Genomic DNA, 72089 nt, shown 5'->3' with positions numbered 1-72089 from the left:
TGCCTGGGTTGGGCACTGGGATGTGTTTGCAGCACTGGGGGGCTGGGGAGCCTGAAGGCCCCCGGGGCCGGCCCTGTGGAGCCCTCCTGACCCTTCTTCCCCCAGGCTTGGTCTCGCAGAGCCCTACATCTCAGGCTGGAGGGAAAAGGTGCTCACCTTCCCATGGCCTTGACAACTTGATTACAAGCACCTGTGGCAGGAGAGCTGCTTGCATTCAGAGAGATTGGACTAAGCAGGCGTCCCCCTCAGGGTGCTAAGCAGAGGGAGCCCTGGGACCTGGCACCACTACATCTTCCTCCCAGCCAGATCCCCACACCTTGCACGCAGTTCAAGTCCTTAAGCAAAAACATCTGGCTCCCATTCCCCAGGTTGCTGTTTTCAGAGGGCCAGGCATGCCCTCTGTGCTCGGCTCTGCCGACATCAATGTCCCTGGTCCTCACAGCTGGCCCAGGAGGCACCCATGTCACAGGCGGGGACACAGAGGCACAGCAGAGTCCCACAGCTGGGAAGGGCAGAGCCAGGCTTCCAGCCCGGGCCTGGCCCCAAGACCTCTGCTCCCTGAGAGTTAGATTGCACGCACCTGGTAAGGGCGGGGCCGGCAGCTGCTCCCGGAAGAACCTCCTTGTGGGTGGATGAGAGACAGAGGCTGGGGAAGACAAGGAAGCCCACTGCACATGGCCCACAGCCTAGGCATGGGGGCGGAACCTCCCCTGTTGCCCAGGCCACCACCCTGCTCCCAGCAATCCCCCCTCCAAATAAAGTCGAGACAGGTGAGTGCCACGCACTCCTGGAACACCTTGCTCCAGCCACTGGCCCCACAGCCCCGGGACATTCTAGAGGCTGCCCAGGCCTCTGACTCCCTGCTGGAGAGTCAGGCTGCAGAGGGGAGAGGGCAGGGAGCAGGCTCAGGCCTGTGGGTGGGAAGGAGGGGCAGCACTGACCGACCCACTCTGGGGCTCTAAGCTGCCCTCAGGCTCTGCCTCCCTCTGCCCCCATTACACTGGGGGAGTGAGCTTGTGCCCCCAACCCAAGGGAGCCAGCACACTGTGGCCATCCTTCCTCCTCTGCCCTTTTGCCTTGGTGGGGTGGGGTGGAGGCACAGGCCTGGTGCCCTGGGCCATGACCAAAGAGAGCTGCCGGGGAGATTCCCGCATGCCTGTCTGAGCAGGAACAAGGCTGAGCGGCCTGGAAGTTGCTGGTGTTCTCCACCCACCACCCAGGAGAGGTGCTAGAAGCCCACTGTGACATCACCTAGCACTGATTAAATGCCTGCTGTGTACCAGGAGCTTGGCACACCTTCTAAAGAGTTTTTGGTGGACAGAGGGATAGCCGTGAGAGCCAATTCCCCAGGGAAGGTGGGGAGTGGGCAGCTCTGGCTTTCCCAGGTCACATAGGACTTCCACTAGGGCTCCAGCTGGGGCCAGGTTTTCCCTCTGGGCTCGGCAGAGGCACCCCAGCATGGAAGGCTTGAATGGCATGGCAGGGTGGGCAGGGAACCGGGAGTGTGAGGATGCTTTAGAGGAGATGCCATCCCCTATGGGTGCGGACAATGGATTCAGGATTATGGGGGGTTCCTTGTAACCAGGACCAGGTGTCTGTCTGTCAAGTCCCTCTGGGAATCCAGGGAACAAAAGGGCAGGAGTCTCGGGGGCCCAGGGGAATTTGCGCCCTGGGCCCCAACCTCGTGAGAGGTCTTGGGTCCAGGCCAGCAGGTGGCCTCAGGTGACGGCCAGCCAGGTGCGGGCACTGCATGGATGCTTTCACAGCTGCTGCTGTGACCATGGGGCTGAGGCCCAGCTTGGCTGGCCGATTCCATCCTGGGAAGGGGCGCAGCATGCTGAGGACTTGGGATCTGGGGTGTGGTGGGTCCCCAACAACAAACCCCAGACGTGGCCACCAGATGCCCAAGACAGAAATAGACTGCACCCTGCTGCTGCCCGCTCGCTTCCTGCACATCCCGGCTACCAGGTCCTGCTGCCTGCGCCCACCCTCCCTGGTCAGCTGGTCTGACCACTGTCTCCTGCCCTTCTCCCAGAATACTGTTCTCTGCCTGACTCCCAGCCCTGTACTGCCCCTGCACACACCACTGTGGCTGCTTCCTGTGCTAACCGGTGGATGCGTGCCTTTCCTCTCCTGCTTACTCCTGTGTATTTTCCACAGCTAAGAAACACAGACAGCATGGGGGCTGGCTCAGGCCAGGGGTTGAATAAGATTCTAGTTGGTGAACTCACGAAGGGTTGGTGAATGAACTCACTGGGGACCACCACTGCCTCTGGCTCAGTGCGGTTTCTGATCCTTTGAAAGGGGAAAGAGAGAGGGACTGCCTGGAACAGCATGCAGAGAAATGGTACGGACGTGGTTCTCAGGAGTGGCCCTGTGTCCATCAGACACACACAGGCTGTGAGGAGCCCTCTGTCCTGATCTGGAGCCATGCAAACCGGCGCAGGCAGGGAGAGCACCCACAGCCACAGCAGCCATGAGGGTGACCGCGCTCCCCTAGGAGGGTCCTGGCCGCTTCTGGAAGACCCGACAAATGCACCCAGACCTGTGCCACGCACAGCAGACTGTAGGCAGCCCCAGCACCTGCTCCCCTGCTCCCAGCTGCTGGCACCCACAGGACCCACGGTTGTCACTGCCCAACAGCAGCGTGGCTGGGTCAGGAGTAACTGCATTTCAGATGCGATCAGCAAGACGGCAGTATTTCTAGGGGAGGAGAAGCCAAGTGCTTGACCAGGGAAACCTGCATGTGTGTGTACATGTGGTGTGTGCATGCGTGTGCATGTACTGTGTGTGCACGTGCACAGCACATGGACATTTTCCGGGACATTTGCATTTTAAATCCCGCCTTCCTGTTTGGAAAATCTTTGCAGGACCCTCTCTCCAGCACCACCATCCTCCCCTGAGCCCACCAGGCACACAGCAATGTGCGCCTTCCAGACCCAGTCCCCCAGCCCTTCCTCTCCCCCCATCAGCTGCAGGGGGCTGGGGGCCCAGACACAGTGAAGCACACACAGGGGCTCTAATCTGTAGCACCTCCTCCCTGGGCAGGTGAGCAGTCTAAGGCCTGGCATGGGAGGGCAGCCCCAGCCTGCAGTCAACCAGCAACTGACTCCACCTCCTGGTTCTGGGTTCTGTGCCTGCACCACCACCACCTTGCCATCTCTCAGGGGATCCAGCAGGCACAGAGATGTGGGGTTCTGTGCCTGCACCACCACCCTGCCATCTCCCAGGGGATCAGCAGGCACGGGGCTGTGGGGTTCTGTGCCTGCACCACCACCCTGCCGTCTTTCAGGGTATCAGCAGGCACAGAGCTGTGGGGTTCTGTGCCTGCACCACTACCCTGCCATCTTTCAGGGGATCAGCAGGCACGGGGCTGTGGGGTTCCATGCCTGCACCATCCCCCTGCCATCTCTCAGGGGATCAGCAGGCACGGGGCTGTGGGGTTCTGTGCCTGCACCACCACCCTGCCGTCTTTCAGGGTATCAGCAGGCACAGAGCTGTGGGGTTCCATGCTTGCACCACCACCACCCTGCCATCTTTCAGGGGATCAGCAGGCACGGGGCTGTGGGGTTCTGTGCCTGCACCACCACCCTGCCATCTTTCAGGGGATCAGCAGGCAGGGGGCTGTGGGGTTCCATGCCTGCACCCCCACCCTGCTGTCTCTCAGGGGTTCAGCAGGCACAGGGCTGTGGCTGTTCACTCCTTCACTCTCATTCACTTGTTCATCCGTTCATGCAGTAACACTGAACACCAGCTCCAGCCCCCTCACCAAAGCACCAAGGGGGCAGCAGGTGATAGCCCGAGGAGTTAGGTTACTGCTGCTCCACGTAGGAGACCTGGATGGAGCTTCTGGCTCCCAGCTATAGCCCTTGTGCGTGCAGCCATCTAGGGAGGGAACCGGTAGATGAAAAAATCTGTCTTTTGTCTAATTCTGCCTGTCAAATAAAAAAAGGAAACTTGAAAAATGATGTAACTAAAATGAATAACAGTGACATATTTCACCAGCAGATCTGACCATAACCAAAGGTGGGTTTAGAGCACATGAAAATTGCCCAGGGGCCAGCGCTGTGGCGTAGTGGATAAAACTGCCTCCTGCAATGCCTGCATCCCCTGTGGGCACTGGTTCAAGTCCCGGCTGCTCCACTTCCCATCCATCTCTCTGCTATGGCCTGGGAAGCAGTGAATAATGGCCTAAGTAAAATGGGCCAAGTGCTTGGGCCCCTTCTACCACATGGGAGACCCGGAAGAAGCTCCTGGCTCCTGGCTCTGGATTGGCTCAGCTCTGGCTATTGCAGTTATTTGGGGAGTGAATCAGCAGATGGAAGACCTATCCCCCCAACTCTGCCTTTCAAATAAAATACATAAATCTATTTTTTAAGATTTATTTATTTGAAAGAGTTACAGAGAGAGGTAGAGACAGAGAAAGTCTTCCATCTGATGGTTCACTCCCCAGATAGCTACAATGGCCAGTGCAGCGCCAATCTGAAGCCAGCAGCCAGGAGCTTCTTCCAGGTCTCCCACCTGGATGCAGGGTCCCAAGGACTTGGGCCATCTTCTACTGCTTTCCCAGGCCATGGGAGAAAGCTGGATCAGAAGAGGAGCAGCAGGACTTGAACCAGCGCCCTTATGGGATGCTGGCGCTTCGGGCCAGGGCTTTGACCTGCTGCGCCATGGCACCAGCCCAAAATACATAAATCTTAAAAAAAATTGCAGCAGTCAGCAAGACAATAGGAGAATGGGAGAAAGACCTTGAGTGCATCCCAGCAATCTTCAAGGCCATTCTTAAAATTCTAGGTCTGGAGGACTGAATTTTCCAGATTGTGTCTCAGGACCCAGGAGGCTCTCTCTGAGAGTGCACCTGAGACCGGAAGCTCCCCAGGGTTCACGTGGGCCCAGGTGTGGCTTGTGCTAATGGCCGGCCTTGGCGTGGTCCACACGGTGCCGATTTTGCTGGTGTGCAGGACGCAAGGATTATGAGGCCATCATGGTGGCTTCCACCAGGATTTCCAAGGAAAGCCAGGTGGGGGTGGGGGTGGGGGTGCAGGCAGAGTTGTGCTGCAGGGTTGGACTTCTGGCATGGGGTTTCTGATCAGGTGATGCCTCACTGTGAGACCCCAGTGTTGAAAACTCTTAGGCCACTGAGGTAGGATAGAACCCATTAGGTCACTGGGGTCTATGTAATTGGGAGCAGAGAGATAACCTAAAGGCTGCTGGAAAGTTTATTGCTTGGGCAAGCCCCGCCTACACTGTAAGCTTCACCCAGGAGCCTTGCTGCAAGATCCCCACCCTCCTGCCTTCTCAGGGTCCATGTGGCACTCTGCATCCCCCCACCCAACAAGCAGCTTAAGATCAGACTTGGCGTGCTGCTCAGATGCAATGCCCGCTGGCTTCACATCCCTTGCCCGCTGTCTGGGCAGGCCCAACCCCCACTCTCTTTACCCCACCCCCAATTCTGTGCCTGCTGAAGTTTTTTCTACTTTAACTAGCTGCCTCCTGGCCTTCCCCAAGCCCCTAAAAATCCTAAAACCTAGCACCCAGGAGGGTAAGAGTGAGAAGTGGCCAGCCCTGGACAGTCACAGAGATCTGTGTGCAGAACCCCACAGAGAACCACGTGGGCTGCAACCAGCAAAGCCTCGGGGTGGGTGCACCTCTGCCCTGGCGTGCTCCAGATGCTGTCCGTGGAGCTTTAGGATTTTCTGTTTGACCTCCTGGCTCTTGGTCTGACGTTGATCCAGTTCATTCTTTCTGTTGGCCTGTTACTTCTACCTGGACTGGAAATGTGTCTGCTGTGCCTGTGCTACCTGTGCATCTGGGAATATGTCACTTGGACTCTTATAGGCTCACGGCTGCAGTTCATCTTCAGTCGCTGATGAGACAATGGCTTTTGGATTCATGCTGGACTGAATTAAGATGGAAGCCAGGGCCAGTGTTGTGGTGCAGTGGGTTAAGCTGCCACTTGTAATGGACATATGAGCACCAATACGAGTTCCGGCTGCTCCACTTCCAATCCAGCTCCCTGCTAATGCACCTGGGAAGGCAGCAGAAGATGGTCCAAGTGCTTGGGCCCCTGCCACTCATGTGGAAGACTCAGATGGTGTTCCAGGGACCCTAGCTGTTGTAGTCATTTGAGGGAGTGAACCAGCAATGGAAGATCTCTTTCTCTCTTTGTCTCTCCCTCTCTCTCTTTCTGTAACTTTGCCTTTCAAATAAAAATAAATATATTTAAAAAAAAGAAAAAGGCCTGAACCTATTGGGAATGGAATGGTTGCTGTGTGTGAGAAGGACAGGAGTTTCAGGACCAGGGCTGAGATGCTGTAGTTTGAGTATGATTTGGTCCCTGAACTCACGCACACATTTCAACCCCAAAGTTATAAGTAAATGGTCCTAAGAGAGTGGAGACTTGGACCCCCCAGCTGGGCCTCTTCCAAGTTCATGTCCCCCCGTGGAAGAACTCCAGGAGACAGCGCGGTGCACAGGAAAGCACGGTTTACGGAAAGGGATGGCACACATTCAGATGCGCAGCCAACCTCTCTGCCTGAGCAAGGAAGAGCTGCTCTCCCCACCAGAGCTGGGGTCATCTCCTTACAGGGTAGGAGGTGGTGCCTTAATGGAATATTTAAGTGAGGCAGAATTTGGGCGGGGCGTGAGCGCTGCTCACTTCCATGTCCTTTTGTTGGGGATCTCCTCCTGGGGCTGCAGCCAGTGTGTGGTTGTCATGGTGACTCACGCACAGTGCGAAGTGAGGCTCAGGTGCCTGGCGAGGGAGGTGGGTATCCAGCCTGCAGCCGTGCTGGGTTTGGGTGGCAAGAGGCAGCCGTGCAGCTGCTGCGGGCAGTGGTCAGCGCCTCTTTGTTTCCTAGCTACCTACCTGCCTACGTCACAACTGCGGTGTTCAGGAGGTGGGCCTAGGTTACTGGGCAGGGCGTGCTCTCGGAAGGTAGCTCTCAAGAGAAGGGTGGCTGGGAAGAACTGAGTGGGGCCGGGCTTCTGTCTCTGCTTCCTGGCTCTCCACGCGGTCCCTCCTTTGCCCTAAACCACGGTTCTTATCCACATACCAATAAGGGCTGCCCGATCTTGAACTTGAACCTTCAAAACGGTGAGCCTTTTCTCTCTATAGAATTTGTTTCCTCGAGTGTTTCTTTATAACACCAAGAAGCTGGCCAACACGAAGGGTAAAAAGGTTAGGTTAGGGGCCAGTGTTGTGACGTAGCAGGTAAAGCAACCGCCTGCAGTACCAGCATCCCATGTGGGCGCCGGTTCAAGACCTGGCTGCTCCACTTCCGATCCAGCTCTCTGCTATGGCCTGGGTAAGAAATGGAGATGGCCCAAGTATTACAGCCATTTGTGGGGGTGGGGGTGTGAACCTGTAGATGGAAGATCTCTCTGTGTCGCCCTGCCTTTCAAATAAATAAATCTTACTCACAAAAACAAAAACAAAACAACAAACCTAAGAGCCGGCAGGGTAGGGGCTGCAGTGTTAGTGGCAGGGAGGAAGCTCAACCATCCCCAGAGGCCAGCCCCCAAGAGCCATTCTGGCTGGGATGCCAGGTCTTCTCACTGCTGGGAGACAGTGGGTTCCTGTACTAAGTGCTTGGGCTTGCTTCCAGATAGCATCATGACTCTGGAACAAAGGCCCTTATGTGGACTTGGGAGCAGACATTAAATGGCTGCTCTCCACAGAGCTCACAGCTCTCCATGGACCCTTTTGCAACTCAGATCTCCCAGGCAGTGTGTTGTTAAATGTTTGTGGCCTTGTATTGTTTTGGATTCTTTCCAGTCCTGAATATAGAGAAGGGATGAATAAGAATGAGGACTAGAAATCCATGCCTAGATGGAAAATGGGAAGAAAAAATCAACCCTCTGAGACAGTGTCCGGTAACATCCTGCACCTGTTTTGCAAGTGGCAGCTTTCCTGGAGAGCTCATTCCGTGCTGTGAGGTCCTGGAGAAAAACACGTTCACGTTCTATCCTGTGGACAGCACGCACGGGGAAGAGAGTGCTAACCCACAAATCATGAGCCGCCACTTTCTTTCTTTCTTTCTTTTTTTTTTTTTTTTTGATTTATTTATTTACTTGTAAGTCAGAGTTACAGAGACATAGAGGAAAAGAGATCTTCCATCCACTGGTTCACTCCCCAGATGGTTGCAATGGCTGGAGCTGGGCTAGGCTGAAGCCAGGAGCTTGGAACAACATCTGGGCCTCCCATGTGGGTGCAGAGGCCCAGAACACTTGGGCCATCTTATGTTGCTTTTTCCCAGGTGCATTAGCAGGGAGCTGGGTCAGAAGCAGAGCAGCAGGGACATGAACCAGGGCCCATATGGGATGCCAGCACTGCAGGAGGAGGTTTAATCAAAGTGCCGGCCCTTGATGGTGTCTTCCCCCAGGTCCTGGATGAAGCAGATGCATGCTGGGAAGAGAGGTTTTTTGATTGGCAAGTGAGAGGATAGAATTACACATGGGGTGCGGGTTAGTGACTTCAGGCTTAGCTGTCCTAAACTAGCTGCCTGTGGAGCCCACATCATTTTTGCCTCCCTTGTGGTGGGGCAGAAGCCTCCAAGAAGCTTTGTCTGGGTCCACGCTGGGCCTCTTGTGCATTCTAATTTGCAAGTGGGCTGAAGAACCTTAAGTCAGAATCAAAAAAACAGTCTTAAATTCAGTTTTTAACAATCAGTTCATATTCCTGTTACCATAACGACTGTGCCCTTTTAGACTTTACACACATAGGAAAACACTTTTCAAAAGATTTATTTATTTATTTGAAAGGCAGAGTTACAGAGAGGCAGAGGCAGAGGCAGAGAGAGAGAGGGAGAGAGAGAGAGAGGTCTTCCATCCACTGGTTCACTCCCACACTGGCCACAACAGCCGGAGCTGTGTTGAATTGAAGACAGGAGCAAGGAGTTTCTTCTGGGTCTCCCATGAAGATGCAAGGGCCCAAGGACCTGGGCCATCTTCTATTGCTTCCCCAGGCCATAGCAGAGAGCTGGATCAGAAGTGAAGCAGCCAGGACTCAAACCGGTGCCCATATGGGATGCTGGCACTACAGGCTGCGGCTTTACCTGCTACGCCACAGAGCTGGCCCTGGTATTTGAAATTATAATGATAAAAGTTAACAATATTTACTAAAAATAACGCACAACATGATACTGGAAAATGTTGTTTTAATACAAATATTTTAAAACTTTTATTTAGCAAATATAAATTTCCAAAGTACAGCTTATGGATTACAATGACTTTCTCCCCCCATAACTTCCCTCCCACCCACAACCCTCCCAACTCCCATTCCCTGTCCCATTCCATTCATATCAAGATTCAGTTTCAATTATCTTAATATACAGAATATCAATTTAGTATATATTAATAAATATTTCAACAGTTTGCACCCACACAGAACATAAAGTATAAAATACTGTTTCAGTACTAGTTATAGCATTAATTCACATTCAACAACACATTAAGGACAGAGATCCTACATGAGGAGTAAGTGCACAGTGACTCCTGTTGTTGACTTAACAAATTGACACTCTTGTTGATGGCATCAGTAATCTCCCTAGGCTCTAGTCATGAGTTGTCAAGGCTATGGAGCCCTTTTGAGTTCACTGACTTTGATCTTATTTAGACAAGTAGAATTTCTCTCCTCCCTTCAGAGAAAGGTACCTCCTTCTTTGATGGCCTGTTCTACTGGGTTCTCACTCACAGAGATCTTTCATTTAGTTTTTTGTTTTTGCCAGAGTGACTTGGCTTTCCATGCCTAAAATACTCTCATGGGCTCTTGAGCCAGATCTGAATGCCTTAAGGGCTGATTCTGAGGCCAGAGTGCTATTTAGGACATCTGCCATTCTATGAGTCTGCTGCGTATCCCGCTTCCCATGTTGCATCGTTCTCTCCCTATTTTATTTTATCAGTTAGTATTGGAAGACACTAGTCTTGTTTATGTGATCCCTTTGACTCTTAGACCTATTAGTATAATCAATTGTGAACTGAAATTGATCACTTTGACAAGTGAGATGGTATTGGTACATGCCATCTTGATGGGATTGAATTAGAATCCCCTGGCACATTTCTAACTCTACCATTTGGGGCAAGTCAGCTTGAGCATGTCCCAAATTGTACATCTCCTCCCTCTCTTATTCCCACTCTTATATTTAACGAAGATCACTTTTCAGTTAAACACCTAAGGATAATTGTGTGTTAATTACAGAGTTTAACCAATAGTATTAAGTAGAACACACACGAAAAAATACTAAAAGGGATAAAGTATTAAGTTGTACATCAACAGTGAGGACAAGGGCCGATCAAGTCACTCTTTCTCATAGTGTCCATTTCATTAAGACAAAAAATTATATGCAAAGAGTGGCAGTGTTTTCCATTTTGGCACATTTCTTTAATGTCTTAGTTTGCAGGGCTATGGTAATAAAATACCACAGACTGGACAGCTTACAGGATAGAAATCAGTTTTCTCACAATTCTGGACATTGGATCGAGGTCCAACATTAAAATGCCTGAAGGGCTGGCTTCTCCAGAGGTTCCTCTCCTTGGGTTGCTGATAGCTTCTCTCTTGTCTCACCATGTTCCAATGTCCCCTTCTCATTCGAAAATTGATTGGATTGGAGTAGGGCTGATCCTCAGGCTCTCATCTTTAATTAATCACATCTTTAAGGATTCTATTTCCAGACACAGTCACATTCTGAGATGCTGGCTGTTAGGGCTTCTATACAGGAGTTTTGGCACGGGTGGTGGGTGGAGGGGATGGGTACTATCAAGTTCGTAACAAGGGCTTAAGATAGGTGAATTAGCATTTTTCCTTCTGCACTACATCTTCTGCAATATCACATGTCATGTAGTTTCATTCAAGAGAACAAGAGTGAAAAAGGCAAATAATGTCTCAGAGTTATTATGAAGTTAGTTTTTAGAACCACTGCTCTAAATAATTAGTGAGTATATATTACATCGAATAGAGTAAAAAATGAGATAATGAAAAACTTCTGGTTAATGTACAGAAAAGCAAGAAAGGGGAAATAAAGGAAGAAACAGATTAAACAAATAACAAGATGAGCAATTTAAATCTAAGTGTACTAGCAATGACATTAAATGTAAATGGATTAAACACTCCAATTAACAAAGATCATTAGACAAGATAAAAATGATGCCTACATATATACTGCTTACAAGAGATCTGCTTTAAGGACAGATATTAGCTGAAAGTAGAAGAAGCAAAAAAGACACACCATGTGTAATGCTTTCTATTGCTGTATAACACCAACTGTGGATTAGCTCACAGCTGTGTAGGTCAGAAATCCGAGAATGCACTGTCTGGGTCTCAAGTCTGAAATCCAGTGGTCAACTGGATTGCATTTCACCTGGGGACTTGGGAAGAATCCACATGCAAACTCGTCAACTTATGAGCAGAGTTGAGGTCCCCGTTTCTTTGCTGGCTGTTGTCCACACACTGTTTTGTCACCAAAGTTTGCCTACACTCCTTGAGACATAGCCCCGCCATCTTCAATGTCAGCCACAAAGCTGATGTCTCACCCTGACTCTGCATGGTATGAAACCTTTCCCACCAGCAGAGCACCACATTTCTCACCAGTTCTCACCTGGTTATGCCACACCCACTGAGGGCCATTTCCCTTGGGGTTAGTTGACTTAGAACCTTAATTTAAATTAATTTTAAATGAATTAAAATTGTAACATCCCTTCACAAAAGCACCTAGTTTTAGAGTTTAAATAGCTGGGAATGGCATCACACCAGGAGCTGGGAATTTGGGGACCATTGTAGAATTCTGCCTACCATACCATACAAATACTAACCAAAGGAAAACTGCCTCGATTGTACTAGGATTGGAAAAAAAAAAACCTGATTGTAAAAATAGAAATTAGACAGCCAGAGGAGTCTATTTAACATTGACAAAAGTACCAGCTCAACTGGAGAATGTAAGAATCCTAAATTTGTATGCACTGAATATAGCTGGATAGTGGAGGTGTTTCTAAGTTTGAGAAAGCCCATTAGGAGCCCACTTCAACAACACATAGACTAAAATCGGAACGAGACACAGAAGATTAGCATGGCTGCTGCACAAGGATGACATGAAAATTCATGAATTGTTCCATTAAAAAAAAACTCATCAAAACGTAAGGTTAAATTAGATGCAACTTGTTCCATCTATTTTTATTAATAAAAATGATAAAAATAAAATAAAAACCTATTGGATGCAGATAAGTACTCATGAAGAAATGCATAAATACAAATATTAGCAAAAAATGATGAAAATCAACCATCTAAGATCTCATTCCAAGAATCTACAAAAGGAAGTGAATCGTATCTAAATAGAATACATAGGAGGGAATACTGTGAAAACTAGTTAATAGTTGAGACTTTTTAAAACATTAATGAGGTATTCAATCTCTAGATAGCCTGATCAAGAAAACTTTAAAAAGAGAGCACACAGATACCAATATGGGGACTGAAAAGGGGGTCTTCACTTCAAATTGTACAGATATGTGATAAGAAGATATTATGAATTATTGAAATCAAACATTAGGTTATTTTGGTGAAATGATATGGACAAATTATAAAAAAAAATTCCTTTCCAAAACTTACATGAAATAGAAAATTTGAATCATCCTATATCAAATTAATAATTAATACCAAGTTAATAGAATCCATAATTGAAAATTTTCTTTAAAGAAAACTAGCCCAAGAAAGCTTCATTGGTGATTTTTATGGAAAACATGTATGGCAAAAATAAGAGCAATACCAGCCATGTCACTCTTTTACACTCTTCCAGAGGACTAAAAACAAGTAACACACACACACACACACACACACACCCCATCCTGGAAAAAACAAAATGAAAAGGAAGTGTCTTCCATCTGCTGGTTCACTCCCCAAATGACCACAGTGACTAGGGCTGGATCATGTCCCAGCCAGGAGCCCAGGAGCATCTGGGTCTCCCATGCAGGTACTGGGGCCCAAGCACTTGGGCCATCTTCTACTATTTTCCTCAGCAGAGAGCTGAATTGGAAATGGAGCAGCCGGGTCTCAAACTGGAGCCTACATGGGATGCCAGCAATGCATGAGGTAGCTTCATCTGCCACACCACAGTGCTGGCCCCTGGAACTACTTTTTTTTTTAAAAAAAAGGATTGATTGATTTAGTTGAAAGTCAGTGTTACACAGAGAGAGGAAAGGCAGAGAGAGAGAGAGAGAGAGAGAGAGAGGACTTCTATCTGTTGATTCACTCCCCAATGGGCCACAATGGCTGGAGCTGTGCCCATTCAAAGCCAGGAGTCAAGAGCTTCTATCAGGGTCTTTCACGTGGGTGCAGGGGCCCAAAGACTTGGGCCATCTTCTATTGCTTTCCCAGGCCATAGCAGAGAGCTGGATCAGAAGAGGAACAGCCAGGACTAGAACCTGAAAGAAGCTCCTGGCTCCTGATTGGCTCAGCTCCCACCATTGTTACCATTTGGGGAGTGAACCAGCAGATGCAAGCCCTCTCTGTGTGTGTGTGTGTCTCTACTCTCTCTGTAACTCTTTCAAATAAATAAATCTTTTTTTAAGAAAACACTTAAATACTTTTTTGATATTTAAATGTGACACTTCCCAAAATGAACCAAAGTTCTTCAAAACAAGCAAAAAACCAAAAATACATATGTCCCCTAAGTCCCATTAGCAACATATCTCTTTATTTTTTCCATCTCCATGAGTAGAAGCTTGATCTCATTGGTAGTTTGGTCTGCGTTTCCCTGAGTACTACTTGGGTTCAAATCTTCTCACAGGTTAATGGCCATTTGGAGTAGCTCTTCCATGAACAACCCCCCTAGTTTAAGTGAATTAAAGATTTAAATGTAAAAAAGAAAAAAAAAACATCAAACTTAGGAGAACTATGTATAACCTAGGAATCAAGGAGATCTTTTTTAAATAAAAAAAAGTGAATCAAGAAATCTAAAAATGAAGAGATTAATTTTATTATTAAAAATTAAAATGTGGCCAGCGCCACGGTTCAATAGGCTAATCCTCTGCCTGTGGTGCCGGCACCCCGGGTTCTAGTCCAAGTCAGGGCACTGGATTCTGTCCCAGCTGTTCCTCTTCCATTCCAGCTCTCTGCTATGGCCCAAGTGCTTGGGCCCTGCACGCACAAGGGAGACCAAGAGAAATACCTGGCTGCTGGCTTCGGATCAGCGCGGTGCACTGGTCACAGTACGCTGGCTGCAGTGGCCATTGAGGGGTGAACCCACGGAAAAAGGAAGACCTTTCTCTCTCTCTCTCTCTCTCTCTCTCTCTCTCACTGTCCACTCTGCCTGTCCAAAAAAAAAAAATTAAAATGTGACTTCATTGACAGGTTTAAAGACAAATGTTAGATTAAGAAGAAAGATTTGCTACACACAAGATTAACCTCAAAAATACACAGAGTACTCCCAGTCTTATAGGAAAACGCAGATAAACCAAGAGAAAAAAAGTCAAATACACGTACAGACAACTAACTGAAGGTACCTATTTGATAAGTAAATGATGAAATTAGAATGAAGGTTTTCATTTGCCCATTATTTTCCTCTAGTGTGAATTTTCTCAAAGTTGCTAAAATTTAGTATGGTTAAATGCCTCTCCACAATTCAATCTATTTACAGTGTGTCTCTCCAGTATTTTCTGGTGAATTCCTCAGGCTCCTTTATGGAGTTGGCATCTGGCTAAGTGATTTCTTGTCTTCTATATTAACTGAATTTCTCTCTGATGTTTTCTTTGATGTACAGTAAGGCTTGAGCTGCTCCTGAAAGCTTTTCCGCACTCATTGCATTTGGAGGGTTTTCTCCAGTGTGCATCCTCAGGTGTATGGTAAAGTCTGAGTTAGTTCTGAAGGCTTTCCCATTCTTCACATTTACAGGGCCTCTCCCCAGTATGAACTCTCTGGTGCAGAGTTAGCTGTGACAGAGTAATACAACCTTTGCCACAGTCCTTACAGGTATAGGGTTTTTCTCCAGTGTGTGTTCTCCAGTGCACTGTAAGGCAGGAACCCCTCCTGAAGGCTTTTCCTCAGACATCACACTTATAGGGCTTCTCCCCACTATGGATTTTCTGATGTTCTGTGACATGTACCATCTGGCTAAATGCTTTCCCACAGTCATGACATTTAAATGGCTTCCCTTCAGTATGTGTTTTTTGATGGTTATTAAAGCCTGAATTACTTGTGAAAACCTTCCCACATTCATTATATTTATCAGGTTTCTCTCCAGTGTGCCTCCTTTGATGCACAGTAAGTTGTGATGTATTAGTGAAAGCTTTATCACAGTCATTGCATTCATAGGGTTTTTCTCCAGTATGGGTCCTTTGGTGTACAATAAGGTAGGACTTAGTCCTGAATGACTTTCCACAGTCATAACATGTAAATGGTTTCACTCCAGTATGGATTTTCTGATGCTCCTTGAGAGTCACCATTTTGGTGAATGCTCTCTCACAGCGCATTTGTATGGTTTCTCTCCAGTATGAATCCTCTGATGTACAGTTAAGTGTGACTTTATTCTGAAAGACTCCCCACGTTCATTACACAGATCAGGTTTCTCTTCAGTGTGAATACGCTGATGTATGATTAGAGATGAGGAACGCATGAAGGCCTTTCCACATTCATCACATTTATAAGGTTTCTCTCCTGTATGCATTCTGTGGTGTAGGGTAAGGCAGGAATAATTAACGAATGCTTTCCCACATTCACTGCATTTATAGGGTTTTTCTCTGGGTGGATTCTCTGATGTTCTGTGAAGTTTGGGCTTTCCTCCAGTGTGAGTTCTTATATGTACAATAAGGCTTGAGTTACTTCTATAGGCTTTCCCACACTCATTTCATCTGAAGGGCTTTTCTCCAGTAGGAATTCTCTGATGAACATTAAAAATTGTTGTATTCTTGAAAGATTTCCCACACTCACTGCACTTATATGGTTTCTCCTCAGGATGGGTCTTATGTACACTAAGATACGACTTATTCCTAAAGGCTTTCCCACAATCACTACGTTTGTAGGGTTTCTCCCCGATGTGAGTTTCCTGATGTCTTCCCAGTTTTGACTTATCACTAAATGCTTTCCCACACTCACCGCATTTATAGGGTTTCTCTCCAGTCTGGATTCTCTGGTGCTGATTAAGGCGGGCACACTGGCTAAATGGTTTTGCACAGACATTGCATTGATAAGTTTTTTTAAGTATGAATTCTCTGGTATACCATAAGTGACAAAGAAGCAATGAAGCCTTTTCCACATTCATTACATTTGTAGAGTTTTTCTCCAGTGTGAATTCTTTTATGCTAATATACGAGGGCTGGCTGAATGTTTTCTCACACTCACTACATTCATAAGGTTTTTATTTAGTGTGCGTTCTCTGATGTGGAACGAGTAATGACCTATAGTGAAAGGCTTTTTCACATGTGCCACATTTATAGGGTTTTTCTTTATTATTTGATTTCTCCCTCAAAGTGAGTTCTGAATTCTGCCTTGTGGATTTGCTGTCTACTGGATCCTTGCCAACTATCTTCCCCAAGTGGGTATCTATAATCAAATCCAAATTTTTTGTGAACACTTCCTCTTGTGTTTGGAATTTTCTGCGGGGCTCTTCTGTGACAACTTTTGGTTCTGGAAAAAGAACAGATCCAAATCTAAAGCCTCTTTGACCAGTGGGCATTTTCTTGTGTGTAACCGTCTTTTGACACAAGTGACTCTCCTGACTATTTTGCAGTCTCAAAGTCCTGTCATTCCATGTCGATAATATTCCCATTCTGGAACCCATAGGCCATTTTCTGTGAGTTTCTCTACTATGGCCTCCTGTGATAAATCTTCAGAAGTATCCTCTGTTAGTACAGCATTCCTGGTTGCAAGTTCAGTTTCCAAGTCCAGGGAGGGAAAAAGAGAAAATCAAATAACTTCTACTTCCTAAGCTGAAGAAATCTCACTAAGTGGGATAAATCATATGAAAAATGGTAAATGAACACTTGGTTTTAACTGCTGCAAATTGACCTTACTTTCTAGGAAGAAAAAGGTAGGATTAAGGGAAGGTGGTTGAGTAAATAATCAAAGTGGCACATTCAATGATATCTTCTCCTATTAAAAAAAAATCCATGGAGCAAGCATTTAGCTTAGTGGTTAAGATGCTGGTTAAGATACCCACATCCCATATCAGAGCACCTGCATTTGACAGCTGGCTCCAGCTTACGCTTCATGCAGACCCTGGAGGCAGTGGTGATGGGAGACTAAGGCCTGCAAATTCTCCATGAAATGTGTGAGGCTAAATAGTTAAGAATTTTTAATAGACTCATATGGAAAGACAGATTTGAATTTAGGGTGACCAAAGGGGTCATCCCTGGGACTCATAGGGTTTGCCTGGAACTTCAAGGTGAAATGCTCTAAGGACAGGATGAATAAAAAAACAGACCAGGTTGTTCAAGGAATAATCAGCTCAGTTAAATTTCCAATTCAAGCAAAGTAGCTGAGGATTGTTAGAGCCCCTAATACAGCAGCCCATCAAAAGCAAATATTATTTCTTGGTGGGAAAAGATTATATAATATACAATTTCAAATTACTCCTATAGGTTTTCATAGCCATTTCTTGACAACCAAAACTAATAGGCATACACAAGGAGACAAAATTCACATGAGAAAAAAAGCAAAAAGAAACAATAGGGGCTGGCGCTGCGGCTCAATAGGCTAATCCTCCGCCTTGTGGCGCCAGCACACCAGGTTCTAGTCCCAGTCAGGGTGCGGGATTCTGTCCCGGTTGCCCCTCTTCTAGGCCACTCTCTGCTGTGGCCAGGGAGTGTAGTGGAGGATGGCCCAAGTGCTTGGGCCCTGAACCCCATGGGAGACCAGGATAAGCACCTGGCTCCTGCCTTCGGATCAGTTCGGTGTGCCGGCCGCAGCGTGCCGGCCATGGCGGCCATTGGAGGGTGAACCAATGGCAAAAGGAAGACCTTTCTCTCTGTTTCTCTCTCTCACTCTCCACTCTGCCTGTCAAAAAAAAAAAAACAATAGGAACATATCTAAAATCAATCCATATGTTTTTAATGACCATAAACTTTAAAATTAATCTATAAAATTATTTCTTTTTAAAAGATTTACTTTATTTATTTGAAAGGCAGTGTTAGAGAGAGAGAGAGAGCAATATCTTCCATCCACTGGTTCACTTTCCAAATGGCCACAATGGCCAGTGCTGGGCCATGATGAATCCAGGAACCAGGAGTTTCAACTGGGTCTCCCATGTAGGAGAAGGGCCCAAGGATTTGGGCATCCTCTGCAGCTCTCCCAGGCACATTAGCAGGGAGCTGGATTGGAAGTGGAGCAGCCAGTACTTGAACAGGCATCCATATGGGATGCCAGAACTGCAGGAGGCACTTATACACATTATGCCACAGCAGCAACCCCCAATCCATAAACTTTAAAATAACCATAACAATGTTAGGCAGGAAGGCAGAAATTTAGCCTGTGTGTGTATGCAAAAGGCCTGAAGACCAGCACCTACTGCAGAAGCTCCAGAAGTCCAGCATTTTGCACTTCAAAGTCCTGCTCAGGTAGTCCCAGCCCTTCCCCCCAAGGAAAGCGCCCAGGAGAATTCTCTCCTCAGGACCAAAAGGGTTACCTGACCTGATAACATAGGGCAATAAAACCTTCACAGACCCCTAAGGGAAGCCTCTCTACTCTGCCCCAGCCAGCAAATCTGGGGAAGAATTTGCTAATTTTCACCCAGCAAACCCTCCAGTCAGGTCTCCCCCTCCTTCGTCCTGGAAGAGAGGGGGAGGTGGGTAAACAGACTCCCTTAAAAACCTAGGGAGTCAAACAGACTGTGTGCTCAGCCCTCTCCTCTCTGCTGAGCCCTCTGCCTGGCCTGCCCAGGTGTATTCTCTCCACTCTACCATGTAACCTCGCTCTCCCCCAGTCTGAGTGACTGGGCACTCTCTCTATGTCCCTTCCATTCTGATGGATGCCCTCTCCCCAATAAAACTTTATCATTTCACTGTCTCATGCCTTAATTATTTCTTGCATTAAGAACCCGACAGCTTCCATGGCCTTTTCTCTGGTGACAACAATATTCAAGAACATTAAGAAAATATTAATAATTGCATCAAAGAATTAGCAAGCACAAGGGCCATGCCTGGGAAGGCAGTGCAGGATTGCCTGGGTGCTTGGGCCTCTGCCACTGGTGTGGGAGACCAGGAAGGAATTCCTGGCTCCTGGCCTTGGCGTGCTCTGTTGCAGCCACTTGGGGAGTGAACCAGCAGATGAAGATCTCTCTGTCTCTCCCTCCCTCTCTTGCTCTGCTTTTCAAAACAGGGAAATAAACAAATCTTAAAATGAATTCTAAAGTACAAAATAAAAACCAAATGGAGGGGCCAGCACTGTGGCACAGCAGCTTAAAGCCCCGGCCTGCAGCACTGGCATCCCATATGGGCACTGGTTTGAGTTTTGGCTGCTCTGCTTCAGATCCATCTCTCTGCTAATGTACCTGGGAAGGCAACAGAAGATGGTCCAAGTGCTTGGGCCCCTGCACCCTGGTGGGAGACCCAGAAGGAACCCCTGGTTCCTGCCTTTGGACAGGCCCAGCCCCAGCCATTGCAGCTACATGGGGAGTAAACCAGATCTTTTTCTCTCTCTGTAACTCTGCCTTTTAAATAGATAAATATTTTTTAAGAATATAAAGTCTATGGGAAAGACTTTAAGAAAAAAAAAAAAAGTATGGATCTCAAAAAAATTTTTACACCCAAATAAGCTTATCTTTTCATTCTATTTTTCCACAAACTGTTTGACGTACCCTGGTATACTTGGGAACACAGGATTCTTTTTTTTTAAAGATTTATTTTATTTATTTATTTGCGAGTCAGAGTTACACAGAGAGAGGAGAGACAGAGAGAGGTCTTCCATCCTCTGGTTCACTCCCCAATTGGCCGCAATGGCCAGAGCTGTGCCGATCTGAAGCCAGGAGCCAGGAACTACTTCTGGGTCTCTCACATGGGTGCAGGGGCCCAAGGACTTCAGCCATCCTCCACCACCTTCCCAGGCCATAGCAGAGAGCTGAATTAGAAGTGGAGCAGCCGGGTCTTAAACCAATGCCCACATGGGATGCAGGTGCTTCAGGCCAGGGCATTAACTTGCTGCACCACAGTGCCGGCCCCAAAATTCTTAACTTACCAAAAATATCCATCAAAAATGAAGGTCAGGGGCCGGCACTGTGGCACAGAGGGTTAACTCCCTGGCCTGAAGCACCGCATCCCATATGGGTGCCAATTCTAGTCCCAGCTGCTCCTCTTCCTATCCAGCTCTCTGTTGTGGCCTGAGAAAACAGTAGAAGATGGCCCAAGCCCTTGGGACCCTGTAACCATGTGGGAGACCTAGAAGAAGCTCCTGGCTCCTAGCTTCGGATCAATGCAGCTCTGGCCGTTGTGGCCAATTGGGGAATGAACCATTGAATGGAGGAACTCTCTCTCTCTGCCTCTCCTCTCTGTGTAACCTGACTTTCAAATAAATAAGTAAGTAAGTAAGTAAATAAATAAATAAATAAAAGGTCAAATAAGACCTTTTGTGGCAACAAACAAAAACAAACAAAACTCCAACCAAACCAAATGAAAACAAAGGAGAGTCTTTAAAAGAATACTTGAATAAAAGGAAATGCTAATGTGTGTTTATTACCCCAGATAAAGCTCAGAAATGAAGAAAAAAGTGAACATAAAGGAACAATAGAAATAAAGTAATAATAACATCTGATGAGATCTGTGATACACAAAATTAAAATATATAACTTCAATGAAATATAAGTGAAGGTAAATGGAATAAGCTATTACAATTTCCTTCTTTTTTTGAAGAGGAGAGAAACCTATACTAGATTGTTGATTCAAGAAGGCATGCTATAATCTGTTACTAAACAATTAAAAATTGTATAATTACCAACTGATTAATAATTACCAAGGAAACAAGAAGAATAAAAGATAGTACATCTAAAGGTAGGCATGGATGGAAGGAAAAAGAATACAGAATAGGCAAGAGACTTTCACAATTAGATTGCAGACTTAGGTACGATGCAAGCATATTACATGCGAATGGACTAAACACTCCAAAAAACATAGACTGTCAGATTGATTTTAAAAAATTAACAGGGGCCAGTGCTGGCGCATCAGGTTAAAGCCCTGGCCTGAAGTGCCAGCATCCCATATGGGCACCAGTTCTAGACCAGGCTGCTTTTCTTCTGATCCGGATCTCTGTTATGGCCTGGGAAAGCAGTAGAGGATGGCCCCAGTCCTTGGGCCCCTGCATCTGCATGAGAGACCTGGAGGAAGCTCCTGGCTCCTGGCTTCAGATCAGCTCAGCTTCCAATTGGCTCAGCTCCAGCAGTTTCAGCCAACTGGGGAGTGAAGCAGTGGATGGAAGACCACTGTCTCTACCTCTCTCTGTAACTCGTTCAAATAAATAAAATAAATATATATATATTTTTTTTAAATAAAGGGGGGCCAGCACTGTGGTGCAGTGGGTTAACACCCTAGCCTGAAGTGCCAGCACCCCATATGGGCACCAGTTCTAGTCCCGGCTGCTCCTCTTCCGATCCAGCTCTCTGCTATGGCCTGGGAAAGCAGTGGAAGATGGCCCAAGCCTTGGGCCCCTGCGCTGGCATGAAAGACCAGGAAGAATCTCCTGGCTCCTAGCTTCGGATTGGTGCAGGAGCTTCATTGCAACCAACTGGGGAGTGAACCAGCAGATGGAAGACCTCTCTCTCTCTTTGCCTCTCCTTTCTGTGTAATCCTGACTTTTAAGTCAATAAATAAATCTTTAAAAATAAATTTAATGAATGTTATTTATAAAAGAAATACATAAAAACTAGAAGTGAACAGAGGTAACAGCAGAAAGAAAAATAACCAAAAAGAAGATGCTTGGAGATATTAATATTAGATAAAACATGGACAGTGCTGCAGCTCACTAGGCTAATCCTCCACCTGCAGTGTCGGCACTTTGGGTTCTGGTCCCAGTCGGGGCGCCAGATTCTGTCCCAGTTGCTCCTCTTCCAGTCCAGCTCCCTGCTGTGGCCCAAGAAGGCAGTGGAGGATGGCCCAAGTGTTTGGGCCCTGCACCCACATGGGAGACCAGGAGGAAGCACCTGGCTCCTGGCTTTGGATGGGCACAGCACATCGGCCATAGCAGCCATTTGGGGAGTGAACCAACAGAGGGAAGACCTTTCTCTCTGTCTCTCTCTCTCTCTAACTCTGCCTGTCAAAAAAAAAATCAGACAAAACAGACTTTAAGGCAAAAACCATGAACAAAGATAAGAACTAGAATCCACTTGTCTTTCCAAGACCATGATCCTAGCCAAGTTACTATCTTGCCTAGACTGTTTGTACAACCTCTTAACCTAGCCTGCTTTACGCCCCTCAAACAGAGTTGTTTCCTAATAGTCTTTCATTGAAATTTTCCATGCTCTGCACTCACTCAGATTAGAACCCAAGCTCCTGACCATCATCTACAAAGCCCTGCAGGGGCAGCTTCCCCCCAGCTCCAGCTTTACTCCCTCCCAGTCTCCCCCTCCCTTGAGCTTCCGTAGCAGCAAATCCCTCTTGATTTCTAGGATGTATTACAATCCTTCTCCTATCAGGTATTTTTCATTGCTATTCCCTTTGCCTGGCAAGATGACCTCTCCACTTCCCCAGGATGGCTGCTTCTGACCCTTCACGGCCCACTTTAAATGTCCCGTCTCTAGAAGCTGCCCTTGTCCACCTGATCTGAGGGAAACACTCACCCCCACCCCAGTTACTCTTTCATATTCTCCAGCTTGTCTCAAAACAAAAAGGCATTAAATACTAAGTGGGTACTGCATTCTGATTCTCAACTGATTCATTTCTTGTTTGTACTCTCAATTAGTGAACAACTGGAGGGAAGAAAGATCCCCTCAAAATTTCAGCAGGCTTGCAAGTGAAAAATTAAACCTTAAGTTTTAGTTTGAAATAGGTTTAGCTGAAAAGAAACAGGTTTAGCTTAAAAGAAATAAGGTTAGCATAAGAAAGCTTTTTTAGGAAATGAAGGAAGGCCAGATAATGGTGAAACAAATAAGAAAAACAGAATTAACTGGAAAGGATAAAGTGATAGGGATATTTGTGCATGTTCTAATAAAAAGGAAGAAAAATTTCTGAAAATTTAGAAAGCAGAGTAGGAGGGGATAGGAAACCAAAAGTAGAGAACAGAGAGGAGAGGCAGAGAGGAAGAGGATGGGGCAGCATGGGGGGGGGGCATTTTTTTCCTTTGAGACAACATTGATCAGAGGTACCCCTCAAAATATTTCAGATATTCTGTTGAACATTCCCCAATGATATGATTTGAAATAAAACCTTTTTCATGATTCTGATTAATTTACCTGGATAGGGGCCTCTTGAAATTTCTCTCACCATTGTCCATTCTCCAAATGAGATATCATACCTGGTTTGGAAACTGCAAGCCCTGTTCAAAAACAAATAAATAGGGTTTGATTGATGTGAGAACTACTGCCGAATTCAGTCTCAGTTCTCAATTTTCTATGTAGAGTGGCTATTACAGGAAGATATAGAGCTGCACTGTGCAATACAGTTGCTAATAGCAATGTATGGCAGTTTAAACCAGACTTAAAATTAAATTAAAAATCCAGTTCTTTAGGTGGAGCAAATTTGAACTGCTCAAAAGCCACAAGTGGCTTGAATGTGCAATACAGGCTAGCAGAGATACAGGTTTCTGTTTTTTTTTTTTTTTAAGATTTATTTATTTATTTGAAAGTCAAGAGTTACACAGAGAGGGGAGAGGCACAGAGAGAGAAAGAAAAGGTCTTCTATCCAATGGTTCACTTTCCAATTGGCCTCAGCAGCTGGAGCTATGCTGAACTAAAGCCAGGAGCCAGGAGCTTCCTCCGGGTCTCCCATCTGGGTGCAGGGGCCCAAGGACATGGGCCATCCTCTACTGCTTTCCCAGGTCATAGCAGAGAGCTGGATTGGAAGTCAAGCAGCCGGGTCTTGAACCAGCGCCCATATGAGATGCCGACACTTCAGGCCAGGGCGTTAACCCATGTGCCACAGTGCCGGCCCCACAGATTTCTGTTTTTTAGATTTATTTTTATTTATTTGAGGGGTAGAGTTACAGAGAGAGAGAGGGAGAGACAGAGAGAGAGGTCTTCCATCCAATGGTTCACTGCCTAATTGCCTGCAACGGCCTGAGCTGAGCTGATCCAAAGCTAGGAGCTAGAAGCTTCTTCCAGGTCTCCCAAGTGGGTGCAGGGCCCAAGGACTTGGGTCATCTTCCACTGCTTTCCCAGGCCATAGCAGAGAGTTTGATTGAAAGAGGAGCAGCCGGGACATGAACCGGCATCCATATGGAATTCCAGTGCAATAGGCGGAGGCTTAGAGTCTACTATGCACAGCGTTGGTTCCCAGATTTCTATCATAGCAAAACATTCTATGGTACAGTAACAATCTAGAGAATTATAAAGGTATTTATCTCAAGAAAGTTTAATACTATGGTTTCATGTGATAAGGAATCATGGGAAAAACTCAAAATGGGGGGGCCAGCACTGTGGCATAGTGGGCAAAGCTGCCACTCACAGTGCCGGCATCCCATATAGGCACTGGTTCAGGTCCTGGCTGTTCTACTTCAGATCCAGCTCTCTGCTGTGGCCTGGGAAAGCAGTAGAGGATGGCCCAAGTCCGTGGGTCCCTGTACCCACATGGGAGACCTGGAGGAAGCTCCTGGCTCCTGGCTTCAAGTTCGCGCAGCTCCACCTGTTGTGGTCACCTAGGGAGTGAATCAGCAAATGGAGGACCACCCCTCCCCTGCCTCTCTGGAATTCTTATTTTCAAATAAATAAATAAATATGTTTTTAAAAACGGGGGTAGGTGTTTGGAATAGTGGTCAAGATACTGCTTGGGACACCCACATACCATCAGAGGCCGGCGTTTGAATTTTGTCTCCATTTCCAGTGTACACCTGGGAGGTAACAGGTGATGGCTCAAGCAGTTGGGTCCCTGCCATCCATGTGGGAGACCTAGGCTGAATTCTGGATTCCTGGCTTCAGCTTGGTCCAGCTCTGGCTGTGAGACATCTGGAGAGTGATTTTTTTCCCTCTCACTCATTCTGTTTTTCAAATTAATTATTAATTAAAAAGAAAATTATTAATTAAAAAGCACTGATAATCCCTTTATGGAATAGATGAGAATAACTTTGGAACTAGATTCCAACAAAACATATGAAAGGACTTCAAAAAGTTCATGATAAATGGAATTAAAAGACAGAAAAAATAAAATGTGATTTCTCAACATGAGCTTACAAGTTGAAGATACTTGTAAACAAGGATACCAGCCACTTGGTCCAACATGAAAGAACTGAGGGCTCTGGGATTTTAACCACATCACTACAGCTTGTTAACTGAAGAAAAATGGGCATTCTTTAAAGCTCTTTTAAGATTAGGAAACAAAAACAAGTCAGAAGGAGTGTCAGGTGGAAGCCTGATGATTTCCCTACAAATACTCACAAAACCGCCCTTGTTCGACGAGCGGGATGAGGAGGAGCAGTACTATGGTGAAGGACACTCCGGGAAAGCTTTCCTGCATGGTTTTTCGGCTGAGCTTTGACCAACTTTCTCAAAAACACTCTGTAAGCAGATGTTCTTGTTCTTCAGCCTCTCAGAGAAAGTCAACAAGCAAAATGCCTTACGCATCCCAGAAACTGGCTGCCATGACCTTTGCTCTGATGAGACCACTTCCACCTTCAGTAGTCGTTGCTTTGACTGTGCTCTGTCTTCTGGATCATCCTGGTAAAGCCATGTTTTGTCTCCTCTTACAATTCTTGAAAGAAATGATCTTGATCCAGTTTTACAATTTTCTGTGGTAGTCTGTGCTCTTATCTGGGGCTGATCTGGGGATCGAGCAGAAAGTCTGCTCCACTTTGTTTTTCAGTCACAGCTAGGCAGACTGAGGCAGTTGGGATGTTTAGGGCTGGCTACTGTTTGTGCTACTGTCAGTCCTCTTTAATTCAAGCACAAGCAAGATTAATTTTTCCCTTGCAAATTGTCATGGATTGTCTGCTGCTAATGTGTTCATCTTCAACATCACCCTGCTGCTTCTTAAAATGAGTTTTCTATTTGTAAACTGATTTCTCTGGAGGCACTGTCCCCAAAAACTTTTCTTTTTTTCTTTTTTAATTTTATCTATTTATTTGAGAGGGAGAGTCACAGACAATGAGAGGAAGAGACAGAGAGGAAGGCCTTCCTTTCGTTGGTTCACTCCCCAAATGGCTGCAATGACCAGAGCTGAGCCAATCAGAAGCCAGGAGCCAGGAGCTTCTCAAGGGTCTCTCACACAGGTACAGGGGCTCAAGGACTTGGGCCATCTTCCACTGCTTTCCCAGGACACAGCAGAGAGCTGGACTAGAAGAGGAGCAGCAAGGTCGAGAAGTGGCGTCCATATGGGATGCCGGCATCGCAGATGCAGGATTAACCTACTGTGCCATGGTACCGGCCCCCCTGAAAACTTTTCATAAACATAAATCATTTCATCATTCTTCCACCCCATGCTTCACCATAAATATGATGTTTGTTTGTTTCAATTTTAGCAGAATTTGGAACCCAGGTGCTCTGTTAGGGTCTCCTTTCAAACTGATGTCTTATCCTCAAACTAGAACCTATTCAGACATGTTACAGCAAGTTAGTATGAGCTTATTTTGGTGTAAAAATGTGAAATTCATGTAGTTTTTTGTCATAATACACATTTCCGTTGCATTTGTTATTCTACAATAAGCAGATCATCTAGTTAAGAATGAAGAACAGCATGATGACCAACAATGTTCTCCAAAGATTCAGAGAGTCTGACACCTAAACTCAAAACTAAAATTCAGCTAGGTACTGTAGAAGCTCTGTGTCTTCAGTAAACTGGGTCAAGGGGGCAAATGTATCAACACAGAAGAGGCACTGACCTCACCCAGGGAGACAAGATTCCTGTCATTCTCCAGCATCACATCTTGTGCAGGCTCCTCTGTGTAGGGTCCATCAGTCTCCAGGCCTCCAATGTGAAGTCTATAGCCACATCTTTAAAAGGCAGTGACTCCTAGAATAAATAAATTGTGATCACCAGAGACTATACTATCAGTCCTGCTAGGCAGAATACCATGTATAAAACTGGAGAAAAACTCCAGAAATTAGAATCACCAAATGATTATGTATGCCAACTCCTTAATCCTTATAGGACATACAGTTCTCTCTAGTGACAAGAACTTAAAACCATAAGAGGAAGCCTATTCCATCTTTGGAGTTCCACCTGAGAGTAGTTTTACCAAACTAATTCAAATCTGGTTTTCTAGAAACTCTACATATTGCTCCTACTATACTTTCTGGAGGCAAACAGCATGGCTTCTTCCTTCTCTAGAAAGTCTTTAAAATATTTGTGTACAGTTAGTGGTTTCTACCCAAATAATCTGCTATCCAGAAAACCCTGATGTGTGTAAAAGATCACCTTCTTTCAGTTCTAATCTGTAGAATATGTCTTAACAAAAGATACTGCATCAATCAGACCACAGATACAGAATGCTATAAGCTCTCTCTGAGACAGCAAAGAACACATGGGACTTTGGGGGCCAGTTCTTTAGTTAAGATATGAAATATGTACAAATGCTTGTATAAAGAATGGAAGAATGAGTCCAAAGTATTTTTAATGATGAACTACTGAGAGAAGGAGGAAACAGAGTGGAGAAGACTGAAATAGGACCTAGGCTCTTTTGAATATTTCTTGTTGTGCATATTTGACTTTTGAACTGTGCAAATATTTTATATTGTTTTGAAACAAGGATTAAACTTCAAGAAAGCAATCTAGTAGAGTACAACCAGCTGGAACAGCATACCTATTTATCAGAGGGAAACTATTCTGAGTGATTTTCAAACACAGTCATTTTTCTGTACCTCTGAGTAAGAACTCCGAAACAAAGACAGTAAGAAAAACAAGACATTTTCTGTAAGCAATCTTATTGGTGGTAGAAGTAGAAATGATATTCTGTAACTTTTGTGTGTGCAGTGCTGGATAAAGCAAATTAGCCTATCACTGTTCCTAAAAACTAATCAATTTGGTATGGGAGAACAAAGACATGAAGAGGATATAAATGAAGAGATTAGGTTAAAAACTCCATGGCTCTGAATTTGAAGTCTCAGTACCGACTCACAAAATATTTCATGTTCAAGGGAAAGAACTAGCTTTAACAACATGAAGTAAGAATGCATTATGCTGGGGCTGGCATTGTAGAGCCGTGGGTAGAGTCACCGCCTGCAGTGCCGGCATTCCATACAGGCGCTGGTTTGAGTACAGGCTGTATCACTTCCAATCCAGCTTTCTGCTATGGCTTGGGAAAGCAGTAGAAGATGGTTCAAGTCCTTGGGCCCCTGCACCTGCATGGGAGACCCAGAAGAAGCTCCTGGCTCCTGACTTTGGAACAGCACAGCTCTGGCCATTGCAGCCAATTGGGGAGTGAACCAGTGAATGGAAGACCTCTCTCCCTCTCTGCCTCTCCTTCTCTCTCTATGTAACTCTTTCAAATAAATAAATAAATCTTAAAAAATTGATAATGATATAAGCCTTAACCTCTGAAAATTAGGGATGTGTGTGACCAGCCTATGATACATTACTAAACCAACATAGTCGGAACTACTGATCAAGTGTTTCTTACAAAACTTATACTTCAAAGTCACTGTTAAAACACTTTTTTTTTTATCAGATTAATACCTATTCCAAACACATATACACTTAAATGTCTTCAGGTAAAATTAAAATATTCAGCATAACATCTAATTTCTAGTCTTGTCTTTTACAGCTTTCCAACTTGATTCAGTAGCTTAGTCACTGTTCACTACTTCAAAGCCTGCCTGTAAGCTCTCTTCTCACCAGGATACCCTCACAAATACTTTTGACAAGTTAAATCCCACCTATAATTGGGTAACAGCTTAAATCTATTCTCACGAATTTTCTGTTGACCAACTTAGCTAACACTAATGTCCCAACTGAAAGATTCTTTAAGAAAAAGATCTATTTTTAATTAAAAAAATACTATTTATTTTAGAAGATATCTCCATCTGCTGGTTTATTCACCAAGTGTTCCAACAACCAGGGCTGCACCAGGCTGGAGCCAGGAGCTGTGAATTTTTGGAAAGATATTTGGTTCAGTATCAACAGTATCAACAGTGAATCTTCTAATGGATTGTATTCTACCATGACGAACCCAAATTTCCTGTGTCAAACTGTTAGGTTCAGTTTCCAGAGAGCGTTTGGGTGAGGCAAAGTCCCAAACTTCAGGAGAAGTAGAACACGCGCAAATCAATACAGCAGGTTGGAAACAGAGGACAGCTTAACTCACCAGGGGTCCAATGGAAAAAAACACAGCAGCCATGATCTCTGCTTCTGTGTTTCCCTCTCCAGAAAGAGTCGCGTCCAGCAGAGACGTATCTGCAGAAGACAGGAATTCACACAAACCAATCTTGCTTGGGAGTTTCAGATACAAGTGAGCATGATCTCCCTAAGGGAACACAAGAGTAATGTTCAAGATGAGAGAAGATCAAAGACTTTTGGTCCAAGAGATCTTGAAATTCGTTGTAATAATTGTTTTCTGTAATTGTTTTAAAAATTGATTCGAGGCCGGTGCCGCAGCTCAACAGGCTAATCCTCTGCCTTATGGTGCCGGTTCACCAGGTTCTAGTCCCGGTTGGGGCGCTGGATTCTATCCCGGTTGCCCCTCCTCCAGTCCAGCTCTCTGCTGTGGCCTGGGAGTGCAGTGGAGGATGGCCTAAGTGCTTGTGCCCTGCACCCCATGGGAGACCAGGAGAAGCACCTGGCTCCTGGCTTTGGATCAGCGTGCACCGCCGGCCACAGCGTGCTGGCTGTAGCGGCCATTGGAGGGTGAACCAATGGCAACAGAAGACCTTTCTCTCTGTCTCTCTCTCTCACTGTCCACTCTACCTGTCAAAAAAAAAATTGATTCTAAAGACAGAGAGGGAGAGAGAGAGAGAGAATCTCAACCACTGGTTCACTCTCAAATGCCTGCAAAAGCCAGGACTGGGACAGGTCAAGGTTGGGTGCCAGGAAATCACCCATATGGGTGGCAGAGACCAAATTATTTGAGCCATCACCTGCTGCCTCCCAGTGAGCATTAGCAGGAAGCCAGAACCTGGAACAGAGCCAGTACTTTTTCCCAGGCACTACAATATGGGATACAGGCATTCCAGGCATCTTAACTGCTACACCAAATGCCCATCCCACATCTCAAGATTTTAATACTATTACAAGTAGTTAGAGTTAGCACTGTACTTGTACAAGTTAGACACTGTACAAGGAGTTTATTTTTAAAGATTTATCTATTAACTTGAAAGGCAGAGCTACAGAGAGGCAGAGAAAGAGAGAGAGAGGGGTCTTTCATCTTCTCCAAATGGTCACAATGGCTGGAGCTGAGCCAACCTGAAGCCAGGAGCCAGGAGCTTCTTCCAGGTCTCCCGTGTGGGTGCAAAGGCCCAAGGACTCAGGGCATCTTTCTACTGCTTTCCCAGGGCACAGCAGAGAGCTGGAATGGAAGTGAAGCAGCCGGGACTTGAACTGGCGCCCAAATGGGATACCAGCACTGCAGGCAGCAGCTTTACCTACTAAGCCATAGCACTGGCCCCAGAGTTTAAAAAATACTCTTGGGGCTGGCATTGTTTTATAGTGGGCAAAGCCACCACTTATGACACCAGCATCCTACATGAGCATTTCTTCAAGTACCAGCTGCTCAGTGCAAAGTGGCCCAAGTGCTTGGGCTCCTGCCACCCATTGCTGGAGATCCCTGGCTTCAGCCTGGTTCAGCCCCAGCCATTGTGGCCATTTGGAGGAGTGAACCAGTGTATAAAAGATGTCTTTCCAGCTGGTGTCATGGCTCACTAGGCTAATCCTCCACCTGTGGCGTTGGCACCTGGGTTCTAGTCCCAGTTGGGGCTCAAGATTCTATCCTGGTTGCTCCTCTTCCAGTCCAGCTCTCTGCTGTGGCCTGGGAAGGCAGTGGAGGGTGGCCCAAGTATTTGGGCCCTGCACCCACATGGGAGACCAGGAGAAACCACCTGGCTCCTGGCTTCAGATTGGTGCAGCGTGCTGGCTGTAGCAGCCATTTGGAGGGTGAACCAACGGAAGGAAGACCTCTCCCTCTCTCTCACTCTCTGTCCAAAAAAAAAAAAAATGTCTTTCTCTCTCTCTCTCCCTCTCTTTTAAATAAATCTTTAGATTAAAAAAAAAAACTCCATCATTTTATGTTCACATCAAGTCAATGGAGATTATATTTCTATTCCATATATAAGGCAAGAGAGGTTTACAATAAGGAAACTACTTATTTAAGGTCATGCAGATATATGATTTCTAATAAATGTAATTTCTTTTTTCTTAAAAGATTTATTTATTTTATTTGAAAGGCAGAGTTACAGAGAGAGAGAGAGAGAAACAGACTGAGAAATCTTTCATCCTCTGGTTCACTCCCCAAATGGCTGCAATGGCTGCAACTGGCAGCTAAGCCAGGAGCTTCCTCCGGGTCTCGCATGTGGATGCAGGGGACCAAGCACTTGAGTCATCCTTCGCTGCTTTCCAGGCCATTAGCAGGGAGCTGGGTCAAAAGTGGACCAGAGGGCCGGTGCCATGGCTTAACAGGCTAATCCTCCGCCTTGCGGCACCGGCACTCCGGGTTCTAGTCCCAGTTAGGGTGCTGGATTCTATCCTGGTTGCCCCTCTTCCAGGCCAGCTCTCTGCTATGGCCCGGCAGTGCAGTGGAGGATGGCGCAAGTCCTTGGGCCCTGCACCCACATGGGAGACCAGGAGAAGCACCTGGCTCCTGGCTTCGGATCAGCGCGATGCGCCGGCAGCAGCGGCCATTGGAGGGTGAACCAACGGCAAAAAGGAAGACCTTTCTCTCTGTCTCTCTCTCTATCCACTCTGCCTGCAAAAAAAAAAAAAAAAAAGTGGACCAGAGGCAGAGGGTTAACTCAATACGCCACAGTGCCAGCCCCTAATCAATGTAATTTCAAAGCTCATACCTTTCCCACTAAATCAACTTGTTGTATAAAGTGGAAGAAAATTCAATCTCTTTGGCACAGTCACCCTCTCATCAAATAAAGAAATATTCCAAGAATATCTTTTTCCTTCCTTTTCTGTGAACAGTCAATGCTTAATAAATATTTGTTTTTATTTAGAAGAATTAGAGAGAGAGAGAGAGAGAGAGAGAGAGACACCTTCCATCTGCTGGTTCACTGCCCAAGTGGCTGCAATTGCCAGAGCTGGGCCAGGCTGAAGCCAGGAGCTTCATCTGGATCTCCCATGTGGGTGCAGGAGCCCAAGGACTGGGGTCATCTTCCACTGCTTTCCCAGGCCATTAGCAGGAATCTGAGCTGGAAGTGGAACAGCCAGGAATCAAACCAGTGCCCACATGGGATGCCTACGTTGCAGGCAGCAGCTTTACAAATTACACCACAACATTGGTCTTGAGTCAATTTCTTAAAATTTCCAGAGACTGCAGTTTCACTAAAGTGAACACCACAACTTCAAAGAAATATTGGATACCTTGACATGCCCCTTCTAATCTCATATTCAAATAATTTTTAATCTATCTTTCTATATAAGGCAAATCCAAATAAACAAGACACAGGGATAACAAGAATAATAGAAAATAAAGTGGAATTCAATGCACAAAGCATTGAGCAGTAGTCTTTTTATATTGAAAACACATGCCCATTCAAGGTTTTATACTATGGAGGAGTAGGGTGGCAGAGATCTTGTTCAGACGTGCCTGGCACTGATTCTTCTTTTCCACCTGTATAAAGAGGTCACTTGCTACTGCTGAGTCTGGTTCAAGAACCAGAAGCACCCGATGTACAACATTTCCTTATACCCCCTGGTAGAGACTGCTAACACAAATTTTTCCAGGATGGGACCATAAGACTCAGGAACAAAAGAGCAATGACAGAAAAATATTTTTCAAAAAGATTTATTTATCTTATTGAAAGGCAGAGAGAGAGAGAGAAAGAGAAAGATATCCTCCATTCACTGGTTCACTTCTCAAATGGGTGCAATAGCAGGAGCTGGGCCAATCTGAAGCCAGGAGCCAAGAGCTTTATCCAGGTCACTCACATCTGAGCAAAGACCCAAGTACCTCAGTCATGTTCCACTGCTTTCCCAGGTGCATTGCAGGGAGCTGGATTGGAAATGGAGCAGCCGGGACTCAAACCAGTGTCCAACGTGGGATGCTGGTGCTGCATGTGGTAGCTTTAGCAGCTATACTACGTCAGCCCTGAAAGAACAAGTATTGAGTTTTGGAAAACTCTAACTTGTGTAATTAAATGTTCCCTCATTTAGGGACTCTGTTATGCTTAAACATACTGAATCTGCACCTGCCATGAATGGGCACCTTACTCCCCATAAGGTTTAATAGCTTGCCCTATAAATAGAGCAGAACTTAATTTAACTGTAATATAGTCTATGCCAATCAGAACCTCATCTGAATGCTACTTGCAATAGTTAACCAGTACTTTGCTGAAAAGCAAGAATTAAAATATATAAAGCAAGACTGTCATCAATGCAAAGAACATTCGAGATACAGAAGTTAAGCATATGTGAGTGTAATAAAACTAACATCTAAAAGTTATCTTCAGGCACTTGGGGAGCATTTGCTAAGATCTGCCACAGACCACAAAGAAAAAGTTACAATCAAAAAGAAGAAACTAGGGCTGGTGCTGAGGTGTAGTGGGTAAAGCCGCTGCCTGCAGTGCCAGCATCCCATATGGGCTCCGGTTTGAGTCCCGGCTGCTCCACTTCCAATCCAGCTCTCTGCTATGGCCTGGGAAAGCAATGGAGGATGGCCCAAGTCCTTGGGACCCTGCACCCATGTAGGATACCTGGAAGAAGCTCCTGGCTCCCGGCTTCAGATCGGTGCAGCTCTGGCCATTGGGCCCAATTGGGGAATGAACCAACGGATGGAAGATCTCTCTCTCTCTCTGCCTCTCCTTCTCTGTGTAACTCAAGTAAATAAATAAACCTTAAAAAAAAAAAAAGAAATTGAATAGAGTGCATTCTCTAAACATGATGCAATAGAATACAAATGTAAATGGAAGTTTGACAGGGGGAATTTTTTTTTTTGGCCTTGAACTTAAAATAGGTACTCCTTAGTAGCTAAGTAAAATTTAATTAGCAGTGAGTTAGGAAATGAAAGTATTATACATTAGACATACATGATTGCTGCCAAAGTTTTAAGGACATTGGATTTATATTCCTAAATACTTTCAGGTAGGATTTTGGGGAAGAGTGAAAACATTACGTGTTCAAAATAAAGAAGAAAAACACTTAGCAAGGTAGCCATAAGAAAACTAAGAGGTAAAAGTGATAAAGGAAGAAACTATTGAATTCAAAAAACGCAAATAAAAAACAGGTGACAAAGCCAAGATTTGATCTCTAAATAATGAAATCTACAAGCCACTGGCTAAAGCAGGAAAAACAAAACAGAAAAACAGAAAAAAAGAGGCTATAATAAACATTTAAAAACCGCATGCCAATAAAAATAAACTTCCCAAAGGATAATTTGTTTAAAAATGTTCTGTGACTGGAGTCAGGTGCTTCGTGCTGCTTGGGAAGCCAGGGACCCATATTTGAGAGCCTGGGTTTGAGTCTCAGGTCCTGATTCCAGCATCCTGCTGACGTGCAGCCTAGCAGACATCAGGTGGAAGACCTGGGCTGAGTTCCCAGCTGCAGACTTTGGCCTGGCCCAGCTGCTAGGGCTAACAGGCATCTGGGGGGAGTGTCTGTCTTCCCCGCCTTTCCAATTAAATAGTTAGATCTGTAAAGATGAATAAAGTCCCACTTGGTTAAAATTCAGTATTATTCGGCTTTCTATCAGCCCTATCAACACACCCACAGGAAGAAAAGGCTGCAGGTGACCCAGCCAAAGCTCTCCTGAGACCTGCACTCCACGGGGCTGTTTCCCACTCCTCATGTTCTATGCGGTCCAGGTGGACAGTAAGAAGCGGCCACACACAGTGCGGAAAGAGCCTAAAGGAGACTTCCCTGGCTTGTCCAGACCCCAAGTCGGTGCGGTCGTCTAAGAGCGAGGAAGGGCCCCGCGTTCCCGAAGCAGCCTGCAGCGGCCAAGGACGCCGCCCTCAGCTCAGGGGGCCACAGGTGGTGTCCACGTGATTCTCCGAAAAACCCCCAACACGGCCCGCGAGGAGGAGCGGCGCAGGCTGCCTGGCGGGAAACCCAGGTCCACCCGCCGGCCTCGCCCTATCCCCCTACCCGCTCTGGGGTTCCCCTCCGGGAAGGGCCAGCCTCAGCCCAGGCCCCGCGTCCGGATCCCGGCAGGACCCCCGACCCCGGAGAGGGGGCTGGGACCCGGGCGAGCGGGGCGCCCAGGAGGAGGGATGCGGGCGGAGCCGGAGCCGGCGCCCGGGGAGCGGCCCAGCCCAAGCATCTCCCTCACAGGTGGGCGGGCCCGGCTCCGCCCCGGGACGGGGGCGCCGGAGCGAACGACCACGGGCCGGACGCCACCGCGAGCCAAGCGCCGAGGGAGGGGCGGGGGGCGACCGAGGCCTGGTGCCCGTGCAACGGCTACCTGGCGGCCACACTGAGGACAACCGAGGACGCTCGAGGAACAGGGCCGGAACGCTTCCAGCAATGGCGCCCACTCGGCGGGCGAACTGCCAAGCAAGCCAGTGCGCCTGCGCCAACACGGCGCCGGACTACAATGCCCAGAATCCTCCGCACGTATGGCCCCGCCCCCTTACGTCGGCCTTTGTGAGGGAGTTGACTGTGTTTAACCCTGCTCTTTGGGGGACTTCTGTAATCCAGCCGATCACCCTGTTCCCTGATGCTCAGAGGCTGAGTGGGCAACCCAGACTTCCACCCTCACCTGACTGTGGAACAGATCAGTTACTGCAGGGGTGATGTCAGCGTGTGCAAATCTAGACACCTGCTGGTGGCCTATTGGGGTGCCTGAAATATTCTCTCTGCTCAACAATAACAAGGGACTCCCCTCCCCAAAGCTGCCAAGGGAGGCTGGGTCCAGAGTTTGCAATTCCACTCCCAGCCACAACCAGGTAAGTGACTTTCTTCCCACCAGGCTAGTGCCAGGTGAGGCTGGCTTGCTGTAAACCCAAGGTTTAAGTAACATCCGGGTTACCATAATACTCAAAGTGTACCGAAATTTGGAAAAAGACATGAATCCACAAATTCAAGAAGGTAAGAATATGCCCAGCAAGATAACACACAAAGAAATTCACTCTGAAATATAATAACCCCCAGGTCGGCGCCTGTCTTAGGTTGTTCCGGTCCATCCGGAATCTTACCTGTCGTTGGCAATGTGGAGAGCACCGGGGACACTTCTCCAGTTCAGGGGATCATAGCCCTCTGTGGCTAGCAGCCTCTAGTAATGAACCTCAACCTGTCTTACCCTTGTTGCCTCTATGCGCTGTTGTATAACCTGTATAAGCCTATTCATTATGCATGGGCCAATAGCAAGGATTAAAAGCAGGGCAAGAAGCAGTCCAAGAAAAGGGAAGAGGTAGGGAAAGAGTCCATTAAGGCTCATCCAAAAGGGGCTTTCTTGGAGTTCTCTTCATCTTTTTCAGGTCCTCCTGAAGTGTTTTGATGATCACGTTTGGGTCATCGAATCCCCCGTCACTGGGCCGGGCACTTCAGGATCACAGTGAAGAGTAGCGTCCACATCATCACCTGCCTCTGGATCTCCGTCCGTTTCTGGAAGAGGAAAGACAAGGGGATCTCCCTCAGGGGCAAACTGCTCCCTGGGTGGGTTGTTACTTGCATCGGGCATAGGCCTGATATTTTTGGCCAGTATTTAAATTGGAGTCAACTCCCCTATGGGGAACACACAGCCAAATCCTCTTCCCAACTGAATCAGTGGGTCAGGCCCTCTCCAGAGTCGGGTGAGAGGGTCTCTCCATCTAACGAGCATCTGAGGTTTAGCGGTTAAATGTCCCCAATGTTTTTGGAACCTTGACTCCCTTGACCCTTTCGAAAAATCTAAAATATTGATAGTAAACAAGGCCTTATGTAACTGTAGATGGGGGGTAGCCACTCCCCCTTTTTGTTTTAATAACTGTTCTTTGAGGCATTGATGTTTTTTGTTTGTTTGTTTGTTTGTTTTTCCACCATAGCCTGTTCCTGTGGGTTGTGAGGAATTTTAGTAGAGTGCTGAATCGTTTTACATCTTGGCAGCACTTTTAAACATCCCAATTGGTTATTATCTCTGTATATCTTTTGATATCTCCAGGGGCCCTTTTGAAGATACCAAAAGTTTAGAGAATTTAGAACTTTGATTTTTAGAAAGTTTGTTAAAGGTGCCAAGAGAACTTAGAGTATCTGGTTAGAATAGAATTTTTTAACATCCTGAAATGATAGCCCTTTATTAGACAGGGTGATCTTAACACTTTTAGACCAGATCTAATCATAAAGGTATTTAGCAATGCTTTTCATCAATTTGAACTTAACAGAGACAGTAGAGTACACAATAGATTACCTTGACAGAACATGAATTTTATGTTTTTTGTTATTGAATAAACCAGAAATAAACACCTTGAACATAAGAGTTAGTACACAAAATCCTCACATAACTTAGAACTATTTAACAGAGCTAAAAAGGACCTAACTTTAGAAATGGCAGAGTAACCCATTAAGCAGACACTGTTAAAATAGACATTACAGTTTTTGCAAAAACAGATTCCAAGATTTACGACTTAGACCATTTCCAGATATTTACTAACATTAGTGCACATTTTTTACTTCAACTTTAGGTCAATGTAATTTTGGCATTAGCATGTAACTTAAAGAAAACTCTGTAAACAATTTTAAAGTTGTAAACCTTTTAAAACCTTTCATGACTTGCTCACACCTTCTGAAACGTTATACCTGTAGTTACTTTTACATAGTCTTGAATTGTCATGTATGGACAATCTATGAGAATACATGCTAACAAACTCAAAAAGTCTCTCTTATAAGACACTGAGTTATTAATGAATACCACACCATTAACTCCTCCTGGACAGCAAACATGGACACTAGTACATGTTTACAACTTCATCGTTAAGAGAAACAAATTTAAAGCATAAAACCGAGTAAGTGAGCTACCAAGCAAACCGAAGGGCTTTGGCATTAACTTAATTCTCTGAACCAATCTGTATTGGCTTACTTTAGTTAACAATATAAGGGCTTGTATACACAGAATTTACTCATTTTTGTAAGGCCACTCTAGCTGGAAAGCAAGAACATGAATACAGTACAGGTCTGACATTATTCACAACATTTTAATATACTTTGCATAATTTGAATTGACTCAAACAGTTGTTACTTTAACAAATTTAGAGCCCCATCCTTTGAGAGTTCCAGGGATCCTACTGGAAGTCCCAAAGTTGTTAGACTTCATTTGAGAATTTAAACTGTTAGAGAGTCAAACCACTCAGCCAAAAACTAGCACGTATAACCTGAGTATTTTAATCAAAGCTGTGGAGTAGATCTGATCAGAGTTAGGTAATCACTTAAACATTAAAGACAGACAAATCCAATAAAACACGAAACCTTCAAGACACGTGCAAACTCTTAGATAAGTTAACTACAGCTGCACAGAAAAGAGCTGGTCATCAGCATAGGAGCCCATTGCATAGGACAGGGAAACACATCTGAAACAAAACGGCAGGGAATGAGAGACTTCCGTAGTGATGGAGAAAAAGTCTTATTAACTGCAAATAAAGACTCATTAGGTTGGAAAGGGTTAATGGATGAAGGTTTTTGTTCCTTTAGGTAAGGCCAGTGGTAGCCACAGCATCCATTTGCCCTAGCATATCCTGTCCTAATAAATTAACTGTGAGGTTTTTCGCTACCAGGGGCCGTATTTTTCCCTGTTCTCCATCAGGACTGACCCATTTCATGAGGGCAACTGTTTCCTTAGATCGAGAATTGCCCCCCACTCCTAATATTGATGGCCCATCCGCTAGCTCCCAGGTGGGTGGCACCTCCTCTTCCCGGAGTACCGTCCTATCCGCCCCAGTGTCGATTAGGCAGTGAAACCTTTTTCCACCTATGACAACACTCATTTTGGGATGGAGCCCCTCCATAAGGGGGGCAGTCCAGTGGGCTTGGATTGTTCTAGTACGGGTTACCCCAGGTTTCCCCTTGGATGGGGTTCCTCCTTAACGGGGCTGGAGGATGCCCCCCCCTCTAGTTTAAAGGCTTCCCTTCTATATCAAATTTGGACCTGCAATCCTTTTTCCAATGATATCCCTTCCTGCACCTAGGGCAGTGGGTATGGGGCAGCTTTGACCCTCCCAGTCTATTAGTTAAGGAGGCTTGAGGGCACTCCCGTTTAAAATGCCCCTCTTGCCCACACTTGAAGCAGGCTCCCTGAATGGCCTGCCCGAGTGACTTGGAACTTTGGGTGGCCAGAGCCTGAGTAATAGCCTCTGTCATTGCTGATGTCTGGGCTGAGAGGGCCTGGGTCATGGCCATCGTCTGAGCCTGTAGGGTCATGGCCAGGGATTGATTTTGATGCTGTTGAGTACCTACACCCTGCGAGGCCACTATCCATCGACTTATCGATGCTTCCCTCAGGCCAGCGCAGGCCGTCCTATGATCAGCATTCATTCCTTCCCAGACGAGCATCTTAACAAACTGATCCTGAAGGTCCCCAGCTGGCAACTTACGACGGAGACTGTGTTCGACCCTAGCTACAAAATCTGGCAATGACTTTCCCAGCTTTTGTTGCACCCCTCCGATGGGAGATTCTGTGGGCCCCTCATCCAGCTTGTACCAGGCATTAAGTCCAGCCTGCCTCACTTGTTCACGGTACGGAGCAGGTAGCACAGCTTGCTGGATCCCCGTAGAGAACCCTTCCCCCATCCCATCCAGCATAGCATATGTAATAGGGATAGCTGGCTGGGCTGTTTCGTTAGCTTTGGCTCTCACCCGGCACTCCTCCTTAAAGAAGGCGCACCACTTTATGAACTGGAAACTCGCGGGGACTGCCTTGGCCATGTCCAACCAGCCCTCGGGGACACATGGTTGATAAGCTATGTGTTGTAGCAGAGTTTGGGCCCAGGGGGAATTTGGCCCGTCTTCTGCCACTGCCTTGCGAAGCTCCTTTAAGTCCTTCGCTTCCCAGGGATACCACTCCAGAGCTCTGTTGCTGCCTGGAGCTAAATTAACAGGGTAGGCCTGAGGCAGCAGGTTCCCTGGCCCAGAGTTCACTTCCCTATGCTGCTTTATGTCCACTGGATAAGCTTCCGCAAAGGTCGCCTCATTTCTCCTCTCCCCTCCTGGGCAATCATAAGTGCCCAGATCACAAAGCTCCCTCCCTGGCTCTACATAGGGGGAGGCCGCTTCTGCCCCGGGGAGGTATGGGGGTGGTCCCGGCCCTTCTAGGGTGGATGGGCTAGGCGTGACGACTTTTACTTTCATTTTTACCTCAACAGTTCGTGCCTCAACAGGCTCTCTGCATTCCTGATCAAACTTAGCCCATTCTCTTTCCCCGCCATCTTCCTCTGAGTCTCTGGGCTCTCCCAAATCCTGTAAGGCCTTTAAGGCCCAGTCCATAATGGACGAAACTGCATTACCCATACTAGGGTTTCACTTACCCTGAGAGACCGCTTGGCCTCGGCCGAAAAGTTACTGCTTGAGCCCCACGTTGGGCGCCAGATGCTGGGTCTTAGTCCACCCGTACAAGGATGGACTGGGTCCGAGGAAAGGTAAGTGCGCCGCTCGCCCGTTCCCCAGCCTCCCGATCCCGGAGACAATCAGACGCAGCGGGGAGCCAAGTCTAGCAAGGACTCATTTACTTCCTGAGAAACAGAACCTTTTATAGCACAAAACTGCAGAGTCATTGCGGCAGGGCTAAGGACCAACCAATCACTTAAAAATTCACCTTACGGGGGGCTTTCTATAGGATTAGCCCTATGTCTATACACTTGTTACTAGTTTTGTTACCTCCCCTGATGTTGCACAGCCAATCAGTTTTAGTGGTAAACAACTTTGGATTCCGCCCACCTTACTTCCCCTGGGCTCCATCATGTAACTAATTTCCCCACAGAGTTGGGTGGGAAGCAGAGCAGCAGGGACTCAAACCAGCCCTTTGATGTGGAATACTGGTGTAACAGGTGTCTGCTTAACCCACTGTGCCACAATACCAAGCCCAATGAAGATGATTTTAAATGAGTTTTGCTCCTTTTTGGAACAGCACCCACAGTATAAAAACTTAATCCACACTATCTGAGTTTTCATAGATCTTCAACTGCAGCTCTGTATTTTGCAAACTTTCTGGCAGGTTCTGAGTTTTTGTTTTAGATGGAATAGCACAGGAAAATCTGTCAACTTAGTGCTTTGGCTATGCATTTTCCTCAGAATGCTCATTGCTTTGACTTATTTATCCTTCCCAAAAGCTGTTTGATGTGTGTGCTGCTGTTCTGAACAAGTGATTCTAGTTTCTTTTGTTACTGGTATAAGGTTATAATACTTAATGTCTCGATGCATAAACAATCAAACGTGGCTTCTTTAGGTGTTTTTCAGTGGCACCCTCCAGGATCAACATGTTGAGAAAACCAGACATAGCTCCTTGTGCACCATAGTGCCCGCTGCCAATTTGTTTCACTGAAGTCCATTGACAATGTGTATTTCCTTGTGCTTTACAGTAAATTGTTTTGATGGATGGAGTTTAATGATTGAGAAAGAGCAAGCACTAAGTCAGAAGATTACCCCAGCTTCAAGTGGAAAGCTCCCTTTGTGAGAGAAAATGCTTTCTGAGAAATTGACAAGTACCTCTGCATGTTACCATTATGAAATCTGTACTCTTATGCAGATGAAAGATCTCTTTCTCTGCTTTTCAAAAAAATGAGAACAAAAATCAAGTTTAAAAAAGTTTAGAGGTCTTCCCTTTTCAAAGGAGAATTGCTTTTTATTATATTAAGTAGTAGTTCTGTGTTTTGATATTCCACTGTTTAAACCTCCTTCTTGAAAGATTCTCAAATATGCTGATATTAGATGTCCAGTATGTTTGAAACAAAGCAATCTGGAAAGAATATAATTATTTTTCCTGGGGTAAGATCAAAATGCTAATTTTTGGTTTATTGTGTAACACTATGAATATTTTTGTCTGAGTTTTGTTTCTGTTCTTTACTGAAAACAAATATTCATTTGCCCAAGAAAAGGGGTAAAATGTGAGAACTCTACTTGGTAAGTATATTACTTCACATTGTGGCCTTTTGAAAGTTCTGGGAGGGGCTGGTGCTGGAGCAGGTTAAGCCACCGCCTGCAACTGGCATCCCACATAGGCTCCAGTTTCAGTCTCAGAGCTTCACTTCCAATCCAGCTTCTTACAAATGTGCCTGGGAAAGAAGTATAAGATGGCCCAAGAGCTTGGATCCCTGCACTCATGTGGGAGACCTGGATGAAGCTCTTGGCTCCTGGCTTTGGTGGGCCAGCCCTAGCTTTTGTGGCCATCTAGGGAGTGAATGGAAGATCTCTCTTTCTGTCTCTCTGTAATGCTCCCTTTCAAATAATTAAAATCTTAAAAAAAAAAAGTCCACTGCTGTGGTGTAGTGGGTAAAGCCGCTGCCTGCAGTGCCAGCATCCCATATGGGCTTCGATTCGAATCCTGGCTGCTCCTCTTCTGATCCAGCTCTCTGCTATGGCCTGGGAAAGCAGTAGAGGATGGCCCAGGTCTTTGGGCCCCTGCACCCACATGGGAGATATGGAAGAAGCTCCTGGCTCCTGGCTTCAGATCACCGCAGCTCTGGCCCGTTGCAGCCAAATATGGAGTGAACCAGCAGATGGAAGACCTTTCTCCCTGCTACTCTGGTTTTCCATGCTCTATGCAAATATAAACACATAATATGTAGTTCCTGAAAATCACAATCCTTCAGCTCACACCTTCTCCCTCTAGAACATCATGGCAAAAGCTATACAACTTGAGTATCCCTTAGCTGATGTCCTTGGGACTAGGAGTGTTTTTGATTTTGAATTTCTTGGGATTTTGGTATATTTGCAAATATATAATCAGATATCTCAGGGTTAGGATCCAAGTCTAAAAAATTCATTTGTATTTCATCTACACCTTATACACATGACTAAAAGGTAATTTTATACAATGTTTTTAGTGTGTCTGTGTTTATTTTTTTTAAATTTTTGACAGGCAGAGTGGATAGTGAGAGAGAGAGAGAGAGAGAAAGTTCTTCCTTTTTGCCATTGATTCACCCTCCAATGGCTGCTGCAGTTGGCGCACTGCGGCTGGCGCACCGCGCTGATCTGATGGCAGGAGCCAGGTGCTTCTCCTGGTCTCCCATGGGGTGCAGGGCCCAAGCACTTGGGCCATCCTCCACTGCACCCCCTGGCCACAGCAGAGAGCTGGCCTGGAAGAGGGGCAACCGGGACAGGATCGGTGCCCCGACCAGGACTAGAACCCGGTGTGCCGGCGCTGCAAGGCAGAGGATTAGTTATTGAGCCGTGGCGCAGGCCAATTTGTCTGTGTTTGGACAAGTCACATGAGCTCAGATATGCAGCTTTCATGTTGGTGCTTAAAATTGTTTTGATTTCCAGATTAGAAATTTCCAATCTGTATCTGGGACAGTGGCTATTTCAATAGAGTGTTGTGGGACAGTAGGTTAAGCTGCGACCTGCAACGTTGGCATCCAATATGAGTGCCAGTTCAGTTTCTGACTATTCCACTTGCCATCAGTTCTCTGCTAAAGTGCCTGGGAAAGCAGCACAGGATGACCCAAGTCTTTGGATCCCTGAGCACATGTGAGAGACCTTGAAGAAACTGCTATCTCCATTCTATTGCCTGGCTCCACCATTGCGGTCATTTGGGAAGTGAACCAGCAGATGGAAGATCCTCTCTCTGTAACTTTGTCCTTCAAATAAATAAATATGTATGAAAAGAATAGGCTTGATCTAGCAATGCCTGAATCTGGTTTCACTCCTCGGATTCCCATGATGTGAACTTTTCTGACACGGATCATGTGTTTATGGGTGAACTGATGGGAATAGGAGGAAGGTGAAGTATGTACCTTTGATTTAGAGTAACTTAATCTAAGGGCAGATTATCTGGTTTAAGGATGAACAGGTTAAGAAAACAAGAGATTATATAGTGAAAAATGTAAATGATTCAGTGAAAACATCCAGTTTTTTTAGGCATTAACTGGAACGATACAGTAACCCATAGATGCCACATTGCATGTATTATCAACTACAGAGGAATACTCTTCCTACTGACCAGTAAAATTTATGGTGAGGGAGAGCTCAGATGGCTCTGGGCCCCCATATTGCCCATTTTAGGCCAAGAATAAGTATAAGAAGGGAAGAGAGAACATGGGAACATATAGCTTCTAACTTGAATCCTGTTCCAGTATTTTATTTTTTAAAGATTTATTTATTTATTTGCAATCAGAGTTACACAGAGAGAGGAGAGGCAGAGGCAGAGGCAGAGGCAGAGGCAGAGGCAGAGGGGGAGAGAGAGAGAGAGAGAGAGAGAGAGAGAGAGAGAGAGAGAGAGAGAGAATCTTCCATCCCCAATTGGCTGTAATGGCTAGAGCTATGCCGATCTGAAGCCAGGAGCCAGGAGCCTCCTCTGGGTATCCCACGTGGATGCAGTGTCTCAAGGACTTGGACCATCTTCTACTGCTTTCCCAGGCCACAGCAGAGAGCTGGATCAGAAGTGGAGCAGCCGGGTTGGGAACTGGCACCCATATGGGATGCCACTGCACCACAGTGCCAGCTCCCTGTTTTAGAATTTAAAAAAGTGAGGATTTATCTAAGAAATAAAAACTATGAGTAACTTTTAAAAGATGATTGAACACTTACCAACAGATTTGAATGTTTGATTATTCTTAAACATTTTATACCTGTGTGCTGTTAAATTGTTTTCCCCCAAACCATACATATTTCAAACTTCAGTGTTTTAAAACCTATTTTGCCTGGTTTTACTGTCTTCCTTTTATTGTTGCCCATTGCCCCTGCAAAGGGAATAGTGCCTGTGCTTGGCCTGAGATTCAGTACTACATGATAGAAACCACCCTCCTCTCCTACTCAATTTACAGATATGTAGGCTCCCAAGGGCATCTCCATCCCATCTTCCAGATGAACAATTAGTAAAGTGATTGGCTTCCTGGATATGGAAATAATTTATGTTGGTCCTTCTTTACATCACAAAAGATTCTATATTAGGGGAACTTAAAAGCAATTTACACAAGTTCCTGACTGTATATATATATATATATATATATATATATATATATATACACACACACACACACACACAAACAATATCTTGATTGACAATGGGATAGTAAGAACAAATTGTTTATAGGTAACCAAAAACATTTGGAACGTACAACATTAAAGCTTTCAACAATTATGCTGGAGTACAAACATGCAGTCAAGTTGAACATCAGGTGTAATGAGGACAAATACTGATACACAAAGAGCCATATTTCCCAGTAAAATTAACAGTGGAGTTAAGTCCCTTCATGGTAAATTGCAAACTTGTTTCTGGAGCCAGCAAATAGCCCCTGTTTAAATCAGAACCATAAGGAAAAAAAGCATGTTCCAGGAGATCTCAAAGAGGTTGTGCAGGGAACAGCATCAGAAAAGAAGCAAGAGTAGGAAGAAGTAAAGCTTCAACTCTGTTACAGGCCAGGCAGCAGGGAGGTCATGGTCCCTAATAGGGGAAAAGAAAAAAGGTATGGAGAATACAATGATTCTCAACTTCCACGGGCTGATTCTTAGCCACATCATTTGACACACACACACACACACACACACAGGTTTCATAAAGCTCTTGGGAAATCTGAATTATGAAAATATACTATGTATGGGTTTTGAAAAAAACTTTTGCACCAAAATACACATACTTTAAATTCCACTGACTTTTGAGACACTCTTTTATACAAGTGTAGACATATGTAGACACACATACACACACACACACACACACACTCTGATGCTTCACTGCTTCATTTAGGAATAAATGTGGACACTGAAGGGGGAATTGGGAGTACTTGCTCACATAAGTGGAAGGGGGCTCCTCATGCTTTTGTGCCAGATCCTTTAGATGCACCATCTTATTTAATCCTCATGACAACCTTATGAGAAAGGGATGATTTATTTCCATTTTACGAATAAAGAAACTGAGACTTATTCTAAGTTGCCTCCTAAGGTCACACAATTGCTAACTGGGGGTGGTAGATTTTAAGCTCAACTTTCAAACACCCATGTTGGGCATGCGTATTTTGTTAGTGTAAATGTGGCCCCCAAATGAATTTATTTTCACTCAACCATATGGTATATTTAAAACATTTTCACAGCTTCAATTCTCTCCACAACACATGGTAACATCCTAAGTTAGGAACATTTTGATGCATTTTCCATCTCTTTTATTTTCCATTCACACAAACTCACATGGTTCTGTAATCTTAACAATGAACTAGAGGGACAGGGCTACTGCTATGGAGTAGTAACAACTCAGTGTTCATCTGCATTGCTCTGCTTACCAGTCTGGTACATGGAGGTCACTTCAATGGCTTTAGTCCCTAGTGCAGGATTGCTTCACCATCACTACAACCTCTCCAGTTCCTCTGACTGCTTTATCTGTCTCTACCTCACTTCTTGACAGATGTTCTAGCATAGGAGCTAGCATTTTCTGTAGAGCCAGAGAGTAAATATTTTAGGGACATACAATCTGCTGATGACTGAGTGTCCAAAATCCATACCCTGAAACCCAGTGAATACCTATGTGATGGTCTTTGTAGGTGGGGCCCTTGTGAATGAGATTAGTGTCCTTATAAGATGGGCCCCATTCTACCTAGTGAGGACACAGTGCAAAGGTGCCTTCCTACCAGGAAGTAGTAGGCCTTCATCAGACCCCAAATCTGCCAGTGCCTTGATCTTGGGACCTCTTAGCTTCCAGAACTATGAGAACTATATATCGGCTGCTTATAAGCTACCCAGTTTTATCTTGTTAAAGTAGTCAGAAGACACAGTTTCTGTTGCAGCTACTTGATTCTGCCACTGCAAGGAAAGGCAAGCAAAGACAACATGTAAAGGAATGTGTGGCTGAGTTTCAATAAAAATTTATTTAGAGAAATGGACTGTAGGCCCAAATTGATCTATGGGTCTGGGCTACAGTTATCTGCTCAAAATTATTAATACTGAATATTAAGGTGGTGAAAGAATTCCTTTTCTTATATTGTGATGAGTCAGCCATTATCCTACCCAAACCCTTCAGACCCAAGTCTTTCCTCCCAACTCAATCTCCTTCAATGTTTTTTTGTTCATTCCACAATCTCTTTGTCAAGAGCCCTTTTGTTCTCATTTCCATCATTGCTAGATTTATATTCCATGCATCCCTAATGATAGTGCTCTTCACTATCCCTACTTCTTTAAACTATCTCCCTACTTTTCTCCCATCATAAAATTAAGTTCCACTGAGAGGAAACTGTAGGTAACTGGGATAATGTGGAAGGGACAAGAGTATAGACTAACTGATAATTGATCATGAAGGATAGGAGTCAGGAGAGAAGAAAGTAGAAATCTGTATTTTTCTATCATTTTACATAATTTTCTTTATATAGAACGTATATAGAATAAAAATGGCATTTACATGGTGTTTGACTATTTATTTGAACTTTTGCTTTTGTGTTTCCAATCCCACCACTGGTCTTGGTCACCCTTGTAACTTATGCTAATATATCACTGTGATTTCATGCCTTGTCCATCTTTAGAACTCTGGGATAAAGACCAACCAACACATGGAGAACAATAATAACAACAACAGGGTAAACATTAAGGATGGAGAAACTTTTTTCAGCTGCTTATCTCAGTGAGTTGCTCAGGACTGTCCTGTGACTATTTTCCATACCTGACAGGAATTCATGAGCTGATGACTCATGGTTGCCTCAGTTCTTCTTGACTGGAACCTTAAATATAATAACTCATTGATCCAATCCACCAGCTTTCCAAACCCTCAATAGCCATGGGGTCTTTTCTCAAAGTGACACAGCACAATTTACAGAATGCTAAATAACAAGGAGAAACAATGTTTCCTTAATATTTGTGGACATTAGAAAACCAAGAATTATTCAATGCAAAGGATAAACAAAGCGGGGCTTGATCAACACTTAAGATTCTGACCAACTCTGTCTTTCATGCTAACTCCAGGAAAAAGTGGAAAATGAAGGTAGATTTCTATAGACAGGGATAACAGTGCCTCAATCTATAATCAATATAACTCATATGACCATAACTCAGAACCTGCTGTAAATACTTTGTTTATATTCATAAAAGTAGATAGCAACTTTGGGGAGATAGGAAGGAAATCCAAAACAACTTTCAACTCTAAGCTTATTTTAGCTTATTTAGCTTTTTCGGATAATGGAAATTACATTTTCTGGAGAAATGATACCACCTGTATATCTGGATCTCTATTTTGGATTCAAAGATTAATAACTTGGTGAACTCTTCATGATAAGGATCTACTATAAGCTATCAACCTAACCTATCAAATAAGAATTTCCTTTCCAAAGTGAGAAACTACAATAGGGCTCCGATATGACCAGGAGAAGGGAAAACAATTTCATAATTTATAATGCTACCCTCTCTGGGATTGCATGAATTTCCTTGGATAGGTATTTGAGAGGTTGAAGATACAAATTTTGAGATTTCTGGTCAGAAGTTTTAATAAGCAAATCAATGGACATCAGGACCATCCTGTCTGTGGCTGAAAACTATGTATGATGTGAGTTAAATTAGATGCTTATATAAAATTAGTCCTCAAGTGCATACAATGGCTTTACATCTAAACACTCAGGTAGTTAATACAGTTATAAACCCAACTTACATTATTTCACATTCAGGGATGTTCCAGGGTTATTCTTCAGTGTGAATTCTTTGATGTCTGCTGAGGGATGAACCACACTTAAAGCTTTTCCCATATTCATTACCTCTAAAGGGCTTCCCTCCAGTATGAGTTCTCTGGTGTTGAATAGGAGCTGATGAATGAATGAAGGCTTTTCCACACTCACTACATTGGCAGGGTTTCTTTCCAATATGAATTTTTTGATGTTTAGCAAAATGTGAGCTCCAACTAAAGGTTTTCCAACATTCACTACACTCATTGGGTTTGTCTCCAGTATGAATTCTCTGATGCTGAACAAGATGTGTGCTTTGACTAAAAGTTTTTCCACATTTGCTACATTCATATGGCTTTTCTCCAGTATGAACCCTCTGGTGCTTAGTAAGGGATGAACAGTGGCTAAAGGCTTTCCCACATTCTTAACATTTATAGGGTTTCCCTCCAGTATGAGTTCTTTGATGTATAATGAGTGCTGATAAATGAAGGAATGCTTTATCACATTCATTACACCATAGGGCTTAACCCCAGTATGAATCAACTGATGTTGTACAAGATGTGTACTTCGGTTAAAACTCCTCCCACATTTGCTACATTCATATGGTTTTTCTCCAATGTGAATTCTCTGATGAATTGGAACGGACGAGCTTTCTGTGAAGGTTTTCCTGCATTTGTTGCACTCAAAGAGAATTCTAGTATGAGTTCTCTGGTGCTTTGTAAGTATGAGTTCTAGTATGAGTTTCTAGTATGAGTTCTCTGTTAGCTCTGTGGCTAACAGATTCCCCACATTCATTGCAGGTATTAGGTTTCTCTCCAGTGTGGACTCTCTGGAGTGGAATAAGTACTGAATGGTAAGTGAAAAGTCCACCACAATCATTGCAGTGATGACATTTTCCTTCTTTAAAAGTTCTCTGCATTTTTATTAAGCTCAACTTGTGTTTCAATCTTTTATCAAGTGTAGGAAAGGAACAGGATCCTTTGGGAACTCTGTCTTGAGTGGTAAGAACAGACTTCTGACTATAGTTCTCCCAGTCAACATCATGTTCATGATCTTTTTCTTCAGGTAATGAACTCATGTGGGTGAACATTTCTCTCAAGTGTCTCTCCTGACTTCCTTGCAGATTCTCTAACCAGCTGTCACTTTCAAGAGCTGTTTCCAAGCCATTACTCTTTGTCAGTCTCTCTATTACTGCAACCTGGCAGGAATGTTCTTTGGGAAAATCTTGCACTGAAGTTGAATCCTTGCTCTTGGGTCTTGTCTCCATGTATGAAAGACATTGGAAATGCAAATTCCCTTCATTTTCTGTGCTCAACAGAAAGGCAATTCTGTAATAGGTAAAAGTTAATGAAAGTGAAAGGCATGACTTCACGGAGTAAGTGGATCTGACTCATTAGATGATTTGTAAAGGGAAGCAAATGGAGGGAAACAAATATTCAGTATGTGCAGAGAAAACGAGTATACTCCATCCAGGAGAGTCCCAAGAGGGAAAAGACATCCAGAAATATAAGAAAATGCGGGTTATATATGAAGCAATATATCTGTTTATGAGCAGACAATGAGTACATCAGGTCAGATGGGAGAAATAACTTTTTATACAACACACATTGCTACAACACATATCCAGGCAATTATCTAAGCATAGAGTTATGACTTCTAAGTTCTCAGTCTTCCAATCTTGCCACATCCAAATATAAAACCTACTGCCAGTTTAATCTTCCTAACAATGCTTTTCTACTATGCCCCTCATCAGAAACCTTCTACAGTCTCCCAAAGTAATTTCTAAGTAAAAAAGAGTATACATGAGCATGCATGGTTTGCTTTTGGTGTAGGAAAAAAGGGAAGGGTAGCAATAAAAATCTTCAAAAAGATCACAGTAAATGCATATCATAAAAAAAACCAAACAGGGTTTTCAAATCTTGCCACACCAAAATAAACATCTTTTGGGGCCAGCGTTGTGGCATAGCAGGTAAAGCCGCTGCCTGCAATGCCAGCATCCCATATGGGCACCACTCGAGTCCCAGCTGGTCCACTTCCAATCCAGCTCTCTGCTATGGCCTGGGAAAGCAGTAGAAGATGGCCCAAGTCCTTGGTCCCCTGCACCTGTGTAGGAGACCCAGAAGAAGATCCTGGCTCCTGGCTTTGGATCGGCACAGCTCCAGACATTGCAGCCAATTGGGGAGTGAACCAGCAGATGGAAGACCTTTCTCTCTTTCTCTGCCTCTCCTTCTCTCTGTGTGTAACTATGACTTTCAAGTAAAATAAATCTTTAAAAACAAAAGAAAATAAAACAAACATCTTTTACTTCTATTTTCCACAATGTTTGATGTACTCTGTATATACAGCATTTGGTTATATTTTCAAAAGCCAAAGGATGCGTGAAAAACTAATGAAAATGCTTACTTATAGAGAAAATATCAGAACATAAACAAGAGGGCAGGAATGAGAGCTAAACTTTTCTACATACCTTTAATATAAATATACTGCAATTTTTGTATCTAATAAACTTTTATAAAGATAAAATAAACTGTGGTTCAAAGGAATAAGTATATTAGTGAAAAAGAAGAGCAAGCTCAGAAGTAAACTCAACTATATATAAGAATTAAAGATAATATGAAGGAGGTATTTCAGTTAGTGAACAAGATTTGTCTTTCCAACAAATGGTGCCATGACAACTAAACATTTGAACAATATTAATATAGATTTAGTTATATCTCTCCTTTTATTACACCCAAATAAATTCTATTCACCCATTTCTCTACTATTTATTGATTTTATTCAATAATATTCATATCTAACACATATACAGCATGTGCTACATACACTGTTAGTCCCTGAGGAAAACCACATATAGTTCCTATGTACATGAGGGAGAGAGAATTTAATCTAACATTCACAAATACAAAACTATACTTGTTAAAAGGACTGAGGTACTGAGAATTCAAAGGCATATGATGCTATGAAGATAGAATGAGAGGAGGACTATGAGAGAGACACTTCTCTGAAGGAAGTACTTCACTGAGCTGAACCAAAGGAGCTGGAGCTGGGGTTTGGGATGAGTGTTTGAATTAACAGGTACCCAAGTGGGCCAGCACTGTGGTGTAGCAGGTAAAGCTGCCTCCTGCAGTGCCAGCATCCCATATGTGTGCTGGTTTGAGTCCCAGCTGTTCCACTTCCAATCCAGGTCTTGCTGTGGCCTGGGAAAGCAGTAGAAGATGGCTCAAGTCCTTGGGCCCCTGCACCTGTGTGGGAGACCCAGAAGAAGCTCCTGGCTCCTGGCTTCAGATTGGTACAGCTCTGGCCATTGTGGCCATCTGGGGAGTGAAGTAGCAGATGGAAGACCTCTCTCTGCCTCTACCTCTCTGTAACTGTCTTTCAAATAAATAAATACATCTTTAAAAAAAATAGGTACACAAGCACTGATGTGAGTGCTGCAGGTGGAGGGAAGGAAATGTAGGAAAGCCCTGTGGGGAGGGCGACATCCAGGAAAAGCACAGTGCAAAGATGGGCTCTGCCATCACAGCATATGAATCTGAATCCCAGCTCTGCCTTTTACGGGGCAGCAGGGACCTAAGCATTTGAGCCATCACCTGCTGCCACGAAGGATCCCCTCTAGCAGGAAGCTGGGATTAGGAGCACAGCCAGGATCTGAATCCAGGCTCTCTGATATAGGATGCAGGTGTCTTCACCACTAGGCCAAATGGCTGTCCTTGTATCTAATCTTTAATCAACTGCCTCCTGCTTAGTTAGAGAGTCTTAGAGCAGAACAGTCATAATTATATCTGACAAGGATTGCAAATATAAAACACTTCTCCCTTTTCCAACTATCTCTCTAGGTAATAGTGGATTTTCTTCATACACTTAAACTAGAACAACAGCATATCACAGGTGCTGGCACTGTGGCACAATGGGTTAGGATGCGGCTTCTAATGCCAGCATATCATATCTGAGTGCTGGTTAGGATCCCAGTTGCTCGGCTTCCAATCCAGCTCCCAGCTAATGTGCTTGGGAAAGCAGTGGAGGGTAGCTCAAGTACTTGGGCCCCTGACACCCAAGTGGGAAACCTAGATAGAACTCCTGGCTTCTGGTTTCAGTCTGGACTAACTACAGCCATTGTGACCATCTGTGCAGTTAAAGCAATAGATGGAAGATCTCCCTCCCCTTCTCCTCCTTCAAATAAATAAATCTTTAAAAAACAAACAGAAAACAACCCCAACATATTACAAAATACTAAATTCAGAAGCAAATATCAGAATAATTATCTTTGATGAAGCCATATTTTGGAGAGATTTGGAGAAATGTGAAAAAAGAAATCCTGTATGGGTGTTGATTTGAGTCCCGGCTGCTCCAATTCTTATCCTGCTCCCTGCTAATGAGCCTGTGAAAGCAGCAGAGGATGGTACAAGTCCTTGGGCCTCTGTACTCCAAGGGAGACCTGCAAGAAGCTCCAGGCTCATGGCTTTGGCCTGGCCCAGCCCCAGTCATTACGGACATTTGGGACGTAAACGAGCAGATGTAAGACCTCTCTCTTTCTCTGTAACTCTGCCTTCCAAATAAATAAAATAAATCTTTTAAAAAAGTCAAGAAAACTACAAAAACCCACCACTTTTTTAGGTAACTTTTTTGTTCATGAAATTTTCTTCATAAAAATTGTAATGCATTATTGCTTCTCAGCCTTTTGGCTAAGATCAAGTGTAGTAAAAATTTTAATGCAGTAAAGGGTAATGGGTTTATAATTATTTTATAATTAATAGCTTATTTTACTCAGTCTTAATTTTTTAAATATTTCCTCTTTTTTTGATTTATTTATTCACTTGAGAGGCATAACTACAGACAGAGAGAGGGAGAGACAGAGAAAGCAAGTTATCTGCCATTCACTGGTTCACTCCCCAAATGGCTGCAATGGCTGGAGCTGGGCCAAGCTGAAGCCAGGAGCCATAAGTTACATCCTCGTCACCCACATGGGTGCAGGGGCCCAAGCAGTTGGGCCATCCTCCACTGCTTTCCCGGGCCATAGCAGAGAGCTGGATCGGAAGTAGAGCAGCTGGGACTAGAACCAGTGGCCATATGAGATGCAGGACCGCAGGTGGATGCTTAACCTACTATGCCACAAAGGTGGCCCCTTAGTTTAATTTCTAATGTGGTAAATTTTGGTAGATATCATCTGTATGAACAAAAGCTCTTTACAGTAATTTTTAGTTATACTAGGTCTTTGGATGCGAAAGAGCTGCTAAGACACAGCCCGGAGAAGGAGGGAAAACAGGGGAGATAAAAATGTCGAAGTGAGCAAAAGCAGAGTTTTACAAGATTTTGTCAGCCTCAAGGATTTTGGTCATTAAACCAATGGGTGTGAGAATCCCTGAAGTGTCTGGAGCAAAGGGAGAACTTGATTGGACTTTATTTTGCAAACATCACTCTCAGTACCATGTAGAGAGTGGAGTGCATGGGCAAAGGCAGAGCTGGGAGATCCATCATAATCGTTCAGGCAAACAGCAGGCCTGTGGGTGTTAACAGTGCATGAGTACTCGCTCATTACATTAAATGTAAGTAAGTAAATGCGTTCATGCATAAAGGAGAGGAGGGAATGTAAAAACTGTCCACAGAGCTCTGGCATGTACAATTTGATAAAGCAGGGAGTATCAGTGAGACAACTACTGGAAAAGGATCCTGTTTGCATGGGGAATTTGGGCATATTTCAGGCATTCAGTTTTAAGTATGTTTTACTGAGATGTCTTTGACATAAGCAAATAAAGACATCAAGTAGTTATACTATGCAGGTGTTCAGAACAGGCTCTGAGGAGAGGCCTAGGATGGAAATAGCAATTTGGGACTCATCTGGATAGATGACAGTGGGTTGTGGGAATGATGAGACAACTAAGGGGAAGGCAGAAGCTACAGGTAGATGACCTGTTGGCCAAGTCTGACTGCTATGTTGTGTTTGGCCCATACTGTTTATGCAAATTAAAAGCAATTAGTTGCCAACATTTAAAAATAGGGAGATTTTACAAAGTAATCTAAATTTTGATCGTCTCTTGAAAATTACCATAGAAGGATACTCCATGTCAACAACCAGTGAGGGCAGGACTTGGCAACAATCACCTGCTACCTACTTTTCTAAATAAAGCTTTATTGGAACATAGTCATACCCATTTATTTTTACACATTGTTGAAGCTGCTTTCACATGATCAGGGTGGGCTGAATGGTTGTGAAGACCACATGTGCCACAAAATCCACTGTTTGCCATCCAGCCTTTTATATCAAAGTCTGGCTGCCCTTGAGCGACAGTGAGTTGAGTGAAGGCTTTTCCTTTCAGGTGCATGTGTTCTAGCTTCCAGCACCCACCCAACTCGCTTCACTTAGTAATATTACGTGACAGCCATCTAAGCACTCTAGTTTACGGCTGTTTATGCAGAGGAGAGGAAACTAAAATCAAAGTTTGAACAATTCAAACATTTAACTGCTATAGAGAGAGGGCTAAGATGATGCTCCTAGAGGAGTAAGAGGTGACTGCAAATGGATGAAGGATTTCAAGAAAAAATCAGAGGACAAATATGCCAGAAAACAGAGGCAAATATTTATGTAATTTGGGGATGAGAAAGGACGTCTTAGTTGGTACCCAAAAGGCAAGTGCCAAAATGCATAGTGGAACTGAAAAGCAAAATTTAGAAAAGAACATTTGTAACGTAAGAAAGGGAAGACACCTCCTGTGGTTCTTACAGATCATTAAGAAATTCTACAAAAAAGGGTGGCGGGTAGGCAATACAAAACTGACAGGACCACAGGAGAAACTGGCATAACTACACTCACAGGGAAACACCTTAAAACTTTCTCAGTATTCAAAAGAACAAGAAGATTTAAAAATAATAATAGTAATACTCAAGATGGATTTTTAGTAAGAGATACAGACACTATTTAGCATAGTAATTGAAATAGTAATGGTAGTGGGGCATAGACAGATAAGTACGCCAAGACAGCCTAGACAGACATCCAAGCATATAGAGAAACTGGGTTTCCCAAAGAATTATTATTACAAATCAGTAACAAAAGATTATGTAATAAGTGGTGCTAAATTGTTGGCATAAGCATGTAAAAAGATAAAATCAGTTCCCTATTTCATACCATATACAAAAATACACACCTGAAAAACAAAATTCAAAAAATTTAAATACAAATTATCTTTCTGAAATTGGGATAAGAAAAATTCATAGAAAGCAAATGAGTAATTAAAAATAAATAAATAAATCTGTGTTGTTTTTTTTTTTTTGACAGGCAGAGTTAGACAGTGAGAGAGACAGAGAGAAAGGGCCTCCTTCCGTTGGTTCACTCCCCAGATGGTTGTCACAGCCAGTGCGCTGCACTGATCCAAAGCCAGGAGCCAGGTGCTTCCTCCTGGTCTTGCATGTGGGTACAGGGCCCAAGCACTTGGGCCATCCTTCACTGCCCTCCTGGGCCACAGCAGAGAGGAGGACTGAAAGAGGAGTAACTGGGACAGAATCCGGTACCCTAATTAGGACTAGAACCCAGGGTACTGGTGCCACAGGTGGAGTATTAGCCTAGTGAGCTGTGGCACCAGTCTTAAATGTGGTATTAAAAAATAGAATTCTAGATGCTAACATCATAAAATAAAATCAGCTAAAGATCAGAGGGATCAATATTTTATGACTTATTTATAATGCTACCTCTGTCATGTACTAACAGAAAGAATGTCAATAAATCCCATGTGGTAACCTAAAGAACTCCAACAGATCAATAGAAAGATGTGAACAGCTCAATTTTTAAAAAGGAGCAAAGTATCAGGTAATTCACAAGAGATATCTGAATAAGCAATAAAGATGAAATTCTCAAACTCACTATATTTATCACAGAAATGCAAGTTAAAAAACATGAAATTTGGCCTGGCGCTTTGATATAGAGGGTAAAACTGCCGCCTGCAGTGCTGGCATCCCAAATGGGTGCCGATTCGAGTGCGGGCTGCTCGATCCAGCTCTCTGCTATGGCATGGGAAAGCAGCAGAAGATGGTCCAAGTCCTTGGGCCCCTGCACCCAAGTGGGGGACCCGGAAGAAACTTCTGGCTCCTGGCTTCAGATCACTGCAGCTCTGCCCCATTGAGGCCAAATATGGAGTGAACCAGTGGATGGAAGACCTTTCTCTCTCTTTCCCTCTTGCTGTTTTTAACTCTACCTCTCAATATATATATATATATTATATATTCATAAATATATTATATATTTATAAATATATTTAATATATTTATATAAATATATAATAAAATATATTATATATATGAATATATTATATATAATAGCATTTTACACCAGTCAGACTGATGAAAATAACAAGTCTGAAAACATTAACTTTTGGCCAGGATGGAGGTAGGAGCTTTGCATCCTTAATAAAGCTAAATCTGTGACACATTAAATCTCAGTAATTCCTCTTCCAGTTACCCACCCTAAACCAACTCTCAACATGAATATATAAGGAGCCAATAAATGGATGATCATTGCAACTCTGCTACTAATAGCACAGAAATAAAAAATAAACTGCTGAGTTTATTTATATAGTAGACTTGCTCCATAACAGTTAAAATAAACAAATATGATTCTTATGTGTTAAAACATAGCTTAATACAAAAAGACAATATGAAGCTAAAAAAAGACAACAGAAGGAAAAAATAACAAAATATATATATTATTTTATGTACACACATATCTGGATATTTGTGTATACATAAATATGGATACCAACAGGGAAGTGATTCATATCAATTTCAATATATATTGTTATTTCTAGTAGAGGAAGAGAACAAAAGGGTTTTAACTAAGTCTGTAATATTTTTCTTTATTTTTTTGACATGCAGAGTGGACAGTGAGAAAGAGAGAGACACACAGAGATAGGACTTCCTTTGCTGTTGGTTCACCCTCCAATGGCCGCCATGGCCAGCGCACCATGCTGATCCAAAGGCAGGAGCCAGGTGCTTCTCCTGGTCTCCCATGGGGTGCAGGGCCCAAGCACTTGGGCCATCCTCCACTGCACTCCCAGGCCACAGCAGAGAGCTGGCCTGGAAGAAGGGCAACCGGGACAGAATCCGGCACCCCGACCGGGACTACAACCTGGTGTGTCGGGGCCGCAAGGCGGAGGATTAGCCTATTGAGCCGCGGTGCTGGCCCTATTTCTTAAGATATCACACATTCATAAGAATGGCTTAAATGAAGACAGACAGGTGTTGATAAACATGTGGAACAAATAGAACTGACAAACTGTGCTGGTGGGTAACTAGAACGATGATGTTGCAAACCTCTTTGGTGTTACCTACTAAAAATGAACACACACATACCTCATCGCTTAATAATTCTAATTGTATATATCAAATAGGACTGCATGTACGAGTTCACCAAGACATGTAAAGAATATAAATAACAGCAACGTTAGCCCCAAACTGTAAACTATTCAAATTCCTACATTCAGGAGAATGTATAAACGGTATACTGACATAATAGAAGCATGTACAACAATGAGAATGAGGGAAACACAATGATATGCACAAGCTAATGTTCTGCAAAGGAAGCCAGACACCAGAATATATACAATATGGTTTCATTTATGTGAAGCTCAAGAGCAGTCAAAATTCGTCTATGGTGTAACCAGTTAGGATCAGGTTACCCTTGGGAGAAGAGGGGTGATGCAAAGTGGGGTGTAGGAGTGTTGCCGAGTTGTTTTCTTGATCTGGCCACTGGGTATGTGGATGTCTTTAGTTTGTGAAAATTAGGACTGTACAGTTAAGATGCAGTTATAAGGCTTTTATGCATTTTATATTGCGAAGAAAGAGGCAAATGAGGCAAAATATTACCATGTATTTAATCTTGGTGATGGATGCACGTGTATTACTTTCTTTTCTGGACTTCTGTATGTATTTGAAATGATTTAGAATTTAAAAGATTTAAAAAAATAAAGGCACGTTACACTGCTAATACTCTTCCTTGGGCAGTGAAAATGCCACTTCTTGACTGTGCTGCTGGGCTGCCATGTCTGAAGACGCCCATCGCCAACTCACCTGGATAGCTGCTACTGGGCACTTTTCTCTCAAGCGTCAATGGCTCTTTTCCATTCTCCAAATCGAAATTCTCAGGTTTGGAAATGGGAAGCCCTATTCATAAAAAAAAGGAAAGGAAAGAAAGAAGAAATGGGTCTTAGCTACTTGTGGTATGAATAAAGATCTACAGCACAGTTTCCACCCCCCTTGATCTACAAAGAAGGTTATTACAGAAAGATCTGCAGTAAATGGACTGGTAAGAAGTAGCTAAATGGATTTGTACAGAGGAATGGTTCACCAGTCAAAAGATGAGAATGTCTTTTATTGTGTCAGGAAACTCCAGAGAGATATTACATATTAGTCCTATCTTAGGAAAGAAAATAGAAAACGTGGGACCTCATGGCAGCCGGACAAAACTGTGACTGCAGTAATTAGAAGTTTTGTCTGGTTTTTCCTTCCCTCCTTCTTCAGGTAGTAGAAGTTTCTGATGGGATTTATTATGTGAGGTTTGGGAGGGGCTTATCTGCATACAATCATATGCATACACGTTTGCACACATACACACACACACAACACACACACAGGCAAAGGATCCAGAAGAGGCCAGAGAGTCCTTGGCTTTTCCAGCCCCAGTGCTGTGCTTGTGACCCTATTTGCAGGCATTTTTCTGTTTTCGCTGAGCTCTAACAGGAAGAATACCATAGCCCTGGGGCTGCCAATGGCCATCTCGGCCATGTGGGAGATGGAAAGAATAAAGCTGAGTGAAGCCCACCTGACGGACTGAAAATCAACAGGAGAAATCCTAATGAGACATTTGATTCCTTGAACCTAGATGTGGATTTTGTTTCTGTCACTTGAATCCCCACTTAGGGCAAGCACACACATTTTACCAAGAACCTAAAGCAGAAACAGATTTTTCTCAGCACTCCAAAGAATGGAGTTTGTTAAGCTGTTTTTACTTTTGATAAAGTGACGACATCCCCCTGAGCGGGTTTCAAGTCAGAGAGTGAGTCTGTGCTTACACAGTGAGACCAGGTTCCTGTAGTTCTCCAGCATCACCACCCTGTGTGTAGGGTCCAGCTTCCCCCACTCTTCTGGTGTGAAGTCCATGGCCATGTCCTTGAATGTCACTGTTATCTGGGACACAAAACACATTTTTGGTCACTTACATGTGACAGCCTCTTTGCATTCCTCACTTTCTGCTGGCCATGGAACAAAGAAACTCAACAAGGAAAGAAGCTATGACAAATGACAGGCTTCTTAACAGTATTAAGATTACAAATCTACGGGCCAGTGCTGTGGCACAGTGGGTTAAAGCCCTGGCCTGCAGCCCCAGCATCCCATAGGGGCGCTGGTTCAAGACCGACTGCTCCACTTCTGATCCAGCTCTCTGCTATGGCCTGGGAAAGCTGCAGAAGATAGCCCAAGTCCTTGGGACCCCACACCCACATGGGAGACCCAGAAGAAGCTCCTGGTTCCTGGCTTTGGATCAGCTCAAATCCAGCCATTGCAGCCATTTGGGTAGTGAACCAGCAGATGGAAGACCTCTCTCTGTGTCTCTCTGTAACTCTGTCTTTCAAATAAGTAAAAATAAATCTTTATTTTTTAAAAAATTACAAGTCTAAAGTCACTGTGCTAAATTCAACTAGAGCCAAAAGAAATAAGGCTGTGGTTTTTCCATTGAAAGACTGCATGTTTTTCCGGGAGAATAAAGTATTAAAACAGGAATCAGGAGTGCACGGTCCACCTAACAGTTGAGCTGCTGGCTGGGATGCCTGCACTCCCTGTCTGAGTGCCTCTGTGCAAGTCCTGGCACTGTCCCCAGTTCTAGCTCCCTGTTAATGCACACCCTGGGAGGCAGCAGATGACAGTTCAGGTGGTTGGATCCATGAAACCCATGCCAGAGACCTGGACTGAGCTCTTGGCTTAGGCCTGGGGCAGTCCTGGTCACTGTAGGCACCCAGAGGGCAAACCACTGGATGCGAGCTCTCAGTCTCTCCAACAAAAGTAAGGAAAACCAAAACAAAAACCGAACAACCAAAAACACCACCACAGTGTAGTTTGGTAAAGTAAACAAGATAAGCAGAGGGGGGAATAAGTCATGTTTGCATGATTCCTGGGAATCCTCAATGAAAGACTGAAGATGAATTCTAAGGCAACCAGAAGGTGAACTTGTAATGTGGAACTTGTGCATGGAGACGTCATACAAGGAAGAGACTGGCAACAAGCGCCAAATTCTGTGAAGCAGAGAATTCAAGGGGAAAAGCAGTAAACTGGAAAATGACTGCAATAAAATCGGGGCAAAACTAGAAGTCAGACATGTTTATGTAACAAAGAGTGTGAGACTGCATTTCTCTAAGACAAAAATTATAAAACTATATAGAGTTAAGATGCATATCAGTATCAAACAGGGCCCTTTAAGTAAAGCCATAAAGCATGGGAGTATTATTCCAAGGTTGGTGGAATAAACATATACCAAATGTTATAACTGGAAAAAAAAAAAAAACACCTTCTAGTTTAATGTTCATGAAGCATTTGCAAAAAGTAATAATGTAAACTTCAATAAACTCCAAAACAGAACTAGAACAATGATTGATAACTAAAAAAAACAAAACAAAACAAAAAAAGAAATATAAATAATGAAACAAAAACACAGAAACTAGCGTCAAATGGCTAAAACTATACTGAGTGAATTTCAGAGCTTTAAACATGAAGAACTGCATGAACAAATAAGCTAAGCATACAAATTGAATTAGAAAAAGAACAACAAACTAAGGAAACAGAGAAAGCAGAAATTTCAAAAACAGAAAAATAAGACAGCTGGGAATTCTGAATAAGGTCCACAGGTTATAGTATCATACCAATGTTAATGTCTTGATTTTGGAAAAAGAGAATAATAAAAAATAAAATGTTAACTTTTGAAAAGCTGGATGAGTATAAAAGAAATCTTTGTACTATTTGCAGCATTTTTATTTATTTATTTTTAAGATTTATTTATTTATTTATTTGAAAGTCAGAGTTACACAGAGAGAGGAGAGTCAGAGAGAGAGAAAGAGGTCTTCCATCCGATGGTTCACTCCCCAGATGGCCGCAACGGCTGGAGCTTACAGCATTTCTTTTGCCTAAAATTATTACAGAGTAAAGTTAACAAAAATGGGAATAATCTGTGATTTAATTTTTAAAAATCCATGCTTTGAAAATAAAACAATACATAAAATCACTAAGAAGAAAAGATCTAATGGGGAAAGTTGATCTGGATCCTGGAATCCATACATACATGATTAAACCTACACTCAGTAGAATTAACTGCTGGACATATAGAAAAAAATCAAAACAAAACAAACAAACAAAAAAAACATAAACCACTGCTTTAAAGGAGGAAAAATACCAAAGGAAAAAGAACGAAAGCATAGGAAACAGAAATATAAAAGTCACTTGGTGGGGCCAGCGCTGTGGCATAGTGGGTGACGTGCTGACATCCCATATGGGCACCAGTTCGAGTCCCAGCCACTCCACTTCCAATCCTGTTCTCTGTTATGGCCTGGGAAAGCAGTAGAAGATGGCCCAAGTCCTTGGGCCCCTGTACCAACGTGGGAGATCCATAAGAAGCTCCTGGCTCCTGGCTTGAGATTGGCTCAGTTCTGCCCATTGGGGCCATCTTGGGAGTGAACCAGCAGATGAAAGATTGATCTCTCTCTCTCTCTCTCTCTCTCTCTGCCTCTCTGTAACTCTGCCTTTCAAATAAATAAATCTTAAAAGTCATTTGGCAATAAGAATTTGAAACATATATATTAAATGTGAATGAGTAAATTTCCTTATTAGAAAGTTTTGTTCATTTTCTAAAAAGCTGTATCCTGTTTACATAACAAGCCACCCAAACAAAATACTATTGCCAAGGCTGGAGACTAAAAAGGAAATGGAAGGAAATACAATACAATAGATGCTTACAGTAGTGCAAGCTCAAGCACAAGTATGAGAAAATATACATCAGTAGGGAGAGGTGAGAAAGTAATATTACTTTACATTTCTAGTCTCTGCTGTTCTTTCTTGTTAAATAGGCTAGAAAATCTTGTAAGTAAAAGATAAAAAATAGCCTAGTCAAATTCTAACAAGAAAAAGACTTGCAAAAACAGAGGTGTTTGTAATTTCTCTAACAGTTTCCAACCATCCTGATGTTACAACAATCTTGAATCCAGTATCGCAGGGTTGGAATGGATGAAGTAATCACCCTCCCTCTACTACCTGAACCCTGATGGTCCCTCTGGCCCTGATCCCTGGCCACTTTCATTGAGTGGGTATAGTCTGGGTAGCACTGACTTTTGGGTAAGATGTGTTTGTGGGGTTTGTGTAAGTCTATTCCACGCAGAGTTACACTTAAGAGTTGACCAGTAACTGGCTCAGATACGGGCAAATTAACTTGATAGAATTAACCTCAGCACTTCTGCCAGAATTTCTAGGAAAGAAGCAGCCTCCTTTCTCTGGCCCTCAACATGGGATGATGTAAATCAGCCTAAACCTGTTTGTAGCCAGTGCTGCAGGAAAAGTGTGCTTGAGAGCAAAACCCACGGAGAAAAAGAAAGCTTTGGGAAATGAAGAGAACAGGTTTTAATGTTATTTCTTGGGCCCCACATCTGGCCACACCTCAATTTTTCAATAACATTTTAGTCAATAAATACCTCTCTTTGCTTAAGCCAGTTTTTTTATTTGTTTGTTTTTGCTTTGTAGATACTTTTTTTTTTATTTAGTAAATATAAATTTCCAAGGTACAGTTTATGGATTACAATGGCTTTCCACCACCCATAATTTCCCTCCCACTCGCACCCTTCCCATCCTCCACTCAAACTAGCACTCGGATACATGATGCTCATGTCAGAAGCGGAAGTTTAACCCACTGTGTCATAATGTTAGCCGCAACAATTCTTAACATTAGCTATTCTGGCCCTTTGGGGGGAAGGGCAACAACTTAAAAGTTGCAGACACACTACCTCAGCATTCTTTATCTTGGAGGGCTGAATTCTAATTGTGACCATTGGATTCTCATAGGCCTTCCTTTTAACTATCTGGACACTTGTTTTTAGAATCACATCAGCATTTAAGGTGCTTTCCTAAATTCCTTCAAAGGCATATGTGTGTTGTTTCCCATAGAGAAACAAGTTTTAAGTGACACGTACCACATTATCTGCAAAATAGTTTCCCACATGACCAAATAGAAATTAGCACAGCAGGTAGAAAGAGGAAAATACTGCTTATTTGTCTGCCAAACAACAATGAATATGGATGGAGAAGAAAGGTACTATGGGTAAATAGGAGACATTTTCTACTGAGCCCTTTGTAATCTCCTAGAACTCAGCTCTCTCTAGAGTGGCTCTAGTGTTACAAAGGAATGCAGCTGTACTTTGAGAAGTAAGGTGGGATTTCTGCAGTCATTAGGGCTCACACTCCCTGGGATCTGGCTGTGAGGTGCAGAGCTGCCACTTTGCCTTCCTCTGCACTCTTTTCTTGGGAAAGGGGAGACTCCTGGAACGACAGAGCTAAGGGCAAGGAAGCAGTAATGATGGGGCCTCAGCCGCTCTTGTCCTCAGAACTGCAAGTCTAAAAATCCTGCTTCCACACAAACTGTGCTCCCTACAAATGCTGAGACTGAAGGGAGCCCAAGTCAACCCACTGCCTCGCAAGACCATGGAAAGTGCCCGTGAATATTGCTACTTGGGGTTTATATCTGAACACATTCTAGAAGGTGGCACTCTCTGATCCAGAAATTAGAATACATCAGTTCCTTTTGTTGGAGGAGTAGGGTCATGGCCCTCCAAAACTATTCCACATGCTTATTTAAAAGGTAGACTGCTGGAGCCGGCACTGTGGCAGAGCAGGTAAAGCTGCCACCTGCAGTGCCGGCATCCCAGCTGGACACCAGCTTGAGTCCAGGCTGCTGCACTTCCAATCCAGCTCTCTGCTATGGCCTGGGAAAGCAGTAGAGATGGCCTAAGTCCTTGGGCCCCTGTACCTGCGTGGACATCTAGAGGAAGCTCCTGACTCCTGGCTTCCAATTGGTGCAGCTCCAGCCGTTGCAACCACTTTGGGAGGGTGAACCAGTGGACGGAAGACCTCTCTCTCTCTCTGCCTTTGCCTCTCTGTAACTCTGCCTTTCAAAGAAATAAATCTTTAAAAAATAAATAAAATGTAGGCTGCCAAACCCCACCTCAAATTCACTTTCACTGGTTGAGCCCGGAGTGCAATCTAGAAGTTTCTCAAGTATGAAAGAAGGAAGAGAAATCCCACGTAGAGATCACAAATCAAACTTCAAGTGACCATTGGTCTAGCAGAATTGGAAGTCGCTGACCAACTTCCACTTCTGTTTTCTTGTATGTCCAATGACAAAATTCGCTTTTCTTGTATGTCCAATGACAAAATTCGCTGTACTGAAATCATAGGGTAATTGTATGGATAAAGCGGGTAGCAGGTGTGGGGCCGTGCAAACATGAATTCTCAGACCACCCGATGGCGACCGCTGGGACAATAATCTGGGAGGAAAAACGTGAGAAAAAATAATTGAGGACACTAGGCTCACGCCTCTGGAGCTTAGCATTTTGCTGTTTTTGGTGGTTCTGAAGGGTCTACCAGCACCCTGCAGGGCTGTGGCTCCATCCCAAGCCCTGCATACTCCAAAGAGCCCATGCACCCCCAAGACGATGGCGACAGCCAAGCAGGGATCTCCCCCCAGGCAACCATTTTCCCTTCCAGAGTAGAATCCCGCCCTTCCACACACTCACCTCGGCATCAATCCTACCTCCTCCTCGGGCATTTTGGGCAACTCTGTCTCCATGACCACCGCCTCCTCCATGGCCCCAAGATGCTGGGCTTATCCCCAGCTCAGGACTCTGCGGGCAGAACAGCCAGAAGCCCTCGGGGGTCTCGCGGTCGTCCTTGCTGCCTTGCCGCGGGGGGATCTGCAGAAAGGCCACGGTCAGGTCTGGACGGCGTCTGGCTCACGGTGGAGCTTGCCTCGGTCCCACGGAGCAGGAGCCTGGAAACCCGGGGGCGGCACCCTGAGGCTGGGTCCCTACCCGTCCCTACCCTCGCAGATGTCCTGGGGCTGGGGGTGGGGGCCCGAGATGATGCGGGGGTCGTCCCCGGGGCACAAGGAGCGTGGACAAGTCCCCCTCCGCTCCGTGCGCTGGCCCCAGACCCGCGCCTGCCCCGCCCGTCGCGCTGGTGTCCCAGAGGGGAGGGCTTCCAGCTCGGGTCAGTCCCTCCAGCCCCCTTTCACACACGCAGACTCCAGCTCGGACTCCTCACGGAACGATCCCCGGGCCCACCACCCAGCCCGCACACCCAACTCACCTCCCATCCCGGGCCGGACAAAGGCTACGAGCTTCTTGGGCCAGCTAGGTGTCGCGCATGCGTAAGAAACAGCGGCGCCAGGCTGGCGGCCGTTTTCCCCGCTCGGAACTACAGTTCCCAGCAACGCCCGCGCCCCGCCAGCCTGTTTCTCCGCAGGTGGGAGCGCGCGTGAGGCTCCGAGGTCCCAGCAGGACCCTTCCCTCTCCCGAGAGTTCTTGGCGGGGGTGTCTTGCGTGTGATAACTGAGTCGGGGAGGGAACGAACACCAGAGACGTGGGTTCCTCCCTGGGCTTTGTCTACCCGTGTGCTCGTAGCGCGGCACTTAGGACTGCTGAGTTCAAACCGGCTTGATGCGCTGTTGGAGTATTTGGCTTCTATCCGTGCCTGCGCCCCCCTCAAACTCATCCTTTGCCTACAAACAACGTGAACGGTTTTAGGTTCTTAGGAACAGGGTCTTGGTTGCAGACTCCGTCCGATGTTCTTGCATCCATAGGCTGTAATACTTCCGCCTGTGCCCGGGGAAGACGCCGGGGTGGCAGGAGCCCAGCAGGCCGGGTTGTTGGCGCTCACTTCCGCAGCGCCCACAGCCATGGCTCAGCTCATTCACACACTTGCACTGCAGGCGGGCGGACTGGGGCCGCCCCCGTCCTCCGTGTAGATGACCCGCAGGACGCGGGAGCTGCCCAAGCTCTTCTCCTCCCCCTTCTCGGCCGCCTGGACGTGGGCCAGCTTGACGAGGGCGCTGTTCCTGGAGCCGGGCGTCTGGGCGCGGCTGAGGGCCTCGGTGGGGAGGGAGACGCGGAGCTTCTTGAAGGAGGCGGCCAGGGGGCCCTCGGCCTTGGTCCTGTGGAGGAAGAGCGGCCCCTCCTTCAGCGGCAGCGCCTGCGAGCTCAGAGCGGCTGCAGGTGCAGCTCCTGCTCCTCCATGTCCCGAGCTTGGTGATGAGGTCCCTCAGCGGCCCACGCCCGGCGCACTGCGGGCTGCAGAGGCTCCATCCACGCCTCCTCGGCCCTGGGCGCCAGCGTGTCTATGCTGCCCGCGTTCTGAACGGCCTGGGCCAGAGGAGCAGGGTGCGACCGGTACCGGCGTCCGCGTGCCGCTCCCGCAGCGGGAAGAGCTTGGGCGACATGATGGCCGGAGAGAAGAAGCGCACACACAGGAAGCTGGTGGCGGCGAGGAGCAGCAGGTTCTCCTGCTGGGCGCTGGGGAAGCGCTCGCGCACTTGCACGCGCAGGAAGTGCGGGAGGAAGGTGGCGCGGCCACGGCGGGGCATGCGCGAACCGAGCGACAGCGTGCGCTCAGCAGCGCCCTCAGGTGGGCGTGCAGCGTCTGTGCACCCTGCTCCAGCACCTCAGCCTCTGAGGGCGGTGCACCCCGGAGCGCCTTATGTCCTTAACTTCCACCTTGCTGGGGTCCTGCTCCGCGTACTTCTTCTTTTCAAACACCCTGTCAAGGATGGGGCGTGCAGATACCGCACCCCGCCACCTTCAGAAAAGACTCCATGGAGTTTGAGGCCAGAGAGTTGCTGCGAAAGAGGCAACATTCCATAATAATTCCATATATTGTAATTCCATATACACTTAAAGAAATACTTCATTTTTCTTACATGAAAAAATTTAAAAATGTATTTAGCATCAATTTAAGATAAAGTGTTACCTCCTAAGTGCTCCACTTAGGGATTTAATATACAGTAATACTCTCCAAATGGGGTCAACTTCAGGAGCAACATGTAGGAACAAGGAAAATACACTACTAATAAGAAATAACTTTATGTCAAACTTTCTAACAAAGCAAAAGAGAAAAGAAAGTGTTACTTTTATCATATGCAGGAATAAATAAACCAGGTTTGATCATCATTGCTATTTCCAAGATTCTGTGTCACTAAAATGTATTTTGGAAGGTGTCACTATGAGAGAAAACTTTCGTATTGATGACAGTAGATTTTTCAGTGCATATTACACAATTACAAAGTGTTGTATTAAGCATTACTCCTCTGTTAAACCATTGTTAATCCTCACAGTTCTGTGAGGTAGGTAACATATTAGGCATCTTGTAAAGGAAGTAACTAAGGGCCGGTGCCCTGGCTTCACAGGCTAATCCTCCACCTTGTGGCACTGGCACACTGGGTTCTAGTCCTGGTTGGGGTGCCAGATTCTATCCCGGTGGCCCCTCTTCCAGCCCAGCTCTCTGCTATGGCCCGGGAAGGCAGTGGAGGGTGGCCCAAATCCTTGGGCCCTGCACCTGCATGGGAGACCAGGAGAAGCACCTGGCTCCTGGCGTCCGATCAGCACGATACGCCGGCCGCAGCGGCCATTGGAGGCTGAACCAACAGCAAAAAGGAAGACCTTTCTCTCTGTCTCTCTCTCACTATCCACTCTGCCTGTCAAAAAAATTAAAAAAAAAAGGAAGTAATTAGGTACAAGAAGGCCATGTGATTTACCTGAACTCATACAGCCCACTGGACACAGACCCCCAATTGAAATCCAGGGCTTCTGGCCAGCAGACAGGTTTTAACATGTACAGTAGATTTTACTTTTAAAACTAATTTTGAAAAGTAATTTTTTAAAACTAGATTTTTACTTTTAAGGGTTTTAAGTAGGAAGACTATATAAGGGGCAGGTATGATAAAGAATAACATTAGTAACATTTTGGACTTGTTAGGGTTTAAATACATAATAGATATCCAAAGAGAGATCTCAAGTAGGCAGTGTGATATGCTAATCTGAAGTGAAGGAAGGTTCTTGGGCTAGAATACAAATTTGGAAATCATTAGTACATACACGCTAGTAAAAGTCATTAGAAAGAATCTCAAAGATTGTACTGTAGAACAAGTCTATGTTTAAAAAGAGGGAAAGGAGGAAAAAACAGACTTTGATGAATACACTAGAAAGGCAATAGAAAATAGGGAAGAAACCTACCATGACACAATCAAAGCAATATATGAGTAAACCACACGCAGCATCATATTGAAGGGGATAAGCTGGGAGGAATTCCACTAAATCTGGAGCCAGTGATGACCATTTTCACCATTCTTTTCAATATGCTTCTGGAAGTTTTAGCCAGAGACATTAGGTCAGAAAAACAAATCAAAGTGATACGAATTGGAACAAAAGAAGCACAATTACCCCACTTTGCAGTTGATATGACCCTTTATAGAGAGAAACTGAAAGATTCCAATAAAAGACTATTAGAGTGGCTGGTGCTGTGGTGCAGCAGGTTAACACCCTGGCCTGAGGTGCCGGCTTCCCATATGGCTGATGGTTCAAGTCCCAGCTGCTCCTCTTCCAATTAAGCTCTCTGCTATTGCCTGGGAAAGAAATGGAAGTTGGCCCAAGTCCTTGGGCCCCTGCACCCATGTGGGAGAACTGGAAGAAGCCCCTGGATCCTGGCTTTGGATCGGCACAGTTCCGACCTTTGTGGCCAATTGGGGAATGAACCAGTGGGTGGAAGACTTTCTCTGTCTCTCCCTCTCACTGTAAATCTACCTCCCAAATAAATAAACACAATCTTTCATTAAAAAGAGAAAAAATAAATGACACAAAAATGGGAAAATATCCCATGTTCATAGATTGGAAAAATTAATATCATCAGAATGTCCATACTATCCCAAGAATTGATTCAAACAATCCCTATCAAGACACTAAGGAGATTCTTCACAATTATAGAAAAAAAGATCCTAAAATTCATATGGAAAAATAGAAGACTGCAAATACTTAAAGCAATCTTAAATAAAAATGAAGCTTGAGGCATCACAATACCAGATTTCAAGGCATACTAGAGGGCAGTTATAATTAAAACAGCCTGGTACTGGAACAAAACTAGACATGTTGACCAATGAGACAGAATAGAAACACCAGACATGAATTCACATATTGGCAACCCACAAGTCCCTGCCAGGAAGGGACAGGACTCCTGGGGTCCGGTGCCAGCCCAGCCCCGACCCTGTGGACAGAGGGGCTGAGGGCAGTGCTGGGCCGGCAGCAAGACGGGGCCACAGACTCCAGAGCCCTCCCCGCCTTCCCCATCTCTGCACGCCCGCCCTGCACTCACTTTCTCACGGCTTCTGAGGGGTGCGGAATCCTGTGGGGAAAGACCCTCGAAGGACGGGGGACGAACGTCCCAGCAGCACAGCCCCCTCCCCGGACCTCTCTCCGCTGCAGAACTGGACAGATTATGGCGTCAAGATCCTGCGCGATTACGTAGCGTTTATTCTACCGCTCCTGATTGGACAACTCAGATAACCGTGAGCACGTACTACGTCACAAAGGATGCAACCAATCACCATCCTCCACAGCGCTGACGTGCACGATGGGAAAAAATAAGAGGGAGACCTGGGTTCAGTACCGAAACTTCATTCTCCAGGGCTCCGCCCTGCCTGCAGTGGGAGGGCTTTTCACCCCTGGTCCTGCCTCCTGCTGGGCGCCCTCCTGCTCCCTGGTCCCTGTCACTCAGAGGATCCTACCTGGAGGGTGCAGGACCCTGCTTCAGGTCAGTTACAGTCTACTGGCTGTGTACTGGCATCTGAGCCTTCCTTTTCCATTGTATATGTGACATGTTTTTCTGTTGAGACATTTGTGATTTTTAAATATTGCTTTAAAGAATGTTTAACGACATCATATAATTTCATCATTTCCCTTTCTTTTGCCATTTTTTTTCATTTGCCTACTGTCCTTAAATATTATTTTCTGTTTGTTATTGCTTGTATATGTGTGTGTGTGTGTGTATCTATCTTTCCATGAATCTCATTTATCAGTTGTATTTGTTTTTATATTTCATGGATTAGCCCTGTATATAATCATCCAATATATTCATATGTGACTGCTCAGAAATTGACTTCAACACCTTAGAATTTCTTTTTTGCTGTTAAACTTCACTGACTATTCCTGCAGTAGAAAGATGAAGAGAGATAAGTGCAGGCATCGGGGTGTAGGTTTACTCTTTTTTTTTCATGTTTCAGGTGATTTTAATGAACAAAAATTTCTGTATAAAAAACATTTAAATGTTATCAAAGGGGCCAGCACTGTGGCACATGAGTTAATCCTCTGCTTGTGGCACTGGCATCTCTTATGGGCGCCAGTTCTATTCCAGTTGCTCCTCTTCCAGTCCAGCTCTCTGCTGTGGCCTGGGAAGGCAGTGGAGGATGGCCCAAGTTCTTGGGCCCCTGCTTCCACATGGGAGACCAGGAGGAATCTCCTGGCTCCTGGCTTTGGATTGGTGCAGCTCTGGCTGTTGCAGCCATTTGGGGAATAACCAATGGAGGGAAGACCTCTCACTGTTTGTAACTCTACCGGTCAAACAAATAAATAAAATCTTTTTTAAAAATATCAAATGCAAAAAAAAAATCAAATGCATTACACACACACAAATCCAAATCTAATACAGAATCTTTGAACTTTGTTCACTTCCACATATTCTGTGAAGAGATTTCTGGATATACTTTTCATGTAAAAACAGAAGACCAATGGCTATACAGTTATACACATGCAAACACACCCAGATACCACATAATCATTCTTAAGAAGAAGAAAACATATGATGAAAATGTCAATGGGATTGCAATAAATTTCTTATAAAGCTTAAATAAAAGAATACTACATGAATAAAAGAACACTACATGAATAAAAGTGCTACATACAGAGAGAGGAGAGGGAGGGAGAGAGAGAGAGAGAGAGAGAGAGAGAGAGAGAGAGATCTTCCATCCAATGGTTCACTCCCCAATTGGCTGCAATGGCTGGAGCTTCACCGATCCGAAGCCAGGAGCCAGGAGCTTCTTCTGGGATTCCCATGTGGGTTCAGGGGCCCAAGGACTTGGGCCATCTTCTGCTGCTTTCC

At 44.8% G+C, this 72089-nt stretch overlaps 1 protein-coding gene, 1 non-coding gene and 2 pseudogenes across 2 annotated transcripts; 2 read left to right on the top strand and 2 right to left on the bottom strand.

Moving 5' to 3' along the window:
• The first annotated feature begins 12007 nt into the window (after window positions 1-12007).
• Window positions 12008-12114, top strand: LOC133747369 (U6 spliceosomal RNA). The gene has a single exon (XR_009864325.1). It is a non-coding gene; the product is annotated as a U6 spliceosomal RNA (small nuclear RNA).
• A 2534-nt stretch (window positions 12115-14648) lies between these two features.
• LOC133746909 (zinc finger protein 624-like) lies at window positions 14649-33157 on the bottom strand (annotated as a pseudogene).
• A 15746-nt stretch (window positions 33158-48903) lies between these two features.
• On the bottom strand, window positions 48904-65784 carry LOC133747155 (zinc finger protein 286A-like). Its single transcript, XM_062175362.1, is given in 8 exon segments — window positions 48904-49400; window positions 49403-49607; window positions 49645-50153; window positions 58938-59030; window positions 59939-60053; window positions 64356-64447; window position 65541; window positions 65704-65784. Coding segments are annotated over 8 exon segments (1566 nt in total). The 5' UTR covers window positions 65758-65784.
• Window positions 53547-53643, top strand: LOC133747445 (U2 spliceosomal RNA; annotated as a pseudogene).
• Window positions 65785-72089: the final 6305 nt, after the last annotated feature.

The sequence above is a fragment of the Lepus europaeus genome, chromosome 18, assembly GCF_033115175.1.
Source record: "Lepus europaeus isolate LE1 chromosome 18, mLepTim1.pri, whole genome shotgun sequence".
NCBI classification, from domain to species: Eukaryota; Metazoa; Chordata; class Mammalia; order Lagomorpha; family Leporidae; genus Lepus; species Lepus europaeus.
This window is presented reverse-complemented; position numbering and strand designations above follow the sequence as displayed.